General features: G+C 37.1%; 6 protein-coding genes and 2 long non-coding RNA genes across 11 annotated transcripts in view; 5 read left to right on the top strand and 3 right to left on the bottom strand.

Annotated features, from left to right (window-relative positions):
- LOC110684829 (vicilin-like antimicrobial peptides 2-2) overlaps window positions 1–389 on the bottom strand; it is a 5,300-nt gene extending 4,911 nt beyond the window's left edge. The window contains exon 1 of the mRNA XM_021861261.1: window positions 1–389. This exon is cut by the window's left edge and continues 203 nt beyond it. Within this exon, the coding sequence (XP_021716953.1) occupies window positions 1–252 (252 nt within the window). The 5' untranslated portion in view covers window positions 253–389.
- Window positions 390–6,669: 6,280 nt separating this feature from the next.
- LOC110684830 lies at window positions 6,670–11,372 on the top strand. 4 transcript variants are annotated; one of them, XR_002503852.1, is made up of 8 exons: window positions 6,670–8,449; window positions 8,630–8,832; window positions 9,504–9,560; window positions 9,654–9,793; window positions 10,210–10,382; window positions 10,485–10,621; window positions 10,692–10,794; window positions 10,870–11,372. It is a non-coding gene; the product is annotated as an uncharacterized LOC110684830 (long non-coding RNA). The 4 variants fall into 4 exon arrangements; XR_002503850.1 differs by having other exon boundaries at window positions 10,873–11,372; XR_002503853.1 differs by having other exon boundaries at window positions 10,264–10,382; window positions 10,873–11,372.
- Window positions 11,373–32,112: 20,740 nt separating this feature from the next.
- Window positions 32,113–33,366, top strand: LOC110684743 (vicilin-like antimicrobial peptides 2-1). Its single transcript, XM_021861179.1, has one exon. The coding sequence runs from the start codon at window positions 32,113–32,115 to the stop codon at window positions 33,364–33,366; it is 1,254 nt and encodes a 417-aa protein (XP_021716871.1).
- A 1,611-nt stretch (window positions 33,367–34,977) lies between these two features.
- LOC110684744 (glutathione S-transferase T3-like) lies at window positions 34,978–36,126 on the top strand. The gene has a single exon (XM_021861180.1). The coding sequence runs from the start codon at window positions 34,978–34,980 to the stop codon at window positions 36,124–36,126; it is 1,149 nt and encodes a 382-aa protein (XP_021716872.1).
- Window positions 36,127–36,665: 539 nt separating this feature from the next.
- LOC110684746 lies at window positions 36,666–38,009 on the top strand. The gene has a single exon (XM_021861181.1). The coding sequence runs from the start codon at window positions 36,666–36,668 to the stop codon at window positions 38,007–38,009; it is 1,344 nt and encodes a 447-aa protein (XP_021716873.1).
- Window positions 38,010–50,831: 12,822 nt separating this feature from the next.
- LOC110684832 lies at window positions 50,832–52,410 on the bottom strand. The gene is made up of 2 exons (XR_002503854.1): window positions 51,635–52,410; window positions 50,832–51,475 (listed from the first exon to the last, which is right to left on the bottom strand). It is a non-coding gene; the product is annotated as an uncharacterized LOC110684832 (long non-coding RNA).
- A 1,091-nt stretch (window positions 52,411–53,501) lies between these two features.
- LOC110684747 (antimicrobial peptide X precursor-like) lies at window positions 53,502–54,707 on the top strand. The gene has a single exon (XM_021861182.1). It carries the CDS (start codon window positions 53,502–53,504, stop codon window positions 54,705–54,707), a length of 1,206 nt encoding a protein of 401 aa, XP_021716874.1.
- A 7,662-nt stretch (window positions 54,708–62,369) lies between these two features.
- On the bottom strand, window positions 62,370–68,219 carry LOC110684833 (type IV inositol polyphosphate 5-phosphatase 7-like). The gene is made up of 13 exons (XM_021861262.1): window positions 66,886–68,219; window positions 66,670–66,760; window positions 66,123–66,191; window positions 65,904–65,988; window positions 65,717–65,821; window positions 64,822–65,614; window positions 64,511–64,704; window positions 64,293–64,401; window positions 64,059–64,207; window positions 63,683–63,935; window positions 63,521–63,572; window positions 63,042–63,113; window positions 62,370–62,940 (listed from the first exon to the last, which is right to left on the bottom strand). The coding sequence occupies exons 1-10, from the start codon at window positions 66,913–66,915 to the stop codon at window positions 63,713–63,715; spliced, it is 1,848 nt and encodes a 615-aa protein (XP_021716954.1). The 5' UTR covers window positions 66,916–68,219; the 3' UTR covers window positions 62,370–62,940; window positions 63,042–63,113; window positions 63,521–63,572; window positions 63,683–63,712.
- Window positions 68,220–72,089: the final 3,870 nt, after the last annotated feature.

Here is a 72,089-nt window from a genome sequence, read left to right on the forward strand (position 1 = left end):
CTCCCTTTCTACGTCTCTTTCATTTGCCGTAATTCCAGTGTTTCTTTCTATCTCCACTCTATCTTGCTGGCATCTTTGCCTGCACAGATGCTCCTCGAAATACGGCTGTTGTCGTTGGCACTGCTGCTCGCACCGCCTCACGTCTCGCTTTGGGTCTCGGCCTAGCTCATCGGAGGCCCTTGAGACGGAAGCGAATGCAAGGACTGAAAAAGCTAGTAAAATTGCTAACGAAATGTTAGTTTGTAGCTTCATCTTAGTAGCTTTATAGTAGTTTAGCTATTAGTTTTTGATGGGTTTTTTCCTTAGAGAAAAATACTTTTTATAGAAGGAAATTGGAGAAATGAGATAAGATCTAATACAAGATAGTTTTAAGATTTGTGGATATGTTTCCTGTTATTATAAATTTGAAGTATATATTATAAATTTGAAGTATACCAATTGTACTAGCATTTTCATAGGAAACATGCATGATGACGGGTGTGTCAAAGAATAGAAGAGTTTATGCCACGTTATGAACATGCTATATATGTTTGAGTGCTAGTCGTGTTTTTTCCTTTATCTTAAAATATTTCATTAATTAAAAGTTATACGACATATACAATAGAGATTTGACGTTAACAAATACATAAGATATTGAATCAAATAAAGTTTTCCTCCATAAAAACCACGATCGCCGAGTAAATTTTGCAGTGTGGAACATATTCCGCTTATATCGCTGGAAAATACAACTTTGTTGGAGAGACAATCTAACGATCTTTTGTAGCCGTGCGGATGTTTTTCTTCTAATCCATCTATCTGTATTCGAAAACTTGATAACTTTTTCACTAACAAAATAACTTCACGACAATCCATTAGATCTAATATCATGGATTCAAAACTAAGAAATTTCTCCCCCGAAAAGAGAAGATAAACCCTGTCTTTTGAAGGAGGTCAAAAACCCCTTGTCTTTCGAAGGAGATTGGAAACCCTTTCTTTCAAGGGAGAAAAGTTCCTCCCGATGGGAGGAAGCATTATTATAAACCTAAAAAACTTTGAAGAAATAAGGATTGGGGCTTTCCACCGGTTAAAAACTGATAGAAGCCCCTTCAAAAATCAACAATGGAGGCTAGGGTTTTGGAGAGGAGAATTTTCTTTATCTTAATTTGGGAGGCCAATTGACCAAATTAGTAAATAAAAGTTAACTCAAGTGATAATTTGGTTAAAAAAAAAAATCAAGCGGTAATTGATCCAAAAAATTAAACAAAATCCCGACAAACTACTCATGAATAATATTTAATTAATTTAATTTGTCTTCAAGGTTTTATTTATTTATTTATTTCTCCTATTTACCATTTATTTTCCAATTACTTTTTGAGAAATAAAAAGTTGAAGGAAAAAGTTTAAATATTAATTTTACTTAATTTTCCAATCCCTTATTAACGAAATTAAAAAAAAAAAGGTTAAAAATAAAATTGGTAATTAGGATTTAGTAAAATAAAAAGCCATAAATATTAATAGGATAATTTAATGGAATTTTTTTTAAAAATAAAAACACAAAAACTAATTAAAATAGGCATTTTGAAGACTTCATCATAAGAAAATAGAATTTTTGGTCTAAATGTCGCTTGAGTTTAATTTTTGTACCAAATTGTCGTGGAGTAATTTTTTACCAAATTGTAGCAAAAGGGTCTTTTTAATTTACCAATCTGGTCAATTGACAAGATGTGGGAAGTCCTAAGATATCAACGTGCAAGTGTCAAATTTCATACGAATAAATTAAAAAAAAACTAGATTAGTCCCGTATGTTTCACAATCTATATATTTTTATTATTATTATTTTAAAAAAAGTTTGGCCTATTTTAGTGGAAAGTTTGATTTAGAAAATTTCATAAAGGGTCAGAGGTTTTACTTCCAGTTGAGCCCTAGAAGGTTTCCTCGTAAGTTTCGCTGTGTAATTTAAAGTTCCTTTAGGCTTCTATTTTATTTTTTGAAAATTTTCCTTATAGCTAGGAACTCAGTACAATTCACCCCTCCCCCCCCCCCCCTAGTATGTAGTTCGTCTCAACTAACAAAGGGCAAGAGAACTAGCTAGCTAGTTGTTGGTTTTTAGTGACATGTTGTTGACCTTTAAAGAGTTTTGATGATGGTGAAAAAAGCAAACTTCATCGAATGAGGTTTCTCTAGTGTTGGATTAGTTTTCATGTGAAGTAGACTCAGGGAGTGGAAGAGTAATCTGTACTATGAAGAATACTAGAGAAGCAAAGGAAAGTAAGAAAGAATAGAAGAAGAGTTCCTCAAAGAACTAGACAAGTGATCCGTAACAGGAACGCGTACAGAGAGAAACTTCCTAACAAGAGTAGGACATCAAGCTAAACTAACCAGCTTGGTCTACGTTGAACACAACAAGTTCCAGTGGAATTTGGGCTGCGACTTTCAGCAAGATGCTGAAGAATTGATGACAGCATGATTCCCGTCCTAGTCTGCAAAGAACTCAAGTTCCTATAAGCAACACAAAGTTCGATGGATGCAATTGATGATAAGTTTGAAGACTTTTATTAAGGTTATATATTATTGTTGTAAATATGTGATAGATTATTATTATGCATGAAACCTATTAAATTAAAAACGTGATAAGGTTTGACAAGCTAATAAAATCGGAAGCTTTATAAAACATAGTTTTATGTTTATGAAAAAGATTTATTAATGATTTTATCTTAAAAAATCAGTTTTACAAATACTTATTTTTTTCTAAACTTAATCTTTATTCGGTTTTGCAAATGATTTTATTAAATGATGCATTTCTACTCCGGTCATTAAAAGGATTTTCATTCGATTAATTTAGTGATTATCTTTTTAATAAAAACTCTACTTGGTATATGAATGTCTCCTATAAATTAAATTAGAGATCGACTTCATATTCTGAGTAAATTATGAGGGTTATGCGTGAAAACCTCAAGAGCAAGTTTGTTAAAGTTAACAGCTTTATTATATTAGTTTCGAGTGTCATGTGTAGCTTTCCAATCACAGATTATAGTTTAACTATTTGTGTTGTTTTGGGATTTGGGTGTGAGTTTATGTTGAATACACAGTGAGTGAGCTTCATGTGTGAAGCTGTGAGATTTGTACTTCGAGAGTACCGAGTAGAACTTAAGTCAGGGACTTAGGTTGGGTGGGATAGGGTCCCATAGGGTAGCAAGTTTAGGTTGGAACTTGTCTGAAAGATCCGATTATAATAGGCTGTATCTTGGAGTGTTTGGCCTATTATAGTAAATTAGTTGTGTGTTTAAAATCCTTTGTGGTCGAGGTTTTACTTATTCCTGTTAGGCCCTTGGAAGGTTTCCTCGTAAATATCGCTGCATGTTTTCAATTTCTAGTCATTTTTGTTTTAATTTCCGCGAAAAGTAGGCATTTCGAAACCTACTAAAATTCACCCCCTTCTTATAGTAGTTCATCTCAACTAACACATGTGATTCTCAACTTATTGCTTTGTATGTCTTAGCTAGTAGCAAAGATTGAATTTTGTACATAAAGCGTATGAACATAACTCAGTGAAGCCTTATAGATTTTGTTTGAATTTAAACGGAAATGCATTATATATTAATAGGTTGCAAACTTTTGGTAGCCTCTAGTTGCAAGGTTGGAAGCTATTCGTCTTCTCATAGCTTTTGCTGCTTTGGGTTTTCTGTTGTATCAAATGGACGTCATGTGTGGTTTCTTTAATTGGTTTTTTAATGAAGGCGTCTATGTTGAATAACCACCTGGATTCGAAAATCCAGAATACCCTAACCATGTTTATAAGCTTGGCAAAGCTCTATATGGGCTAAAGCAAGCTCCTAGACCATGGTATGAGAGATTGTCTAAATTCCTTTTGAAGAATGATTTTAAACGTGGAAAAATTGATAAAACTTTGTTTTTTTTTAAATTAAGAGCAACTTCCATTCAAGTTGTACAAATTACTGTTGATGATATTTTAATTATTTGGTGCAACTCACGAATCACTAGTTCCTTGCTAATCTTATGAGTGTATAGTTTGAATTGAGTATGCTGGGAGAGTTGAATTTCTTTCTTGGTTTGCAAATCAAACAAACTGGGAAAGGGATAATGATACATTAGCAAAAATACATTAAGAAACTCATAAGGAAATACAAGATGGAAAGTTCCAAAACAAATCACTCTCTAATGGGAACTGCAACAAGATTAGCTTAGGTGAAGATCTAAGTGGAAATAACATAGATCAAACTATTTACAAGGGTATGATTGATTCCCTACTATATCTAACTGCTAGTAGACCTTACATATCTTTTAGTGTAGGTTTGTGTGCCAAGTACTTGAAAGGAACCGATGATTTAGGACTCTTCTATCCTAGAAGTGATTCATTTGAACTTGTTGGATACACTGGTGGTGATTATGCAGGTTATTTGGTAAACCCAAATGGTACTTCAGGTGTGGCACAGTTCCTAGGACCATGTTTGGTGTCTTGGGGTTCCAAGAAGCAAATACCTGTAGCCTTTTCCACAACTGACGCAGAAAACACTACAAAAAAATGTCCATATAGAAACGGAATTCTAGCGACGGAACTCAATCCGTTTCTAAATTAGAGACGGAATTAAAATAATCCGTCTCTAAATTAACTTAGTGACGGAATTAATAAATCCGTCTCTAAATTAGAGACGGAATTAAAAAATTCGTCTCTAAATTAGAAACGGAATTGAAAATCCATCTCTAAATTAGAAACAATTTTTTTTTTTCCGTTGCTAAATTTAGAGACGGATTTTTCTTTCCGTTGCTAAATTAGAGACGGATTTTTTTTTCCCGTTGTTGATATGAGCGACGGATTTTTAATTCCGACTCTAAATTATTTTTGAAACACTAGTGGAAATAACGTCATTTGCAGTGCACTATTTGCAGCAAACCTATGTATAGAATGCTGCAATAGTAGTTAGTCAACGCGGGTCAACACTTTAATGAATTAATAGAAACGTTTAGCATAAAGAGTTTCAAAAAATTGAGAATTTTTTTAAAGAGAATTATTTGCAGCACTCCCAAGTAAAGCACGTTGCATATAACATGGTTTATTGCAGCGTTTCCTAGTTTTAAACGCTACAAAACAATTATTGCAACGTTCCCATATGGAGCGCTACAACAGATAAACTTTTATTCATTCGTTCATTTCATTTTTAGAACAAATTACTTCGTGTTTGCCGCCTCCATTCAGAAAACCTAACCCTTAAGAGAGGAAGGAGAGAGAAGATGAAGCACAACCCACACGTCTTTGACTTCTTCTCACTTCACGGCGCCATCGAGTGCTCCACTCTTCGTCTCAGTCCGATCAATGCTCGTGCGCAAAGACGATGAAGTCTAGGTTTTCGTGGTACCTCATGGTCAGAAATGCTTCATGGGAGCTCGATATTCAAGTATTTCTCGCTTTCTCTTTCTAGATCTATCATTTTTTCTTTCAATTATGCAATTTCATATTGTTTTTGTGAGAAATTTGATGTCAAACCCTAAAATTCTTTATTATTTATTTGGATAATTTGCACTACTAGAAAACAGGTCATTTCGGACAGAAAAATTCCGTCGGAAACACCCTGAATTACGTCGAAAAACATTGTTCCGACGGAATTTCCTTTTGTCGGAAGACCCTTTGTAGGAAAAACGTCCATTTCCGTCGGAACAGTGTTTTCCGACGGAATTTTTTCGTCGGACGAGGTTTTTCGGTACTGGAAAGTCCGTCGAAAATTTCCGACATGATTCAAATCCGCCGGAAAATTCCGACGGAAATTCCGTCGGAAACTCCTACAAAAAAAAAAAAAAACCAAAAAAAAAACAGGCACCACCCTCATCCACCCACCGCCACACCTACCCCTTACCCTTACTCATCCACCACTACCCTCCTCCTTAACCCTTAGCCACCACCCACCACCACCGAAGCCTAACCCAGATTCACCAACCACGCACCACCACCGAAGCCACCCACGCACCACCACCAAAACCACCCACACCGGCCCCTAACCTTGATTCACCAACAACCACCATCGAAACCACCAACACCAGCCCCTATCCCACCTTCACACACCACCACCGACACCACCTCACCAAAATTTAACCACAAAAAGTCAAAAATTAACCCCAAAAAAACACAAATGAGCCCAAAAATACGAAAATTAACACAATAAAACCGAAAAAATACCACACAAAAATCGAAACCACCACCAGAATTTAACAAAAAAGAAAAAAATTCCTAAAAAAAACAACGAAAATTACATAAAAAAACAACGAAAATTACCCAAATTAATTAAAAGAAATATATAATTATACAATTATTTAACAAAATTTATACATTAACATTACAATGACATCAATTATTAACTAAAATCAGAATTTAAAAGGAAAAAAAAGGCTAGATCTACAATCTAAGAAAATAATACCGTGTTGTTGCGACGGAGGCTTTTTTGCGTCGTTGTTGTGCGGTGTTGGTGGTTGTTGTTGATCTCGGTGTTGCCGTTGTCTCGGTGTTGACGATGATCTTGGGTATTCGTTGATGGTTTTCGTTGATGGTGGCTAGGAGATCGAAGAGGAGAGTGAAAGGGGAGAAGAGATCGAAGAGGAGAGTGAAATGTTGGAGAAGAGAAGAGGAAAGGAGAGGAATTTAGACTGAGAAGAGGAGAGAGAAAGGGAGGAGAAGAGAAGAGGAACAGGGAGGAGTAGAGTGAGAAGTCTGAGAGGAAAGAAGAAGAGAGGAGAGAGAAAGGGAAGAGAAGAAAAGAGGGGCGGAAATGTGTTAAGAATAACCGTTTTTTTAGGGTTTTTTAGGTTTTTTTTTTTATATTTAATTACAACGGATTTTATATTCCGTCGGAAAGCCCACAAATTCCAACGGATTTGTATTCCGTAGGAAATCCGTCGGAATTTACGAAGAAAAAATGTCCGTCGGAAATGGTCCGTCGGAAATCGGCCTATCTTTAGTAGTGTTGTAAATTACCACCCAAAAATGTACCTGTTTTTGAACTAACCACCTGTTTAATTTTTTATTTTATTTTATCATCCCTTAATTAAATAATCACTCAGATTACCACCCATTTCAAAATTCCGATAGATTTTCTGTCTGTGGGCCCCACCTAACCACTATTTTAACCCTTTTCACTGATCCCCCCGGATTTTTTCTCCCCCCATCTTTTCTCTTTTCTGCAACCATTTTTCATACCTTTTTCAACCTTCAATCCTTCCATTTCAAGCTCACTTCCAAATCTTCCTCTTCTTCTTCATCTGCAATTCCCCACCGGCAGCACCACCCACCAATTTCCTCGACAGCCACCATAATCAACCTCACCGCCCTTAACATACACCACTAGCCACTGCAATCTACCCCACCACCCCCAACACACCTCACCGACCACCGCCTTCAACTTCACTGCCCTCCACACACATCTCACCGCCCTGAACAAACCCTCATCGACCACCGCCTTCAACCGCATACCATCGAACATTTCGACCGCCAGTCGCAAGGCACATAATGAAATCCTAAAAAAAACTTGCCCCCACCCCTCACCTCCCTGAAATCTAACGTATACAGCCCGAATTCAACTAACAATAATCGATCTTTACATCCTTTACTTTGGGCTTGCAGAATTCAACTAACAATAATCGATTTTTGCAATTTTTGTAATTGATTTTCAAATTGCAGAAATCAAAGTAGCCGACCCCACTGTTCTTCTTGTTGTTGTATTTAGGGTTGAATTTAGGGTAAATTACTAAAGAATTGTCCTACAAATCAATCAGAAAATAAAATTTTGCAATTAAATTGGGGAAATTAGGTTGATAATCAATTGAATTGGGGCTTTGTATGCTGAAATTGACGGGCTGCTGCTATCTTTAATTGAAGTGGGCTGGTTGTGATTTGCGATTGGTGCTGCCGTGAAGAGCTTCTGTTGGTGGCGAATGGTGGCGAGTGCGGCTGTGATTTTTGCTGGGCTGCCGCCAATTGTTGTCTCTGTTGTGGTGTTTGTGATTGTGGAGCGGCTGATATGTTGGTCAAATCGGAGCAGCGCAACTGATTGCGATGGACTGGTGCTGATAGGTCTGGGCTTCGTTCTGCTGCTGCTAGAGGATCTGATGTTGCTACCTGTTGGTTCCTCCATCAGCTGGGGCTCTTAAGATAAACATGGATGCTGGCTTTGTGGGTGAGATGGGCTGTGGTCTGGGAGCTATTATTAGGGGCGGGGATGGTGCTGTTGTGGCGGATGGTATTCAGCTGGAAAGGAGAAAAATGGAGGAGAGAGAAAGTGGGGGAAGGGGGAGAAAGAAGAATTTGTCGGAAGGTCAGAGAAAAATGGAGGATTAAAGGTTGAAGATGGTAGGAAGTTGGAGAGAGAAAAAATCGAGGGAAAAAATTAAAATATGGGGAAAATTTTTAAATTACCATCCGTTAGGTAGGGCCCACAGATGGAAAATCATTGGAATTTTAAAATAGGTGATAATTTGAGTGGTTATTTAATTTAAGGGGTGGTAAAATAAAATAAAAAATTAAACGGGGGGTTAATTCAAAAACAGTTAAATTTCTGGGTGGTAATTTACAAATTATGCTTATTATTTTGATTATAATTGTTGATTCTTTGAACTTATGGTTTTTGTAAATTTTCTGAAATTGCAGATTTGATATCGTGCGTTGTTGATTGTTGATGAGTTATTTATGCGTTCAAAGCCATTTAGAGCCCTAATTACTGAGCCAACTCATGGGGCAGTGAGCCGAATCAATTGGTTGAGTCAGGTTTCCGGTGTCTTGGGTTGTCAATGGGGTGATGAGGGTAAAGGGAAGTTTGTTGATATTTTGGCGCAGCATTTTGATGTCGTCAGGTTACAATTTTTTTTTCTTTTGTTAATATTTTTATAAATTTATTATTTCTGATTGAATGGGTGATGATATCTGAAAGTGATTTTTTTTTTTTTTCATTATTATCGACATTTTTATGATGTTTAAATTTGATTAATAAATGATTTTTTTTCTTCTTATATTTGGGTAATTCTGATTCACATTGTTATAGACAATTATAAATCATTAACTTAATTGGTTAGTGCATTTCAATTTTGGTTTCAGTTTTGATCGTAGTGTTGTGTTTAAAGGTGGTGGGATTCAAAATGCTACAAGTATGCATGAAATTGGGAGGTGGGGGTTTTCTTTTAAGGTTACTGGGGGTGGAATTTTGATTGAATTAGTGTGGCTCATTGTATTGTCTGCATTTCTTATTAGTTGTGAATTTCTCCATAGCACATTGTCGACGCATTTCGAATAAATTGTCTTATGTAAATGAAACTTGGGCAGGTAGATAAGGCAATGGATAAAATTTATAAGTTATTTTAGTCACTTTAGCCTCTAATTTATTTTAAACTATACACTTACCAGGTACTAAATTAAATACAAACTTGTCACTACGTTTAACTTTAACTGCATTGTTTCTTCTGTTTTTACTATGAATTGGATACTTCTTTCAGTAATTCTTACTGGCTTTATTTGTAATTAATTTTAGGTAAATCCTCATATGCACCGGCTGAAGCTTTGTGACTTTGGAAGCACAAAAGTTCTGGTATGTGGGTAAATTTGTTTAGTCATCACATCACTTCAGATGTATGTTACCTTTGAGTCATGCCACATCTAATTACCTTCTCCTCACCTGCAGATAAAAGGTGAGCCTAATGTATCTTATATCTACTCTAGATACTATAGAGCACCAGAGTTAATATTCGGAGCAACAGAATAAACTACAACTATTGACGTCTGGCCTGCTGGCTGTGTGCTTGCAGAACTGCTCTTGGACAGGTAGCTTGATACTCTTGCATGTTTTGGCTCTTGGGTTGCTATTCTTGCTAATGTTGTCTTGATCATGATCTCATGTATCTTGTCTTGATCATGCTTGTATTTGTGCCTGAAATATGTTGATTGAGCAAAATTCAGATTAACATGATCTCATGTATCTCTATTCGCTTATGGAATAATATTTGTTGTCATTGATCAATTACAGTTTAATTGAGTTGAGGCAGGTTGTCTAGTTTTTAGTTTGTGTGAAATATGAATGGTATTGATTTAGGATCGACTTGAACACTGGATGTTACTTGTTGAATTTCATAATATGTTTTTTCTTGTTGAATTTCATCAAATTTTTTGTATTATATATATTATAAGTAGATACAAGTTACCTGGCTCTATAACTTGAGTAAGTTGCTTTTGGCTATCAGAATTGCAAGATATTCTTCCTGGAATCATCAATCAATTGGGTAAATGTTTAACAGTCCTCTCCTTTCCCGAAGAAATGGAACTTGTTTCGAAATTCATGCTAAAGAAATGGAACTTGTTTTGAAATTAGGCCCGCTGTGTTCCCATCCTAAGCTAGAGGGAAGGCCTATATAATGTAAGAATTTGGATCTGAAGTAAAGAGTTTTCTGGTTTTCTTTTTCTTTGCTAACTTGCTTTTATTTGTTATGAAAATATACTAAAAGAGTTTTGGTTGCAGGAAGGAGCTATATAAAGAGTGTGCTCAGTCTCTACAAGTTGAGTTGTTGTTGAGTGGTAAAGATTTTGATACAATTAAGAGTGCGAATGCTCGATAATTGAGGCTTTTGAGGATGTGGACTTGAGATTATCGAAATGGTAAGCAAGCACATCTCACCTGACATGCTCTTTGCTAGTTCCTAATATATTGACTTCCTAAGTGAATCAGGTAATCTCACGGTCCGGGAAAGCTGAAGTGTTGACTGATCCTCATAGACCCTATGGAAGCAACAAGGCATCACTTCAGGAAATTAGAAGAATTAATGAAGCAGGTGGATGGGTGTGTCTTCCTGTTCTTAAAATATAATTCTATTATATTTCTTATATTCACAGTCTTGATTTTAAAGCAGGTGGATGGGTAGTGTATCGGGTCGAAGAGCTGAGATTGGGCGAGGCTGGTATACACAAAGGCAACTGCAGACAGGCCAAGAAAACAGAAGTAAAGTATGGCAGATAACACCTAGGAATGCTGATAACGAGACATGTTCTGATTTCACGACCCCACAAAAAAGACTTCTAAATTCGATTGAAGAGGTTAAGGAAGTTTGGCTGGAGGATTTTAAGAAACTAGAGAAGACTCCTGCTGCCAAGAGGGCAGAAAGAAACTAGAGAAGACTCTTGCGTACATTGATGTCAATGAGATGACCCATGGAGTATGCCTAGATGGGAAGGGAGTTTTGTGCACTTACAAGTTCTGATGATCCCATATCCTAAGTCGATCATCTTCTGATGATCCCATATCCTAATACTACTACTACTATCCTTCAGCTATGCTTGTGCTGTCGCTCACAGCAACTAGTTTAGCTATACTTGTAATGGACCTTGATTATTGGCTTTAATTAATAAAATCATCCAAATTGTTTTTATTTGTTTTGTGTTTCTTTTGTTTCTGTTTATCCTATTTTTAAACTGAGGAACCACAACCAAATGAAAAAAAAAAAAAGAGTATTTGCAGTGCGCCTAGGTAGACTGGCTGCAAATAGTTGGACTATTTGCAGCGCACCCAACTTGTGCAAACTGCAAATAATCTAACTTTTTTGCAGTGCACAGGGTTTGGCATGCTGCAAATAACTGTTTTTTGCAGCGTTTTATGCACGCTGCAAATAATGTCAGTAATTGTATCGCCCATATATGTAGCGGACAAAAACGCTGCAAAAGGTGGGGTTTAGGCGCGCCAAATAGCATTTTTTCCACTAGTAAAATGAATTATGTTAAATATTACTTTAGAGTGAATTATGTAAACTAGAGATGGATCTTCAAATATGTCTCTAAACTAGAAACGGATTTTCAAATCTGTCTCTAAACTAGGGACGAAATTGAAAATCTGTTTTTAAACTAGAGAAGGATTTTAAATCCCGTCTCTAATATTTCTTTCACTTATTATCAATTATGTGCGTAGAAATAAATAAATAATATTTGGTATAGTTGGTAAGAGTTTCACTATGTGACTTTGAGGTCACGGGTTCGACTCCTACCAATTGCAATTCTTGATATTGGGGATTCAAGGAGCCTTACATGCAAAGCTGAGTCGGGTTGATCCGAGTGAGGTCGAACCGAATAGTAGATACTTTTAGAGCCAAAATATTTTTTGCCGTTGCTAAATTTAGTGACGGATTATTTTTTCTGTTGCTAAATTTAGAGACGGATTTTTTTTTTCATTGCTGATATGAGCGACGGATTTTTTTTTCCGTTGCTAAATTTAGCGACAGATTTTTTTTCCGTTGTTGATATGAGCGACAAATTTTTTTTTTCCCGTTGCTAAATTTAGAGACGGATTATTTTTCCGTTGCTAAGTTTAGCGACGGATTTTTATTCCGTTGTTGATATGAACGACGGATTTTTTTTTTCCGTTGCTAAATTTAGAGACGGAATTTTTTTCCCTTGCTAAATCTAGCGACAGATATTTTTTTTTTCGTCTCTAAATCCATTTAGCGACAAGGTTTTTACCAACGGAGTGATTCCGTCGATAAATCCGTAGCCAGCTATGTCCAGCGACAGATTTTAAGAAATAAGCAACGGATTTCACCTGTCGTTAAAAGGAAAAATTTTTGTAGTGAAATGTAGCAGCAACTGCCGCTTGTTGTTCACAAATGCTATGGATAAAGCAACAGATTCGAGACTTTGGTATTATATTTGATGAATGTGTTCCAATATGTCGGGATAATACTAGTGCTATTTGTATTTCTTCAACACTCTTACACTACTAGAAAACAGCCCATTTTCGACGGAAAAAATCCGTCGGAAACACCCTGTTTTCCGTCGAAAAACTCGTTTCTGACGGAATTTCCATCGGAATTGGTTGTCGGAAACATTTTTGTAGGAAAAACGACTTTTTTCGACGGAAATTCCGTCGGAAACACTTTTCCGACGAAAGAGATATTTCGGCACCGGAAAAAGTCCGTCGGAAATTACCAACGGACACAATTCCGCCGGAAAGTTCTAACGGAAATTCCGTCGAAAAATGCTGATAAAAAAAAAAAAAAACACCCTGCACCACTACCAGCCCCAACCACCCTAACCCACCCATTACCACACCTACCCCTTACCCCTATACCCACCCACCACCGTACTTAACCCTCCTTCTTAACCCTAACCCACCCACCACCGTACTTAACCCTCCCTCTTAACCCTAACCCACCCACCACCGTACTTAACCCTCCCTCTTAACCCTAACCCACCCACCACCACTCATACCCCCTATTCCCACCCACCACCATACTTCACCCTCCCCCTTAACCCTAGCCCACCCACCACCACACATACCCCCTATACCCACCCACCACCGTACTTCACCCTCCCCCTTAACCCTAACTCACCCACCACCACACCCACCTAGACCACCCCCACCCAGAATAAAAAAATACCGAAAAAAATCAGAAAAAAATGAGAGGATGAGTGGACAATTGAATATACAAATTGAACAAATCTAACCCACAAAATACAGAAAAATTGAATATACAAATTAAAAAAACGGATATAACCCACAAATTGAACAAAAACAGATCTACTATGCAAATTGAATAATACAAAAGCAGAAAAATCAAAATCCGAAAAAAAAAACGAAAAAACAGAAACTAGATCTACAAATCTAAAATCAAAATCAGAAAAAAAAAAGCGAAAAAATTCAAATAAATGTTCTTCAAATTTGTTGATGTCAGTGGTGGTTGTTGCGGTTGCACGGTTCTTGATCTTGATTTCTCAAATATTCCGGTGAAGCTCTGCCGTTGATGTGTTGTTGATGTCGGTGGTGGTTGTTGCGGTTGTGGTGGTGTTTTTACGATGTTGGTGGTTGTAAGTAGTGTGAGAAAGAAAGAGGGAAAAGAAAAGGAGAGAATAAAGAGGTGAAAAAGATCTAGAAAGAGAAGAGAAAGGGGAAAGAGAAGAGGCGAAGGGGAAAGAGAAGATGAGAGAGAAAGAGAAAGGGGAAAGGGGAAAGAGAATAGGAGAGAGAAAGAGAATGGGGAAATGAGAAGAGGCAGAGAGAGAAAGAGAAGAGGAGAGATATAAGGGATTAAGGGTCCGACATTGGGTTTGATATTTTATAAGAATTTTTTAAATTAATATTCTGACGGAAATTCCGTCGGAAATTTTCGTCGGAAATTTATTCCGCCGGAAAGTACATAAATACCGACGAATTTTTATTCCGACGAAATATTTAAATTCGTCGGAAGTTTCCAACGGAATATAATTTCGTCGGAAATTTCGGTTTTTCCGACGAAAATACGTGTCCGTCATAAGGTTTTCGTCGGAAATCGACTGTTTTATAATAGTGTTAGGTCAAGCATATCCACATTAGACATCACTTCTTGAAAGACAATGTGGAACAGTGTAATATAATGATGAATGTTGTCAAACTGAATATCAAATTGCAAATCTAAAGTTAGAACTTCTTGATTTGATTAAGTATCAAGGGTGGCAATACGTGCTGTCTAAGGCTTCAAACAATTATCTGTATCCTTTAGCTATGGATGGATTTTGTGATATATTTAAGGTGATAGAAGTTGTAGTATCCAGTAAAGTAAACGATGTTGAAATTGAATTTGATGTGGAGAGGTTAGGAACTCTATTCAAAGTTCCTACTTAAGGTCACGAAGCCTATGTTGAGGGGCAATTTGGGGTAAAAGTGCTCAAATTACCTAACTAGTGACGTAGTAGTATACTTAGGAGGAAAGAGAAGGGTTAATGTGATGAACCACAATGATATTACTTCTCTAAACAAACTGCTATTTAACCTGGTTAGAAAAGCGATTTTTCTTAGAACTCATAAAAATAATGAAGTTAGCTTGCTTAATATGTCAATAATTTTCTGTATTGCTAGAAAGATAAAAGTTTACTTTCCCTCACTCATGATCCAACACCTAGCTCATTGTGTTCTTAAAGGGAACAAAAAAAAAATGGGTTATGGAGCTCTGGTATCCACAACTTTTGAAAGCCTAGGTCTGAAACTTGAAAGGTATTATGATTGTCTGAAAGAAAAAGCTGAGAATATAGTCAATAAAGAAACCTTGAATGGGCTGAGTCTAACCGTGGTGAATGGGAAGTGTGAGATGATTGAAGAGAAGAAAGGAGATACTAGTGAGAAGAATACGAAGGCTCAAAATCTAAGGAGCCAGTCAGAAAGAGCATGAAATTGTCTGGTGGAACACTCATAAAATTAAAGCCAGCTTTGAGGAGCCTCTAAAGCTTGACAAAGAGGAAGAAGAGAATTCAAGGAAGATAGCTGATCTTACTTACAAAGTTGTGCAGGTAGAGAAACAACTTCAGAAAATGGCAGGGAAGGTTAAAAAGCTGGAAAGGAGCTTCTAGGGACTTTGAAAAGGGCATAAACACTAGTAGAAAAACTTAAATGGGTACCGCCAAATGCGCACCGATTTTTAAAAACCGGTGCGAAAAAAAATAGGCGGGATTGAGGGAAAGAGCTTTCGCACCGGTTCTAACAAAACCGGTGCGAAAAGTGAGTAAATCGCACCGGTTCAGTTCGAACCGGTGCGAAAGCTATTGTAAAAAAAAAAAACCTGTTATATTCTTCTTTCTTTCTCTTTCAATTCCTCAATCTTTCCTCCTCTCTCTCTTCTCTCTCTCCTCCATTGAAGCGCACTCGACATTCTCCATTGAAGGGGCTTCTGAGCTTTCTCTCAGCACTTTCCTCAACCTCCTTCTCTCTCCTTCGATCTCCTTCTCCATAACCGCCACTTTCCCTTTCCTTGCTTCTCTCTTTCGATCTCCTTCTCCTTCTCCATAACCAAGCACAACCACCATCGCCGCCGCCGTCAATGTGAACCAAATACAACAACAACAACAACAACAAACTTGAATCAATTATCGATTCAAAAATCACAAATTCGAGGTATGTGCTCTTCGATTTGAAATCTAGGTTTTAGGTTTTGTAATTAGGGTTTCTAATTTGACTCTGAATCTCCGAAATTGTTTTGGGGATGAAATTGTTTTGAGGCTGGGACCTGGGTGGTGTTTTATCTTTGCCCCTTCACCCCTTGCATTGCTTTCTTTAAGTGCTATGCATTCTGTGTGTACGCTACAATGGAAAGATTTCCTCATCCTGAGCAAATCAATTCGATAATGAAAAACTGCTTCACAGTTCCTGTTTTCTTATTGTCCAAATTGGCTGTGATTTTGAGGGCTCTCCTCCTTCATTCTTCTTCATCTTCTATGAGGGCTGCGAGTTTGAGCCGATTTTGAGGGCTCGAATCCCACCATTTTTACTATCTCTTCCTCTTTGATTTGCTGCTTTGTATTCTCTGTTCATTCAAGATTTGTTGATTTGTTGTTTTTCACGAATTGATTTTACGTTGGGTTGCGCGGAGTTGAAGCTTGATTCGGAATTGATTCTGATTTTAGGGGTTTTAATGTTTGTGAATGAAGTTGATTTGTTGTGTTGATATTCGAAATTCAATGAGATTTGTGGTTCCTCTCTATTGTTGTTGTTGTTCGTCGTCTAGGGTTTGCGATTTCTGTTGTCTCTCTTCCTCCCCCTCTCCGATAATTTGTTCATGTTTGTGTTTTTGATTGATTTATGTTTTGTGATTTCATGAATTGGGTTGATTTGTTTTTGATTGATCGATGTCGAATACTGGAATTCGGGTTTCTGTTGTTGATGGGTTGATGTCGAATGCTGGAGGTTGCTTTAGGTTTTTGGTTAAAATTTGATATTTTGCTGAGGAAAGCCTAGATATATGATGTTTACAGATTGATGTAGTTTGAGCTAGAATTGGTTTGTATGTTAGAAATCGAAATTGATGAAGGAATATTTGATCATGCTTAATTGTGTTCATTTCATGTTTTGTGATCACCATATGCTCAGTTGTTTGTGGCAATGTTTTGCAGGCAAGGCCTATAATGCATGGAATGCCGAGCATGGGGATACTAGGCTCTCGGATATGGCCTGGTGGGGTTCCTCCTTCGGCTCTTCACCAGCAAAGACCAATGTAGGCAGCTTTTGGTTTTTTTCTCTAATTTTGCTGTTGAGGCTATTCTGTTTTGGTTATGAAATGCAGGAGTGTGATGAAGTTAGCCTATTTTAGTTATAAAATGCTCGATTATTGTTGCTGTTCTGATTTATTGTTGATTGAGATGGAGGATTGTGTGTTGCTTGTTGATAAATGGTTGCTGGCAACTGTGATCTATTGCTTGACAAGGGATGTATGATTGTGATATGTTGTTGTTGCTATTGATGTTGGTGTGTGGCATAAGTTTCTTGGATTATGTCCCTTTTTAATGGCCCTTGATTAATGTTATTTGGAATACGTCCCTTAATAATGTCCATTGTTTAATGTTGCTTGGAATATGTTCCTTGATTATGTCCCTTGATTAATGTTGCTTGGAATATACTCCTTGACTATGTCCCTTTTTAACTGACCCCAATATAACAAACCAATGCTTGTCCCTGTTTCATCCCAATGTCTGTCCATATGTCTGTCCCTGTTTTACCCCATTGACTATCGTTATGTCTGTCCCTATTTTACCCCATTAACTATCGATATGTCAGTCCCTGTTGTCAATGATGAAACCTTTGCTTGGGAGAGCCCAACTTCTGGTGAAGTGATGAATAATATTTGCTATTGACCTCCCATGAACCATTTGTGTTCTTGGATTGTAGTCTTTAATTAGGCAGAATTGGTAATCATGGAAGAAGGTGGGTTGTCAGTGATAAATATGGGGGAACTGAGACTTTTAAATGGCCTCCCTTTTTTTTTTCTCTCCTGTCCACATGTCTATGATGAAAGTCCAATATATGAGATAGTACACCCAAATGATAATCATCACCTATTTGCCATTAAATTCCAATCAATACATTTTATGTTTGATTTGTTGAGACTTTGGGGCAGATTTGTGAATATTAATTATCATGTGCTGCTCATGTGCATTCATTCATCAATTCATGTTTTTGATTTCTTTCTTCTGGTTAATGACCCCTCCCTCTCTGGCAAACTTATGTGTTTGAGATTAAAATCTCTAATGAATTGATAAGTACTTTCTTGATATGATTGGCGTACAAGACTGAGCATACCACAAACGGACTAAAAAAAATGAATTTTGAAAGGGGGAAAATCCAACAATTTTTATGCTATATGCTCGATTATTTAGTTATGTACGAGTATTTATCTTATATCCTAGCTCAAATTGCTAAGATTGTGAGAAAAGTCTAGCAATTTTGTGGATTAGTTGGTTGAGTTGGACCGGAACCCCAATGTTAAGTTGACTTGTCGTAGGAGGTATATACGTAGTACGTAGGATGGTTGTCCATAGTTGAACCCTTTTCTTGAAAAGAAAGTTTATGGCATCCGAGAGGCGAGCGATCAAATTTTGAAAGAGAATTTGTATAGAGTAGGTATTTTTCTACGAAGTATATGGTCATAGGATTTTATGGTAGAATTAGTGATGTGAACATCTAGCAATGAAGTTAGTCTTCCTCCTGTATTGATATGGAGGTTTAAAAAGTTACTTTGTCAATGCTCCAACAATTAGCTATTAATGTGTGTTTGTTCGATTGCCTGTAGATATGGATGCATGCCGATCAGAATTGTGCAGGTTTCCTTGGTCGTCAAGAGTTTTATAATGCTCTCAAACTGGTAACAGTAGCATAGACTAAGCGAGAACTGACTCCTGAGATTGTGAGGTCAACATTGCATGGACCAACTTCAGCCAGGATCCCTCCTCCACAAATAAATCTACCTCCTGCCGCTACACCTCAAGCATCTCTTGTGCCTAGTTCACCTGCAATGTCGATGGGTTTTGGGATGCTTACAGCGTCACAAAATCTTGGTTATAGAGGGCCTTTACCACCTAACCAGAACATGCAGCAGCAATATTTCCCATCTCCAGGGAACCAATTGACGATACCTGCTTAAGGTCTGCCTTCTAGCTCTGCTTCACATCCTATTCAAAGTGGTCATGGTCTTCAAAAATACATTTCTCCAGACCTTGATTCTGTAGTTTTTTTTTTTTTTTCAGTTTTTTAAAGTGTAATATTACAAGTTATTGAAGAAACTATATGTGTTTTATGTATATTATGATTATATATAAGTATTTGGTACAATTTAAGTGAAAAAAATGCAATTTTTTTTTAAAAAATTTTTAGGGCATTTTTGGCACCGGTTTTGAAACAGAACCAGTGCTAAAAGTTTTTGTTTTTATTTTTTTGGGCCATTTTTTCGCACCGGTTCACAGCAAGAACTGGTGCGAAATCTAAGTTTTCGCACCGGTTTTAAACCGGTGCGAAATCTTTTGGTTTTTGGCATCCCTCAAATAAGGACCGGTGCTAATTGGGGGTTTTGATCCGGTGCCCATTTGTATATTTTGCCTAGTGAAAGGGACAACAGGTGGAGGTTTAGAAAGCTATCAAAGCCCTAACAGAACAGCTGGAAAAGAATATACAAGCAAACAAGGAAGACTATAAGAAGATTCTCAAAATCCTTGAGAAATGATCCAGCCTACCTCTTATAGCCTATATAGCCTACCTAGCCTAGCTTTTAAATAATTCTCTTTGAATCTCTTTGTTTATGTCATGGAACAATTTATGTTTTTGAAGTATTTGTTAAATTTGAACTTTGGTCTGTAATTTCTCAAACAGGTGGCTACTTTTGGTTTTAATGCTATTTTGAAACTTTGTTTATATACATTCTTGTATTGTGTAATGTGAAAGTACAAGAAGGATTGTGTGTAAGATTTGATTAAAGGGAACTAGCCAACGTTGCTTTTAGTTTCCCACACTCGATGAATTGCTTGTGGGCTATGTTTAGATGTCTAACAACTTTGAAAGCAGGACTTTTTCATATGCCAAAAGGAGGAAAAGAAGAAACAAGCTTGAAGGTAAAAGTTCTGGGTTCTAGTGGAAATGAGTATCAAAGATTTCTTTGATAAAATGTGTATATAGTAGTAGTTTTTATGTTTTAGGAATTTTTTGCTTTATGTTTTTCTTTAAGTTTTTCTTGCTTTCTTTGCTAAAAAATGAAAAATATAAAAATACAAACTTTTTATTATGTTTACTTTCTTGCTCGAAGCTTTCTTAGTTTGTTATCATCGAAAGAGGGGGAATTGTTGACCTTTGAAGAGTTTTGATGATGATGAGAAAAGCAAATTAAATTTCATCTAATTACTGAGGTTTTTCTAGTGTTGGATTTGTTTATATATTAAGTAGACTCAGGGAGTGGAAGAGTAATTTGAGATAAGAAGAATACAAGAGAAGCAAAAGAAAGTAAGAAAGTAAAAAGAGTTCCATAAGGAACTAGAACATTGATCCTTAACATGAACACAGAGAGAAGCTTCCTAACAGGGGTAGGATAACAAGCTAAACTAACTAGCATTGGCCTGCGTTGAAGACAGCTAGTTCCAGAGGAACTTAATTGAGTTGCGAGTTCCAGCAAGATGCTGAAGAAGTGATGATAGCGAGATTCAATTCCAAGTCTGTAAAGAACTCAAGTTCCTATAAGCAACACAGAGTTCGATGGAGGCAATATGATGACAAGCTTGAAGGCGTTTATTAAGGTTTATGATAAGTTTAGTTTCCATAGGATTGTTGATGAAAGGAATGGTGTCCTTCCAACAAGTGTATTCTTCCAATAGAGTGTTCAGAATTATTACGGAGCTAATTCTTCAGTAAGGTCAAGTGATCGGAATGCCTAGGTGGAGGCCGCTTCCGATCAGTAATATCAAGGTACAATTGATATTACAGCTTAATCTTAACTGAACCCTTCGGGTCGAACCCAATCGAATCTCCGATCCGAGACAACGAATTAATCCGAAAGGATTTAATGAGTCGACAAAGTTTTACGAATACAGACGTCGGAAATCGAGCCTAGGGCATCGAGACCGAGCGTCGCAAAATCACAAGCAACAAGTATGAGCGTAGCCGTAGCTAGGCTAGGGTAGCTCATCGCAAGCCTAGGCGCACCATGTATGTGCTAGGTGCACCATGGTGTGCTAGGCACTATCCCAGCCTAGGCGCGCCCTGGCAGCCCATCGCAAGCTAGCAGCATGCTAGCATGGGTGCCTGGGTGCGCATGGCAGCTATCGCAAGCCCCACAAGCACCAGGCAGCCCATCGCAGCTAGCATCGTGCTAGCCTGGGTGCCTGGGTACTCATGGGCACTATCGCAGCCTTATCGCACCAAGCACAGCACCCATGTGCATGTGCGTAAGTGTGAGCATCATCGCAGCCCCCTAGCACCACGCACAGCACCATCGTTGTGCTAGGCACATGTGCATGTGTGCGTGTGCGTATGCACCATAGCACAGCAAGCTAGCAAGGCAGTGCTGGCCTTGCGTGTGTGCTAGGCACCATCGCAGGCCATGCACCAAGCACAGCAAGCTGGCAGGCAGCGCTGGCCTTGCGTGTGTGCTAGGCACCATCGCAGGCCACGCACCAAGCACAACGCTAGTGCGTGCTGGCCTGGATGCACGTAGCTGTGCGAGCACGGGGCGAGTGGTGCTGGCTGGCTAGGGCCATGCGTATGCTGGCCTGGCTTTGCTGGCTATGCGAGAGCCACGAATGCATGTGCGTGTGCCTGCAATAGCAAGGCAGCAGCACCACACATGCGTGTGCGTGCGCCTGCGATAGCAAGACAGCAGCACCACACATATGTGTGTGCGTGTGCCTACGATAGCAAGGCAACAACGCCCAGCGCCCAGCACAAGGCGTGGCTCGCTAGCAGCACGCAAGTGCTGGCTGGGTGATGCATGGTGCGCCAGCCAAGCATGCTAGGTGGCTGTGCGTGCTGGCAGCGCCAGGTGGCAGCCAGCCTAGCTGCCTTGCAAATGGCGGTTTGAGGAGAAGTGGGGACCAAAGCCACCAAGCTTCCCTTGGGGAGCAAGGTAGTGGTCCCCCCCCCCATGGGATATGGTCCTCACCTAACCTTATATATTTTTATTATATATGATTGCTAGATGCATGTCTAGGATTTCTATGATGTTGTGATGATTAGTTAAGTTCACTTAAATCAACCAACATAGAAACCCTAGGTCCCTTAATAATATTGAGCTAAAATTTTGTCGTTCCAAGAACAACACTTACCGAACTAATGCGCGTAAGTGATGGATTACGCCAAAGCGAGGCATCACTACTTCCCTAGGAACGTAAGGTATACTAGGTATACAAGTTGTCTTGGTTAAGCTCAACGATATCAGTAAGGAGTCCTTAGATGTCGTGGCAAAAGAGATAAAATGTCAAGTATGCATTAGATGCGACATTTTATCAAACCGAGAGTAGCTTGGAGCTATTAGCAATTGGATTGCTTACCTTAAGATATTTAATGGTTAAGACAAGCCAAAGCATGCTTAACCATTTCTTGATCTTTGGGATCTCGGAATCATTTTATTCTCGCCCATAAGGGACATTCTTAAAAATGCGTGGGTAAAATGCTCAATAAGTTTGAATATGTGCATGAACACTTTAAATTTCAACTTATTGATATATGAATGGTTTTTCACTTCAAATTCTTTCAATTGTAGAAATCATGTCTGCAAGTAACTCAAACAACAACCAATTCTCTTTACGCTCAATTCTCGACAAGGAGAAGTTCAGCGGGCCAAACTTTCTTGATTGGCAAAGAAATCTCCGCATTGTACTAATGCAGGAGCAAAAGGAATACGTCCTTGATGAGGAAATGCCCGACGCTCCCAAAGAGGAGGTCACTCAGGCTGCCCTTAATCGATGGCAAAGTGCAAATCGGGATGTCAAATGCATCATGTTGGCCACAATGTCTCCGGATCTTCAAAAGACTTTCTTTGAAAAGGAGACAACTTTTGAGATCATTTCTGAACTTCAGAATATGTTCCAAGAGTAGGCCCGAACTGAAAGGTTCGAAACCCACAGACAGATCCTTGAGAGCAAGCTCAGGAAAGGAGAGCCAGTCAGCCCGCATGTTCTCAAAATGATTGGATTATTTAAAAACATGGAAAGGCTTGATGCTGGGTATTCAACCGAAATGGCAATTGACATAATTCTCCACTCCTTTCACAAAGGCTATGATCAGTTCAAGATGAACTATAACATGCATAGTATGGAGAAAACCCTCACCGAGCTTCATGGTATGTTGAAGCAAGCCGAGCAAACCCTCAAGGATGAGGGCAAGCATGACATGCTCATGGTGAGAAAGGGCAAGTCGTTCAAACGTGCGGGCAAAAAGAAGAGCTTTAAAGGGAAAAAGAAGAAATTCCCGCCTAAGTCAAAATCTGCCAAGGGCAGCAAGGACAAGAAGGCAGCTTCTTCTAAGTCTGATTCTGAATGTTTCTACTGCAAGAAGAAGGGACATTGGAAACGAGACTGCCTCAAATTCAAGGAAGATAAGACGAACGGCAACGTTGCTTCTTCATTAGGTATTTTCGTTATAGACTTAAACTTCGCTAGCAAAACATCATGGGTATTAGATACCGGATGTGGCTCACACCTTTGTTCCAATGCTCAGGGACTAAGGATAAGTAGGAGGCTAGAGAAGGGAGAGGTCGAGCTTCAGATCGGCAATGGAGCAAGGATGTCTGCCGTCTCCGTTGGAACTCTCAGTTTGTCTTTGCCCACTGGGCTTGTTCTAGAACTTGAAAATTGTTATCATGTTCCTAGAGTGACCAAAAACATTATTTCAATATCGGCATTGGACGCCAAAGGATTCGAATTTCGAATCAAAAACAATAGTTGTTTTATATATTTTGATAATGTTTTATATATTTTGATAATGTTTTATATGGAAAGGCACATTCAGAAAATGGTCTTTATGTGCTGTCACTAGACAAACAGGTCTATAACATCGAGAATACTGCCAAAAGGGCTAAGACCATCGAGTCGAATCAAATCTACTTGTGGCATTGTCGTCTTGGCCATATTAACATCAAACGCATCAAGAAACTTCTTCAAGAAGGTGTTCTTGACTCATTCGACTTAGAGTCGTTTGAAAATTGCGAAGGATGCTTATTAGGCAAGATGATAAAACAGTCATTCTCCAAGTTAGGAGAAAGGGCAAGTGACTTATTAGGTCTAATACACACGGATGTATGTGGACCTATGAGCACACCCGTAAGGCAAGGTTACCGATATTTCATCACTTTCACCGACGATTATAGTAGATATGGCTATGTCTACTTAATGTCGAATAAATCTGAATCCTTTGAGAAATTCAAAGAATTTAAGAAAGAAGTTGTAAATCAACTTGGCAAGAAAATTAAAGCACTTTGATCGGATCGAGGTGGCGAATATTTAAGCCATGAATTCGACGATCACTTGAAAGAAAATGGCATTCTTTCAGAGTTGACACCTCCCGGAACTCCTCAATGGAACGGAGTGTCCGGACGGAGGAATCGGACCTTGTTAGACATGGTTCGATCAATGATGGGTCTTAGTGAACTCCCTATCTCGTTCTGGGGACATACGCTACAAACAGCAGCACTAACACTGAATAGAGCTCCGTCAAAAGCTGTTGAAAAGACTCCATATGAATTATGGACTAAGAAACCTCCTAGGTTGTCTTTTCTTAATATTTGGGGATGCGAAGCATATGTCAAGCGATTAATTTCGGACAAACTTCACCCCAAATCGGATAAGTGTTTCTTTGTGGGATATCCAAAAGAAACCAAAGGGTATTACTTCTACAATAAATCTGAGAACAAAGTGTTTGTTGCTCGTGATGGTGTCTTTTTGGAGAAGGATCACCTTTCCAAAATGACAAGTGGGAGGAAAATCGAACTCGACGAAGTTCGAGAGGACGAGCAACAATGTCAACCTGACAAAACTGACAATCTAGATACTTTGGAAGCATCTAAGAAGATTGGTCAGAGTCAAACAGACAATGTAAATGCTTAACCGATTACCCTACGTAGGTCGCAACGGTAAAGATCTCAACCAGACAGATACCTCAGTATCGTCTCAACCGATGATCAGGACATCCTAGTTATGGATGGTGATGAGCCGGCGACATACAAGCAAGCTATGACGAGCCCCGACTCTGCAAAATGGCAAGAGGCCATGAAATCCGAGATGGATTCCGTGTCTGAAAATCAAGTCTAGGACTTGGTGAATTTGCCCGAGGGTTACACACCCATTGGTTGCAAATGGATCTTCAAAGTGAAGACAGACAAGGATGGAAATGTATCAATATACAAAGCTAGACTGGTGGCAAAAGGTTATAGACAAGTCCACGGGATTGACTATGACGAAATTTTTTCACCAGTTGCAATGCTAAAATCCGTCCGGATCATCCTAGAGATTGCTGCATATTACGATTACGAAATATGGCAAATGGATGTCAAAACCGCCTTCCTTAATGGAATTTTGGAAGAAATTGTGTATATGACACAGCCAGAAGGTTTTGTCAATCCAGGCAACGCTGGAAAGGTTTGCAAGCTGAAGAAGTCCATTTATGGACTAAAGCAAGCCAGCAGGAGTTGGAATCTGCGATTTGATGAAGCCATCAGCAAGTTTGGTTTTATCAATAATCCAGATGAGTCTTGTGTATACAAGAAGGTCAGTGGGAGTGATATTGCATTCCTAGTCCTATATGTAGATGACATACTGCTCATTGGAAACAGCACAAAATTGTTGGAGTCCGTAAAGGGCTGGTTGGGAAAGTGCTTTTCAATGAAGGACTTAGGAAAGGCACAGTACATATTGGGCATCAAGATCTATAGGGATAGATCTAAGAGGATGATTGGATTAAGCCAGAGTACTTACATTGATAAGGTACTGGCTCGATTCAACATGGAAAATGCCAAAAGAGGGCATTTACACATGTCCCATGGCATAACTCTCAGCAAGAAACAGTGTCCGCAGACACCTGTTGAGCGAGAAAGAATGAATCAGATCCCATATGCTTCGCTAATCGGATCGATCATGTATGCCATGATATGTACAAGGCCAGATGTATCGTATGCCCTGAGTGCAACGAGTCGATACCAGTCGAACCCAGGAGAGGCGCATTGGACTGCGGCCAAGAACATCCTTAAGTACCTGAAAAGGAACAATGATAAATTCCTGGTGTATGGAGGCCACAAAGAACTGGTTGTTGAAGGTTACACCGACGCTAGCTTCCAGACTGACAGAGATGACTTCAAGTCACAGTCTGGATTTGTATTCTGTCTGAATGGAGGAGCGTTCAGCTGGAAGAGTGCCAAGCAGAGCACCACTGCAGACTCTACAACTAAAGCCGAGTACTTGACCGCTTCGGAAGCTGTTTGGATTCGCAAGTTCATCAATGAACTTGATGTTGTACCCTCAATCAAGGGGCCGATAGATCTCTATTGTGATAATAATGGAGCTACGCTCAGACCAGGGAGCCGAGAGAACACCAGAAGGTCAAACACGTGCAAAGGCGATTTCACATGATAAGGGAATGGAAATCCGAAGGTGAAATCAGAATTTGTAAGATCGGCACGGATGATAATGTAGCCGATCCTTTGACTAAACCTTTGCCTCAAGTGAAGCACAACAAACACGTTGAGGCAATGGGAATCAAGCATGTTGGAGACTGGCTTTGAAATTCCATGTACATGTGTTTTAATTAAATAGGATATTTCATGTAAGACACTGTACTAAAACCATTCATTAATGGAGTAATTAATTTTGTGCAAAATTATCATTCACTCAATTGCTATTTAATTGAGGTTTAGAATTAAATAATGAGTCCATTCGATTTACGGAAATATTCAAAACAGGGTATCAAGACCATGTCTTGGATAAAGAAACACCAGTTAACTGAACATTGAATATTAAATCGAAAAGTGTCCCTAATCGAGGTCATCTAACAAATGGACGATTGATGACCGCCATAAATTAGTGTGTAGTACGATTTACAGCACCGTTTCTTGTGCTGCGAGGACGTGACGGTCATAAATCATTTGCACAGGTACAGTTTAGAACTATACTGGATAAGACCTATGAGAGTACTTTAAGAAAATTTAAATTTTGTCATAAGTACATTTCTCATTATGACTATCGGAACTTATTTCCTCCGACCATGAGTACTGTGAAGTTTTCTTGTTTGAGTACTAGACTCTTTGATGTTTCCAAACGTCTGCCGTAACTGGGGATCATAACGGGAACACTCGGGAGACTATGTCCTCTTAGTAAGAAGAACTTACAATACAAGACTGGGATTGTCCCCCTACTAACAATAGGGAAAATGTTTTGTTGTTTACAAGGCCGCTCGAAAAGTGAGACTGTGAAAATGCATGGCCGTACTAAGATGGATTTTAGAAATCATCTGCTTATTGTCAGTCGAACTTGGAGATCGAGAAACACTTCTGAACGTAATAAGGATGACAAAGAATCTTACCTTATAGTTCACGAAGAAACATTAAGTGACATAGGAAATGAGCTATACACTGTATTCACACTTGTCCGGAAGGACAAGTGGGAGATTGAAAGGAATGGTATCCTTCCAACAAGTGTATTCTTCCAATAGAGTGTTTAGAATTATTACAGAGCTAATTCTTCAGTAAGGTCAAGTGATCGGAATGCCTAGGTGGAGGCCGCTTTCGATCAGTAATATCAAGGTACAATTGATATTACAGCTTAATCTTAACTGAACCCTTCGGGTCGAACCTAATCGAATCTCCGATCCGAGACGACGAATTAATCCGAAAGGATTTAATGAGTCGACAGAGTTTTACGAATACAGACGTCGGAAATCGAGCCTAGGGCGTCGAGACCGAGCGTCGCAAAATCACAAGCAACAAGTATGAGCGTAGCCGTAGCTAGGCTAGGCTAGCTCATCGCAAGCCTAGGCGCACCATGTATATGCTAGGTGCACCATGGTGTGCTAGGCACTATCGCAGCCTAGGCGCGCCCTGGCAGCCCATCGCAAGCTAGTAGCATGCTAGCATGGGTGCCTGGGTGCGCATGGCAGCTATCGCAAGCCCCACAAGCACCAGGCAACCCATCGCAGCTAGCAGCGTGCTAGCCTGGGTGCCTGGGTGCTCATGGGCACTATCGCAGCCTTATTGCACCAAGCACATCACCCATGTGCATGTGCGTAAGTGTGAGCATCATCACAGCCCCCTAGCACCACGCACAACACTATCGCTGTGCTAGGCACATGTGCATGTGTGCGTGTGCGTGTGCACCATAGCACAGCAAGCTGGCAAGGCAGTGCTGGCCTTGCGTGTGTGCTAGGCACCATCGCAAGCCATGCACCAAGAACAGCTAGCTGGCAGGCAGCGCTGGCCTTGCGTGTGTGCTAGGCACCATCGCAGGCCACGCACCAAGCACAGTGCTAGTGCGTGCTGGCCTGGATGCACGTAGCTGTGCGAGCACGGGGCGAGTGGTGCTGGCTGGCTAGGGCAATGCGTATGCTGGCCTGGCTTTGCTGGCTATGCGAGAGCCACGCATGCATGTGCGTGTGCCTGCAATAGCAAGGCAGCAGCACCACACATGCGTGTGTGTGCGCCTGCGATAGCAAGACAGCAGCACCACACATATGTGTGTGCGTGTGCCTGCGATAGCAAGGCAACAACGCCCAGCGCCCAGCACAAGGCGTGGCTCGCTAGCAGCACGCAAGTGCTGGGCTGGGTGATGCATGGTGCGCCAGCCAAGCATGCTAGGTGGTTGTGCGTGCTGGCAGCGCCAGGTGGCAGCCAGCCTAGCTGCCTTGCAAATGGCGGTTTGAGGAGAAGTGGGGACCAAAGCCACCAAGCTTCCCTTGGGGAGCAAGGCAATGGTCCCCCCATGGGATATGGTCCTCACCTAACCCATTCTCTCCTTTTGCCACTTGTTGGCTTGTGATTGTTTTGCATAATTATTTATTTTAGAATTAAATAAATTATTGCAATTGCACATGATCCCACATTGATCATGAAAAGGGGTTTCAAGTCCCCATTCTCTATAAATACCCACTTGGTTGGGATTTTGAGAATATAACCTTAAGTGGAATTAAAAAGGCAACTCTAAGAAAAGAGTAAACCTTTGATTCGTAAAACTCATAGTTCTTTTGTCCGGGTCTTGACTAACCTTCAAGACTTAGGACGCTCGGGTCGGGTCGAGGGTACGATCCGGCGGAGATCTCGTCTTTTCGGGATTTTGAAGTAAGAGCTCTTTGGGAGCGAAGCACGCGTCAAAGGTATAATTCTTGTTCTTAATCTTGTTTGATTAAGTTTATTATGCTTGTTTAATTGCTTTAATTAAGGGGCGGATCTTGGTGGGTTTCCTTCCGCGTAGTGCCGGGTCACTACGAAACCCTACAGTTGAATATGTGATACATTATTATGCATGAAACCTATTAGAGACGTGATAAGATTTGGCAAGCTAATAAATTCAGAAGCTTTATAAAAGATAGGTTTTATGTTTATGAAAAAGATTTATTAATGATTTTATCTTATAAAATCAGTTTTACAAATTACTTATCTTTTTTCTAAACTTAATCCTTATTCGGTTTTGCAAAAGATTTTATTAAATGATGCATTTCTACTCGGTATTTAAAAGGATTTTCTTTTGATTTATTTAGTGTTTATGTTTTTAATAAAAACCATACTTGGTATATGAATGTCTTCTATAAATAAGAGATTCATATTCCGAGTAAAGTGTGAGTTTTATGCGTGATAATCTCAAGAGCAATTAAGAGTAAGTTTGCCAATGTTAAGAGCTTTATCATATTAGTTTCAGGTTTCATGTGCAGCTTTCCAATCACATATTAGAGTTAGGGCTTGTTTCGCATCGTTTTTTGTTTTTAGTTTTTTGGAAAACCAAAAACCAAAAACAGGAAATAAGAAAATTTTGTTTCCACTTTTTTGTTGCCAATTTTCAAAATTTTTATAATTTTGATAAGTTTGACTAATTTTGAATTCATCATCTACATATATCATATGACCTTAAAAAATTAAAAAAAAAAAACCAAAAAACAGAAAACTACAGCGATGCCAAACGAACCTTTAACTATTGTATTGTTTTAGGATTTGGGTGTTAGTCTATATTGAATACACAATGAGTGGGCTTCGTGTGTGAAGATGTGAGATTTGTACTCATGAGTATTGAGTGGAACTTAAGTCAGAACTTAGGTTGGGCTGGATAAGGTCCTATCGGGTAGCAAGTTCAGGTTGGAACTTGTGAGAAGCGTCTGATTATAGTAGGTTGTGACTTGGAGTGTTTGGCCTATTATTGTGAATTGATTGTGTGTTTAAAATCCCTTGTGATTGAGGTTTTACTTCCAGTTAGGCCCCTAAGCTAGAAGATTTTCTCGTAAATATCGCTGTGTGTTTTCAAGTTCCTGTCAGTTTGTTTTAATTTCCGCGAAAAGTAGGCACTTAGTAACCTACTACAAATCACCTCCCCTCTTGTTGTAGTTCATCTCAACTAACCATGTGATTCTCAACTTATTGCTTTGTATGTCTTAGCTAGTAACAACGATTGAATTTTTTACGTGGAGCGTATGAACATAACTCAATGAAGCCTAGTAGATTTTTTTGAGTTCAAACGAAAATGCATGATGAATTAATAGGTTGCAAACTTGGTAGCCTCAAATATACTGCCATTCTTAATCTTAAGTATAAAAGTGCAAAAATATATTGAAGACAGACTTGGGTCCAACGAGAAGAAGGCTTAGGCTAAACACATATTAAGAAAGGGTTTGTAACATTGGAGGAGGTGTTAGAACAACATGCGAGCAAATATATGCAACTGGTGATGATGTTGCACAGCAGATCGATTTGTATTTGGTACCTGAGATAGATGGTGCAATTAAGTGGTTCTGACTTTGATCTGAACGAGTTTTCATTGTCAAAGACCTGACGTTGAATGATTTGGATTATCACACCCAATTTAATTACATTCGATCTTTATCAATTGGTTTTGTGATCATTGCTACGCTCTGACCAACCATTAAAGTTTACTCTTCATTTACACTAAGCTAGTTGTATTAATTTTCAATTGGTGCTCACCACTTTTACACTTATATATATAATCCATCCTTTGTACATTTATAATTTTTTAGGGGCATCTCATATGATCATTAGAACAATGTATCCGATAAATTTAATTATGACAATCCTGGTAAAGGATTAATAATATAAAAACAAATCTTTAAAAAGATATAAGGGATTAGTGGTGATGTTACAGGAAATAAAAAAAAATTGACAAATGAACAGTAGAATAATACATAAGGAAAAGAGAGAGATGAAAAACTATAAGCCTCATAATAACGAGGAGAATAGTTACCCATCCACTCTCAGCATATATTATACTTCGCATATTTCTCCCAAATAAGGGTAGTGATTTCACTACGTCTAATCAACGGTCACACCATCACTACGTAATTCCCTTTACAATACACTATTAAGCATGCAAGCCCTTAGGTGAAATTTGACATATACCATAATGAACTAACCCCCCTACAACCATATATATTCATTATCTTGTACTTCGCAGTAGTTTAATTTGTTAAGCTCAACATATACACCCCTATTTCACAAAGGTAGTTACCCTTTACTTTTCATTATCTATATAACTATATTGATAACTTTGAGGATTAGTATAAATAATCGTTTATTATAATAAAAACTAATAATGTTTTTTCCTCGTATGTAAATCACAAATAATGATAAAGCGTATCTCATAATAAAATTTTAATTAGAATTAAAAACGCCCGTATGTTTGTAAATCAAATGATCAAGTATTACACTAATAAACTTATAACAATCAAGTTATATGCAATTCCAAAAGGAGATGTAACACGCATATCAGATGACGGGTGCCAACCTTTTTGGTAGCATATAATCCTTTCTTCGATTCACTACTGCCAAAATAAAGAAATCAATGCAACACTTCCACTAAAAAAACTCACTACTTTTGTCACTATCCCAAATTCCCAAATCCCAATTCTTAGTATCCTATGCCCCACTCAAGCAATACGCGGCGTGCGAGCTCGTGATCAGCTCTAGCTACATACATATTGCTGTCCTCCATTTCTTCCTAAATTCGACACCTCAATTTTACCCCCTAAAACACTCGTCAATTTGCATGCTAACTCTTGCACCAAGTGTTATTACTATTTTTGTAAGTTTGTAACTTCATGTTCACTATAAATTGTTAGTGATTTTGCACTTCAATTTCATCCATCACAATATCAAACAATCAGTAATATAAGCCTACCTGAGTTCATCATCATGAATTTCAAGTCCAAAACACCTTTGTTTTTCCTTTTCCTTTCGGTTCTCCTAACTTCAACGTTGGCTATCCGGTTGCCTAACCCCCACCATGAGCGCGACCCACGGCATGAGCTGAGGGAGTGCATGCAGCACTGCCAGAGGCAGCCATACGGCCGTGAGCAGCACGAGTGTATCCAAGAATGTCACGAGGATTACAAGGAGAGGCAGCAGGGGGAGAGAGGTCAATGGGGTAGTAGTTACGATGAGGAGTTGCTAGACGCAATGATTAATCCTCGTCGTGGCGACCCTCAGGAGTACTTGCAGGAGTGCCAGAGAGAATGCAGGGGCGAAGCTAGGCGCGGTGATGTTGCAAGGGAGTGGGAGTGTGAGAAGAGGTGTGTTGATGAGAGGATTAGGCGTAGGGAGAGGCAGCAAAGAGGTAGGCAGTCTGATGATGAGGGTGATAACGAGTTCGACTCCGAAGACAGCGAGGATGATAGGAGTTACCGTGAGTGCCAACAAAGGTGTGATAGGCAAAGGGGTAGTCAGAAATTTGAGTGTCTAAGGAAGTGTCAGCAGCAAAGAAGGGGAAGCCGCGATAGCGAAGAGGAATCTGACAACCCCCACCGTGGACAGGCACAAGAGCGACTCAGGGAATGCCAAAGGAGATGCGAGAGGCAACAGGAAGGGTTTGAATGCCAGGAGAGGTGCCAAAAGGAGTTCCAAAGGCAGCAAGAGAGACGCCAAGGAAGGCATTACGAAGACGAAGATGATGTAGAGGAGACCGAGAACAGGCGTGAACGTGAACACCCACAACAACGCCTCAGGGAATGCCAGCAGAGGTGCCAGAGACAAGGACAAGGATATCAATGCCAGCAGAGGTGCCAAAAGGAGTTCGAGAGGCAGCAAGGCCAAGGAAGACGCTACCAAGAAGAAGACGATGAGGAATCCGACAACCCTCACCGTGATCAGCCACAACAACGCCTTAGGGAATGCCAGCAGAGGTGCCAGAGACAACAACAAGGACACGAGTGCCAGCAGAGGTGCCAAAGAGAGTTCCGAAGACAACAAGAGAGAGGCCAAGGAAGAAGCTATGAAGACGAAGACGAGAACCCTCGCCATCATGACCCACAGCAACAACGCCGGTTCCGTGAATGCCAGCAAAGATGCCAGAGGCAAGGACAAGGTTTCGAATGCGAAAAGAGGTGCGAAAGAGAGTTCCGAAGGCACCCTATGTTGGCTTCCTTCATGGAGTTCACTGGATTGTTTTAAGCAGAAAAAAAAAACAATCAAAAAGTGATCAGAGTACGTAGTAGTATGCATGGTAGCTAAAAATGTTGGATGAATAAAATGTAACAGTAGTAAGAAGAGTGATGTTGTCTTTCACTCTTTAGCTTTTCGTTTAATCTGTAGTTTCTATGTAGTACATGATGTTTAAGGGTGTGATTAGATCCCACTCTTTTAGCATTTGTACGTTTTTATAATATAAATAAACACTTGTTTCTGTGACATAATCTTGCCTTACTTAGTATTAAATTAGTGGAAATTATATAGTCATTAAAATCTATCTTATCTAAATCAATAAATATATATATATAGGGAGTACTAGTGTTCCAAAGTTTTTAACGCGAATTGTAGATTTAAATTCTAGCAATTAAGCCCCAAATAATAACATAATAGGGTTTGTGAGTTATGATTTATTCATATATAAAAAGTTGAAATCCACATTAGTATATACTTCTTAGAGCACTCTCAATGGTGAGAGTTTTTTTAGCTCATGAACATTTTTTGTGAGGAAAAAAAATGCTCACAACTCACAATGGTGAGTAAAATGAAAAATAGGTAAAAATGCTCATGAGCATTTATTAAAAAGCTCAAAAGTTGAGCATTTTTTGCCATGAACAGTGTTGCAAGTGGGCCCCACACGCGTCAGAAAAATAAAAAAAAAAGCTGACTCTAACATCAAAACGACGCGTTTTGATGAAGCTGCCTCAAAGGCGCGCCTCAAAACGCGTCGTTTTGAGTATCAGAAAAAAAAAAAAAAAAAAAGGGAAGCTGACGCGTGCAGTTCGCTGGCGAATGAGGACGCGACACGTGGCAGCTGGCAGCAAGACAACCAATCAGAAAATACTAGCCGTTTTACAACGGTTATTTATGTTTTTCCCATTTTCAGAAAAATATATTTTGTTAAAAAAAAAAAAAATTACCAACGGTCATAAAATTAAATTCTCTATAAATAGACATGCATTTTGATATATTTTGATACAATTTCAAAAACACCTTAAAATCCTCCAAATTTTAATTTTCTTAAAAGTATTTTAATTTTGTAGAAGAATATTGCTATTGCAATTCATCTATATTGAGGTAAAAAAAAAATTATTTAATTTTTAAAATCAGTTAAATATAAGTAGTATATTATATGTGATTTTTTTTAAAAAAAAAAAATATTTTAGGCCATGTAATTATATTTGCAATATGTAATTATTAAGAAAGTTGTTTATATTTTGTCCATAAATTTCTGAATTTGTTGTTGCAATTAATTAATGGTAAATTTTTGTTGCTATATATAAATGTATTAACTTAATAAAATTAGTATATATGTGATTTTATTGAAAAAAAAATTATAGGCCACGAAATTATATTGCATTATGTACATGTTCTTAAAGTGTTGCAAGTATTGGTTAATTATTTTCTTTAACATGTACCTGTAGTTATGTGTTAAAATTAGTATATATGTTATTTTGTATGGCATGTAATGTTATTGCATTATGCAATTGAAGAAAGTTGTTGATATTTTTTTGGATTTGTTATCATTTTAATTTGTTTTTTGAGTAAATGTTTGTAACGATATTGATCTTTTGTTTTTTGGTGCAGAATATTTTAATGGATCCAAACAACCCAAATTTCCGTCAACAACTTTCGGGTTTTAGTGATGATTTCCTAACTAATCCCGAGTTTCAGTTGTTCTTGCAAAGAATGGGCAATATGTCGACGCAACCACCTCCACTGCATCAGACACCCACTGAGGTTCCCCAACAAAACCCTGCTAATGAAGATCGTACACCTGAAACTGATCTTGGTAGTAACACACTATTCGATGAGAGCGAAGAGGAAAGCGTACCAGAGACGCCGCAGTATCCTCCTCCACCAGTGCGCTTGTTGGAACCCAACCAGGTTCCTGCACGAGCTACCTGTATTTGGTCTGTGGCGGAAGATGAAGCTCTGATTGGGTTGTACTTGCAGATTAGCGAGGATGCTATTAAAAGTACAAGCCAAAAAGCAACTACCCTATGGCGCAATGTACACGCAGCATACCAAACTTTGCATACGCAGAAGCCGCATATAATTCCGCCAAGGCCTATTAAGAGTCTCACGTCGCACTGGAGAAGGTTGGCAGCGGACACACTGCAATGGATATATTGCTATGATGAGGCAGGTAGACTTCCGGAGGGAGGGAGTGGTTACAATGAAGCTGATCGTATGAAAAGTGCGGCGAAGCTTTTTCATGTCGCCCAAGGTCGCAATTTCACTTTTCCTCACGCAATTGAAATGCTTAACAAGGATCCAAAGTGGAGACCGAAGGTGAGATGGTCAATGTCCTTGAAGGAAAGAAAAGCCGCTTGTGATGCCGAGGAAGAAGGTAGTGCTGGAAGTGGGAAGAGGTCCAGAGATGATGTAGAGGATGAAACCCCTACGGATGGTTTTTCATCTGGCGGTTTACAACGACCTGAGGGTGTCAAGAAGGCAAAGGCGAAGCGTAAGGGGAAAGCAGTAGCAACAGAAAGTAGTTCGTCTGAGCTTAGCGAACGAATGAAGGAATTCGCTACAATTCGCGAGAGGGAGGCCATTCTGAAGGAAGAGAGGATCAAAATTGAAAAAGACAAGGAACAGAGGAAAAGGGAGGAACTTGACATTCATAAGATGAAAACCTGGTTTGATATGGTGCAAGCTCTGAAGAATTCGCCTACGCCACTCACTCCCGAAGAAGAGTCGTACAAGAATTTTTTACTGGGTAAATTACAAGGCCTTTAAGCATGTTTGGTTTTAGTCTTTTATTTATTAAGCGCAATTTAGTCTTTTATTTTTAAGTTGTATTAGTTGTGTGGTTAATCTCAATGTAAAATGTACACTTGTATTCTGATTTTCCAATATTGAATGACAAGTTGTTTAACAAGTTGATTTAAGTTTCCATACCGACATAATTACAATAAATCTTCGTCATTGTGTAGTCACATTTTTCTGATTTCACTTTATCAGAATGCTTTACCTTTGTGTCATTGATACCGACATAATTACAATAAATCTTTGTCATTGTGTAGTCACATTTTTCTGATTTCACTTTATCAGAATGCTTTACCTTTGTGTCATTGATACCGACATTATTGCACTCAAGACTTGTCACTGTCAACTAGCATAGTATACCTATTCCGTGGTTGAAAATTTAATTCCTGTACTTGGTGTGGTCAATCAGATTTGTAACCACATATTCATTTGATATTTTTGCTATATATAGTAGACATGGCACATATCCACAACCACACCCCTTCATCAAATAACAATAGTAATACGAGATGTATTCTAGACCATCATCAAGCTCAAGTTCAAGCTCATCTTCTTCAAATACTGAAGAATATGACCAACTTGTTGATGAACTCTTCACATACCAACCCCCATCTGTCCTCATGCCCCAAACACAATCCCAACACTCTTCAAAAAAACCTAGAGGGGGTACGAATAGAAGAGATAGGGAAATTGGACATGCCAGGTTGTTTAATGATTACTTTTCCGATAATCCCGTGTACAACACCACCCAATTTAGAAGAAGATTTCGTATGCAACGACCTTTGTTTGTACGTATAATGAACAAGGTCGTTGAAGGTGATGTGTACTTCCAGCAGCGTAGGGATGCAGCTGGAAGGTTAGGTTTATCACCTCTGCAAAAATGTACAGCAGCGATAAGAATGTTAGGCTACGGCATGGCTGCGGACGCCGTGGATGAATACGTTCGGATCAGTGAGTCAACTGCTCGAGTTTCTCTTCAACGTTTTTGTACCGGGGTCATTAATCAGTTCGGAACCGAGTACATGCGAAACCCTACAACTGCTGAATTGGCCAGAATTATGCATCAAAATGAACTGCGTGGATTTCCAGGCATGATAGGCAGCATTGATTGCATGCATTGGGAATGGAAGAACTGTCCAACGGCATGGAAAGCGCAGTACGCCGGTAGGAACAAGAAAGCAACGCTAATACTGGAAGCCGTTGCAGATCAGGATTTATGGATATGGCATTCCTTCTTTGGGATTCCTGGATCTTATAATGACCTAAATGTCTTATACCGTTCCCCAGTGTTCGATGAGGTTCTGCATGGTCGAGCTCCTCCGGTAAATTTTACCGTTAACGGCCATGAATACAACATGGCATATTACTTAGCCGACGGTATTTATCCGAAGTGGGCAACTTTTGTTCAGGGTATCACAACCCCTCAACTTCAAAAAGATAAATTGTTCGCTGACCACCAGGCTGCTGCTCGAAAAGACGTTGAAAGAGCATTCGGTGTTTTGCAAGCTCGATTTGCAATAATACGAAAACCGTCACTGGCGTACGATGAGGACATACTGCGAGACATAATGAAAGCATGTATCATTATGCACAACATGATTGTTGAAGATGAGCGCCACAACTACACTCGAGCCGAAGTTCTAAGAGCCTTCTACGAAGAAGATCAACAAGAATCAACACCAGCATCAACATCTACAACGCCACCGTTTGAATTCAACGTAGGCCAACCTACCAACTTTGACTTCAACGCATTTCTACAGCGAAAAGCTTCCCTCCGTGACAGAGAAATTCATCTATCTCTGAAACGTGATTTAGTCGAACATACTTGGCAACGATACGGGCCCCGTAATTAGGGAGAAATTAGACGATGTAGTTGTGTTTTTTTTATTTCCTAAGTTTAATTGCGCATGACGTTGCAAATTAATTGTTCTCTAATATTGTACCGCTTTTAAAATAAATAAAAAATTATGAGCTTTTTTTTACAATTATTTATAATAACATAAATAATTTTACGATAAATTTTAACGATAAAAAAGAAAAAAATAAAAAAAATAAGTTACACATAATTAAACTAGTTTTTATTTATTTGGAGTAATGTTAAAATATAAATGAAATAAATAAATAAAGAAGTGTTGTGTAGGAGAGAGAAAGTTATGGTGGGGTATTGAAAAAGTAAGAGAGAGATAGTGGTGGGTGAGCATTTTTTTTGCTCACCATTGGGAGAAGAAATATGAAAAAAATTTGCCCATGAGCAAAATTGATTTGTTGAGAGAGAAAGTGGGTAGAGAGAGAGTGGGTGAGCATTTTTTTTGCTCACCATTGAGAGTGGTCTTAACGACTTTATTAAATTAGTGTATGTGTCTTTATAAAACATCTCACACGACCTTATAATAAGGTGCAAAACTAGTCAAACTTAATAAGAATAAGCTTAGTTGACATATAATTTTTAATTTCTGTAATTAAAAGTATTAATTTTCTACCTGTAATAATATTGGAGATCCTCGAAGAGGCACTTTGGGATTTTTCTTTAATTCATCTAAACTTAGCATTGTTTCTCCAACAATTAATGGCATTGGGTTTCTCCCGGCGTCAATCTGTTCAATCACAGATGCCAAAATAGCTTGCCCCACATGCATACTACCATTAGTAAGTAGAAATTGGCTAAACATACAATAAAGGAAAGCTCTTCTTTTATATATGTGGAATGAGTCGGACTTAGGTCTATTAAAGTAAAAAGATGCAAATTTTCTTAAATCAACTTCACTACCATCAACTATGGTTTTTAAATCATTTTCCCTCAGATTATAATAGCGCTCAAAATAATTTTTGTAGTAATATTCACACACCGTGGGAATTACTGCAAGGTCTACGGAGGGAAAACCAAGAATAGCGCCAAATTTTAGGTGGCTAATTTCATCATTACCTAGCCTAAAGCAATGGGTGTGTTGGGGTCCCAATATTCTATGGCGGTATGAATAAATTCACTATCAAGATCTACCACTTTAATGCCAAATAAACCCCCATATGAAGAAAGTCAAACTCTTTTCACTCCTAAGCGGTCAAAGACCGACACCACTCACGGATTGTATCACAAAAATTCCTATACATGATTACTAATTTGATGCAAAGGGATGATTTAGAAGCTGATGACTCGAATAATGTTGATTATGGCGTATATGGGGGCTTTTTATAAGCAAATCGAAGTAGAAATCGAGTCCCGTTCGAACTCGGTTTTCCCAGATCCATCACGCCGCGATAGAAATATTGCGCCGCGTTATGTATATCGCACCACGATATTTCTATCGCGCCGCGATAATTTCCAGCGCTGGCGATAAAAAACGCGTCTTATTCGATTTTGACTCGGATTTGTACTTTGATTTTTTCCAGATAATTTTAACCCTTTTTTTCCACAAATATTCAACCCTTTTTTCTCTAATATCCTAATTAATTTAGGAATTTCTTTTTAAGGAATTTCAAAAATTAATTAAACTTATTTTCCTATTTTATTTTTTTCTTTTTTGTAAGAGAAAGTTGGATACCCTCCAATGATAATAAATAACGGAATTTTTTTGCACAAATTTTCAAATTTTCGCAAAATCACACACATGCACATAAATAAATGCAAAGAAAACGAAAAGACTAAAATGTACATAATAAACGGAGTTTAGGTGTATATATACATGAGCTAATAAAAGAGATAGTAAAATATACAACGTCCGAGCAAAGTCCTAGAAACTCCAAGAAATACATGCAGGAGTAGTTATGGCGCTAAAGGACACAAATCCCGAGGGACGCCGAAAGTATCATAGAACTGTGAAGTCCGCAGGGTCAACCCCTGGCCAGCATCAGAATTAGTCGTCGGGATCGTGATCGTAGGACCAGTCCACTGAGTACCTCTGTGTGCCCCATACTAAAAACTCCCACCATCAAAAGGAGCAGGCTCTGGCCGCTGCGACGACGAGTTAACCTCGTACGTCCCACCACCGGACCGAGATGATGGACCAGCTCTAAAAGCACTCAAGGACTCGTGAGGAAAGAGCACTGGAGTACCATAACCAGGTTCCATTCGGCTTCTTTACAAGGACAACATAGGCAACCCAATCAGGAAAGTAGCATTGCCGAATGAACCCAGCATCTAACAACTTTTTCACCTCGGCGGCTGTCGCCTGGCTTCTTTCTTCACCATGGTTCCTCTTCTTTTGCCTTATCGGCTTCTTTTTGGGATCCACAACAAGTTTGTGGACGACTAGATCCGGGCTGATGCCTGGCATCTCGTCCACCTCAAAGGCAAAGATGTCTTTGAATTCTTTTAACAAGTGGTTCAAGTCTGCACCAAGTTCAACAAAAGCAGTCGTCCCAACCTTAACAGTTTGGTTAAGACGAGAGTCATCCAGGATTATGTCCATGTGTTCACCAGCCGGCTGGAGACGGAGTTCATCCGGCCATTGACCGGTTAGTGATTGCTATTGCCTGGCTTTTTTCTCGACCACCATTTGGTTGGCCTTTCTCTTCTTGCCGGTGTTGTTGCAGCAGGCGCGGCTTCCTTGACTTGGTCAAGGTCAGTAGTATCTCTACTGGGGTCGGCTGCGACCACAATGGGCTTGACATCAGAGAGGTAACACTCCCTGGCCATCTTCTGGTCTCCCCGTAGGGATCAGACTGTTCCATCATCCCTCTCAAACTATTGAGAGGCATGAGAGACGGAATGATAAAGCCTTGGATTCATTCAGGGTGGGACGCCCCAAAATCATGTTGTAGGCCGTCAGTTCCACAACAACTAAGAACCGGACCACCATGTGGCATCCTTCGCCTTTCTCGCCCAGACGAAAAGGTAAGTCTATTCAACCTACCGGATGTATCACACCACCCCCAAATCCCATTAAGGGATGAGAGACCTGGTGCATACTCTCGGGCTTGTACCTGAGCTTGGTCAGGCACTTGTGACTGATGAGACCAGACAAACTCCTAGTGTCAATGAGGATCCGGCCAACTCTTTGGTTGGCCACTTTGCATTCGATGACAATAGGGTCATCATGCAGCCTTTTGATTTTGCCCCCATCACCCTCAGTAACTAAAACTTCGAGGAAGGAATCTTTGGACGCCTGCCCCCCGTCGACCGAGTTGATGTCGAGCTGTCTGATGTAGTCCTTGTTACCCCGGATTGTTGGGCCGCCTCCGGCGAAGCCGCCTGCTATTGTATTGATCGGAGTTTCATCAGTATCCGAACTATTAGCAAAGTGGGGCTTCTTTTTGGGCGGCTACCCAATGTTAGTTTGTAGGGTAACTTTGGACCTTTGTCAGCCAGGCGGTCCAATAAACGCTTGAGGCTATAGCATTTGTTGGTGTCATGGCCAATATCCTCATGGTAGTGGCAGTATTTGTTTTTGTTCCGATTTTAGGCGGAACCTCTCATAGGGGCCGACTTCTCGATAGAGACCCGGTCCTTAATCTCCATGAGGATGGAGTAACTGTCTTTATTGAAATCATACTTCATGGAGTACGTCTTTGCTTCTTTCTTTTTCTTCTGGGATGGTTGTTCAGTAGTATTAGCCACCTAGACTTCTTTTCTTTTCTTTTCTTCTTTCTTAGCCGGCTGTGATGGCCGACTCTCTTTTTTGTCAGACCTCCTTGAGTCTAACTGTTTACTGATATTGCAGAGTTCGGTCGCCTGTATATAGGTGTCTGCCTCCATCAGTGCCTCTTGGAGGGTAGCCACCCTCTTTCTGACAAGGTCAAACTTGAAGGCCGACCCGTCCTTCAGACCTTTGAAAAAGTCTGTGTAGGCTACCTTATCAGACAGCCCTTGAATCTGATTTTCATCATATTAAACCGCCTGATATATGAGTGTAGCCCTTCCTTCTCTCCCTGCTGTATGGCTCCCAAGTCAAGACTTGTTTTCTTTACAGGGATATTCATCGAGAAGTTTGACGCGAACAATTAGGCAAGCGTCTTGAAATTATTGATGCATCCGGCTGGCAGGTTGCCGAACCATTGCTGTGGCCGGGAAGCATCTACACCATGTGGCATCGTCCAACCCTTGAAGATACATAAGGTTGGTGTATGCCATCAGGTGGTCTTCTGGGTTGAAGGTACCATCGTAAGTGCCTACCAACATATTTTTCACCTTGGCCGGCTGTGCGGCCTCAGTTATTTCCTTGGAGAAAGATGAAGGTTGTTCCCCGAGTCTTAGCAGTCGGAGCTGCCAGTCCAAGGGCTGGACATTATGTGTCGCTTGCCCCCCGAAGAGGGTAGGCTGCATATATGGTTGTCCATACGGCATGTATGACTGCTGAAGCGCATACGGGGCCGCCTGGAACATCTGAGGACTAGAGTGAGCAGACATGCTGCCTGTCTGGTCCTCTCGGTTTGATTTAAAATACCTCATTGAGGTATTCTGAAAGTTGTCATTGAAGTTCGACGTTGAGGCCGACTCTGACAGTTGCATATTCTTCTTTTACTGGATTATCATCCGAGCATCGGAATATGTTTTCTTGGAACCATCCGGCTGTACATGCCGGATGGCCTTCCTCTTCCTTGGCTCAGGGAACCGAAGTCTAGCCAAGGTTATCAAGGGCTTCTGTTCCTCCCTTGGTTTAGGGTAAGGAGTGGCCTCTCGGTCTTTGACCAGCTTTTTCCTCCCAGAATGAGAGGGCTTCTTGGCCGACTGTTCCTTGGTAGGGACAACCGTCCGTTTTTCAATAAGCTCCTTTATGTCCCCTTTGAAACTTGTCATGAGAGTCATGGGCTCGTTTCTAGTGATGGGGGTGGATCCTTCAGCCACCTGGAGCTGACCAGTCGGCTGGCCGATTGTTTCACTGGGCCCTGCTTGGTCGGTGTTCCGTTCCCTCCTTTCGGTGGGACGAATGCGCCGTGTTCTCAAGGACCCGTCAGGGGCCATGTGGGTGGCGACTTCATAGTCGTCATCTGTATCCTGGTCTGGCCATAGGCCGCTTCTCATTAAGAGGCGGTACAGGTTCTTGTGAAGTCATCTCAGAAGTACTCTCCCCACAAACGGCGCCAAATGTTTTGGGGTTTTTTGATGTCCTGCGGGAGAGTTACAATTCCAAGACTGACCTCTGGACGCCTGTACCTGCAAAACAACGGAGACTCCTGTGGGCGGGAGTTCCGCCTTCGACGATCAAGTTAGAACGTGTTTGAGGAGTAAAGTGCGGAAAGTAAAGGGTCTCTCTTGGGTTCCAAGAGAGTATTTGCAATGTGTAATTGCTCAGTTCGAGGTGTCAGATGTCTGACGTTCTCTGGTTGTGAGTTAATGTGAATTAAATGTTTTTGAATGTTGTTCCTCAGAGGGAACATATCCCTTTTATAGGGTGTTGGAAAATGTGCCTAGTACTAGGTTTAAGAAACCTAGGACAGACTGGGCTTTGCCTAGGAAATTGAGCCATAGGAGGCCATTTTCCTAATGGGCTATCTATCTGCCACGTGTTGTGGCCTGATTGGTCCACCTTGGGCCTCTCACAAGGTGGCACGTGGCGAACTCTGGTTGGTCCACGTGGATGACACGAGGCAGGGCTTGAGTGATCCACGTGGCAGGGAAAAATCCCCTAATCATTTGCCCCTCTCGCGTACTAGGTTTCAGAATCCTAGGCTTACTAGGTTTTCACTACAAGAAAAAGGGTAGATTCCGATGGACATCTTCCGACGGACACAAAATTCCGTCGGAAATCCTATATATTCCGGCGGATTTGTATTCCGTCGAAATATTCCGACGGAATTTCTACGGAATAAAAATCCGTCGGAATATATGGGCATTCCGACGGAATATTCTGTCGGAAAATTTATATTCCGACGGAAAAAAATCCGTCGGAAGTTTCCGACGGAATATTCCGTCGAAACGTTAAATTTCCGACGGAATATTCCGTCGCAAACTTTCCGTCGGAAATTAATTAAATAGTAATAAAAAAAACCTCTTTAAAACATAAAAAAAAAACCCTAAAAATCCACACTCCTTTCTCTCTCCTCGCCTCCCTTCTCTTTCTCTCTCCTCTCTTCTTTCTTCTTCCCCTCTTTCACCTTCCTTTCATCCTTTATCCTTCCTTGGCGCACACATCCTTCCTCTTCCCTTCTTTCTCCTTCCTCTCCTCTTCCCTGTTTCTCTTTCCTCTTCCCCTCTTTCTTTTTTTTTTTGTTTCGTTTTCTTTGCCAACTCAAGGTTATTTCAAGATATTTAATGGCAACTCATGAAAATCAAGGTTTTCATGTCAAATTCGACCATGAAAACTCTAGATCTAGAGTTTTCATGGTCGAATTTGACCTTATAAACCCAATTTTGACGTTTTTTTTGGTCAAATTAATTTGTTGAATTTTCTGGATTTTTTGAAATATATGGTGTTGGTGAAGTATGGATTTTTTTTTTTTGTTTTTTTTTTTTTGTTTTCGGTGGTTGTTTTGGGTGGTGAGGTGGGTTTTGGTGGTGGTGAGGTGGGTTGCGATTTGGTTATGTACGGTAGTGGGTTTGGGTATGGGTTGGTGGTGGTGTGTGAAGGTGGGATAGGTTGTGGTGTACGGTGGTAGGCTAGTGGGTTTGGGTGTGGGTGGTTTCGGTGGTGTTGCGTGGTTGGGGCTGGTAGGGGTGGTGCGTGAGGGTGGTAGGGGTGGTGCGTGAGGGTGGTTAGCGGGCATGGGGCAGGGGCAGGGGGTAGGGGGCAGGGGCAGGTAAGGGTGGTGCGTGAGGGTCGTAGGGGTGGTTCCTGAGGGTGGTTAGGGGGCAGGGGGCAAGGGGCAGGGGGTGGGGTGGGGCTGCTCTGTTTTTTTTTTTTATTAACTTTTTCGACGGAATTTTCCGTCGGAATATATCATTTCCGACGGAAAATTCCGTTGGAAACCTACCCACCTCCGAACGGAAATTTCCGTCGGAAATTTGCGACGGAATTTCAAATAAAGTCAAAATCAGCGCCGACAGAATTAGATCCGTCGAAATAAGGCCTTCTGACGAAATTTTCGGCGGAAAAGGTCGAATTTCTGACAAAGGCTGTTACGACAGACTAACTCCGACGGAATTCCGTCGGAAAGCCTGATTCCGACGGAATTTCCTATGTTTTCGACGGAATTTTTCCGTCGGAATCCAACTGTTTTCTTATAGTGTTTGCCTAGGAAATAATTTTAATAAAATGTAATAATTTTAGAAAAAATAATTTCTAATTCACATAAACCAAACAGACCCTAAAGAAAAACAAAGTGTTATTAAGTGATTTTTTTTAATAATTATTTACAGTATGTAGTATTGTTTTTTTTTTGGTTTATAGTATCGTACTTCCTCTATTTTAAGTGCATCGCTTTCTTTTTTGATATCTTCTCACATTTTAATTTTTTATTATTTATCTCTCTCTTCACATGTTCCCCACTCTTACTTTTTTTATTTATTATTATTTCTCTTCTCTACCATTCCATACGTACATTTTCATAAACTATTACCCCACAATACCATTCTACAATTTTTAATTCCTCAACGAACCCTACTTACATATTATTTTACTCCATTTAACTCACCTTCCTAAAACATAGCGCATGGTCAAACCGATGCACTTAAAATAGAGGGGGTACGTAGTATTGTTCTATATTGATTTATTATATAAGGTGTAGTTCTATTGAATTTTGGAGGTGGGTTTGGGGCATGGATTAGGTGAGTGTATGTGGATATCCATGTGGGAGTGAGGTGGGAATGGTTTTAGATTTTTACCTTTAGTGGTGGGGATGATGGATATTTGACATGTCGCGGGGATGCATGGGGATGCAAATTAGAATGTTATGGGGAGATGGGAGGCCAACATCCGTTTTGCCCCGTCCCATAGGTGAAAACATATTTTTTTATGTAAGGAAACTAATAAATTCTCTTTGTAAAACATAAATGCCACATTTTCCTCTTTACTCCATGTTTCTCTATATTTTCTCATCTATTCTTTCCCCTTTCTTTTCATTCTATTTTTATTTTTCTCTACAATTCTTTTTATAACGAAACAAACAAAAGGAAAATTGTTTTCACAATCATGCTTTCCATTGAAAATTGTTTTCTTTATCAAATTAAATGATTTCCATGCCATGAATAATGTTTTTCAAAAATGGAAATGAAGCCTCAATGGAAAACATGATTGAAATGATATGTTCTTTGTTTTCTTGGCTATGGATATCTTATAGAGAAAAAAAATTGGAATTAAAAGGGAAGGGAACGATAGAGGAGAGAAAATAGAGAAGTGAGGAGTAAATAGGAAAATGGGGTATACCTTTTGGAAAAGTGAAAGTGCAATTGACACTCAAGAAAAGGGGTTGATTTAAGTAAGGTAACAATTAGTTTTCTTTTAAAAAAATTTCAACTTACAGGAAAACCAGTAAAACTTGGTTCCTCCATAATGGAAACAGTAAAACAATTAAAGCAATAAGATGTAAATCCAAAATTAACCAAAGTTCACCTCAACTCAGAGCCTATGTCCTTTCTACCGTGATTACTCTTATTAATCTTCTCCGCTAGACAAAAGCAATTACAATTAATTGTTTGTCTACTCGAGTCAAATGTCTACTTGAGTCAAACAATCAACCATACCTAACACTAGATGTGCAATATCGCACTTGACCTCACAAGTGTAAGCGTCATTCGAAGCGCACCTAATTAAGTATGTGGTGAATATGCTTGGCTATCATAGGAAGTGGGAATTGACAATATACGATTAGGGACAAGGAAAGTAGGGAGCTGTCAACAAGCTTTTAAGAAACTTGTAAAAATCGTTCATGGATCATTTAAGGCAACCACGAATAAGGGAAAACAATAGGCAACAACGATTGACGCGTGAAGGTTACACCCCATTCATAATCCATGAGATTAATAAATCCATATGGTTCGGAACCACGAAAGGAGGATCGGGGATGATGGTACGAAGTGAGTTATGGAGTCACATACGCCCGTATTGACCTCTACTCGATTTTTATAGCAAAAAGTATTTCCTGCGATCTCAAAGGCATGCAAACAAAGATTCAATTTGCTCCTAACTAAATTAGGCTTAAATGGGTCAATATTAATGCACACATAATTCTAATCATTACTGATTACTTGATTAAACAACAAGATTAAAAAGGAACTTAAACCGGTAGTCCAAATTATCTTATTAGTCGTGATTTTCAATTACATATTCCCTTTAAACATGCAATATGGTGATCAATAAATATATAAAATAACAATAATATTAGAAGCAATTTAATCATAATATCGTTAGTCAAATCATCAAAATAAAATAACAAACCCTAACATGATACTAGCAATAATATATATATATATATATATATATATATATATATATATATATATATATATATATATATATATATATATATATATAAGAATAAGTGTAATTAAGTAAATTACTCACGTTTGCGCGCTTCTTCAAATTGCTACATCATGAATAAAGCGTTAGTAACTTCAAGAATATATGCATTAAAGTAGAATTGATTTGGTCCAAACCCTCAATTGAATTCTACCTTTCACACCTTGGTTTAAGTATGGAACTTCGGGTATAGTATGGACTCCTTGGAGTGCTTAGGGAAGGAATGGTGTAATTGAGAGAGTAGGTTTAAGGCTTGGAATGTGAGAGAGAGAAATGAGAATGTGTGTTTGTTACCCGAAACTTGTAAATGAGCTTCGTATTTATAGATAAAATGTGAGGGATGTAGTCCAGAACCCTAGAAAATGAGCGCTGCTGAAGAAAATGCACCATCGCACGGTACTGAGTGACGTGGCACGATACAGGTACCGTGGCATGGTACCAAATTCTATCATTTTGGAAAAAGAAAGCACGTTAAGAAAAGAATCAGGAAAATATTGGTGTCGTGTCATAGCACAGGTACCATAGCACGGCATTTAGTACCGTGGGACGGTAATAAGTACCGTGGCGCGGTACTTCCCAGTTTCTATGCGTTTTTAAAACTTCCATAACTTTTGATCCGTAACTCGGAATAAGGCATACAATATATCATTTGAAAGATCTTTAAGTCTAATTTTCAACTTAATTTAAATCAGGTCAAAATATTTTTTATATTTTAATATATGGCTGTTTTAGTGAAAGGGTGTCAATTTTGGGCCGAGTTTTAGTGTTTTATTCATATCTTCTTCTTTTTAAATCGGAATTGGGCTAATGATATATCATTGGAAATATTTTTTCAAGGACTATCTAACCAAATAATATTTGGATCAAAATTATGGGGCCAAAAAATCAGTTTTTCTCGGTTTTGGATTGTGGTCACGAAAAGAGGAAAATTAGTTATGCTTTGGGAAAATGAGCTAGGAATTGGATTGGTTTGGGTGAAATAATGAAATGTTGGGCTAAGGATATGGTTTTAAGCACTCTTTAAATTCAATACACAACCTGACCAATAATGGCCGTGAAAGGTTGTTCCTCATCGGGTTTGGTTTTGGGGAGACATTTTTAGGTGTCTACAACAAGCACTTGCATTTGACCTCATAAATACCACACAATACTAACCCTTTAGTGATTCAATTACAAATGCACAAGCTCTCTCAATTATATTTTCTCACAAAGCTAAGGTAAAAAGACAATTATGAAACCCTAACAACGCATGCACTACAATTTGATATATATTAGACAAGCTGTTTTCCAAGAGTATTTGAGCTTCTCAAAGAAATCTCTTAAAAATGAACGTGAAAAACTTAACCTCAAACTGGAAATGTAATTGTGTTAATAGTTATTGAATAGTCATTGAGAGATGAATCATTTCGTGACCTAATAATAAAAAATATCATATATTAGGCAATACACAACATGCCACTTTTATAATGAAAAACATCCTTCATATTATTCTATTTTCATTGATAGAACCAAAATAATATCGATCCTAAGATATATATATACGAGATAATTCATCTCTCTAAGTAGTACAATTACAATTCCCTTAGTTTGAATTTGGGTGTTTTTTTAGGTGGGTGTTGTTGGTTGTACATGGTTGAATTTTTGGTGGGTGTTGCTGGTTGTGCATGGTGTTGACTGTAATGGGTTAGGTGTGGTGCGTGGTATTATGGGGGAGGGGGTGCGTGAAGGGGTGGTTGTTGGTGTATCGTGTGTGGTGGGGGTGGGTGTGGATATTTCATGGTGAAAGGGTGTTGTTGGTGTTTAGGGTGTTGTTGTTATGTACACCACTCCATGGAGGAGCATAAAGATTGTGGTGTAGGTTTAGAATTGTTGTGGTGTAAGATAAGGCAGGTAGTAGGGAGTGAGCAAGTCAAAAGATTGGGTTTAGGTTGGTTTCAAATTATTTTTTTTCAGGTTTGGCTGTCGGTAAATCTAACAGTTTTGGCTGGTTGTCCATGGCAAGCGAAAGACCGACGACATTATTCATCTTGAAAATAGTAAATAAATAAATAAATAAATAAAAATAAGAAGAGGGGGATATATAAGAAAATTTTGTAATTTACCACCCACATAACCTACTTTTTGATATTACCACCCATAAAAAATTACTTTAAAAATACAACTAAAAAAAGACAATATATATACATATATATATATATATATATATATATATATATATATATATATATATATATATATATATATATATATATATATATATATATATATATACCACCAAAACAGTTAAAGCAAACGTTTTAAAACACTATTTTTTATTTTCATGCCAAAAACAAGTTCTCTAGGCGGTCTGATTTGAGATCGAAAATGACAAAATAATTATCCAAAATGCCTCATTTTGCGTGTATCATGCAAACCGAGATATTTTTAGTATGCAAAATGAGGCATTTTCAATCATTTTTTTTTTGCAGGTTTTGACTTCAAATCAAATTCAAAGGTTAAATAATGACCCCAAAACCTCATAAGAACATGTTTTTGGCACAAAAGCCGATAAATTTTTTTTAAAACCTTATATTTAAAAGTTTTCGTAATGAAAAGTGTTAATTGGTGGTGAAATCTTTTTTTTTTTTTTGGATGGTAATTTAAAATAAATATTTTTATGAGTGATAGTTTCAAACAGTGGGTTATTTGTGGATGGTAAAATAAGAATTTTCCTAATTATAATTATAGCATTTAAAACAAAAAAAAAAGGTAAATGGTAGGAGAAGTTGAAGGAAATTGATTTTTAGAAGAGTATTAGGTTAAGTTCCGTGCCATGCACGGTCATAATTACAGTTTACAACAAATAAATTATAAATAATGATATTTCATCAATAATTTATCCAAAGATAATATTTGTAACTTAAATTTTAATTTATACTAATACCAAATACGTAAAGGTTATTAAATTGCATTGTAAAAAATAGTAATCACTACCACAAAAATAGGAATACAGAACGCCTAAAACAAGCAATATAGAACGTCTCAGAGACGTTCTTCTGGGGGTGTCTTATAAAGTCTACAAAACGCGTTCTATATCTAACACAATACAGATCGCCTATCTAAGATAGGCGCTTCATATTCTAGGTACAAAGTAAATAAAAAATAAGGAAAAGAGAGTTGTCATCTTAGGATAGGCGTTCTATAGCGATATAATTTAAAAAGAGAACGCCTATCATAGATAGGCGCTCTCTTTTCCTCATATATTTTTTATAAAAAAAATTATTATTATCAATATCAATAAAATAATTTTATTGATATAATAATAATAATAATAATAATAATAATAATAATAATAATAAATCGCCATAACAATAACTTTAAAATACATGTATTTCAATTACAATATTATGGAGTAACTGAATTCATTGAGAAAAAAATTACATTACAAGTTCTCTAATACAACTAATAATCAATTATGAATGTGCTAACAATTGTGGATTTAGAGAAGAAAATCAATGCAGATTGTGTCAAGCTTGCGGTTGTCCAACAAATTTCCACTTTAATATGTGAAAAAACATTTAAAACAACAAATGATAAGACTAGCAGATTGAAATCTAAAATAATAATTGAGAAAACCAAATTTCAAAATTAAAATCAGAAATCTGAATTAGAATAATATCAAAAACTTGGATTGAAATTAGAGATAAAAATCATCATATGAATACCACCAAAAACACGAATTGATGAATGACGACGGCTAGCTTGAGAGGAAAGAGAAGGAACGCCAGTACACCACCGTTTGCAACCACTAGCCAGCTCAACAACGCCAAACACAAGTCAACCCGCAACAAGTTGCTCAAAACAGAGAAAAACAGAGATTCGATGGTTTAATCGAACCAGGGCATCATTCAAACCACCTTAAAAATCACGATCGGAATTTCGCAAACGAAACCACCCAAAAATCATCCAATGGTTTACGAGAAGAAGATACACTAATAGAAAATTTAGACCTAAGTAATTTAAAAAGTTAGACGAAATTTTTTTTTTTTAAAAAAAAATAAAATTAGATCTAATATAATTGAAAAATGAAACCAAATCATAAGATGAAAACTAGAAATATAAGAACTAAAAAACTAATAATTAAAATGAAATTAGTCATTACAACTTACAACAGTAGTAGACGACTTTCGGTGTGAGGGAGATGCGGTGCAGCAATGGCGAGGGAGGGTCTGAGGGAAGTCGATTATGTGGTGTAGTGTTCGATCTGGGTGGTGGCTGATGTTGTGGGATGTAGCACGAAGTAGCAAGACGGGGTACAGCAGCTTGTTGGCCGTTGGTGGCCGCTGCGAAAAGTGGGGTTTTAGTGGGTGAGCGTTGGTGGGTACTGCGCACAACAGCTTGTTGGTGGCGATCTATGATGATGACGGTGGTGATTAATTTTGATGGTGGTTGAGGGAGTAAGAGTAGTTAGGGGAGTGAGGTAAGGAGTTTTAGATCTTAGAGAAGGGAATGAAGAGCGAGAAGGGAAATGAGAGGAGAGGGAAGTGAAGGGGACGGCCGGAGAGGAATGAGAAAGAGTTAGGGTTAGGTTTTTAATTTGTTTTTGTTTTTGTTTTTTATATTTATTTTTAATTATGTTAAACACATATAGAACGATTAATGGAGAGGGGCGTTCTATATTGCATAGTGTAAAATTTTGATATATCAAATAGAACAGTTAACTAAGGGAGGCGTTCTATAATTTTCACATAAAAAACGCTCATCTTACATAGGCGATATATAGAATTCTAGAGATCGCCTATGTAACTTGACCGTTGTGTATTATGTGTTGCTTATTCCACATTTTGTGGTAGTGAATAGAAATTAGAAGCTATAAGGTTTTATATAAATGAATGAAAATATTAGCTTAGGTTAGTACCCATATACAAACTCATATACATTTGCCCTTACATTTTGTTGACACACTTTGACCGACATTATATGAAAATTTAGTTAAATTTATTATACTTTAGGATAATTAGTATTCCGTAATCAACTTTTTTAAATATATTTTTATTGAGTATTAGGGGTTTTTAAATTTTTTTTTTTTTAATAATCACATAAATGTTTATAGTAATCAGATTGAATTTTACAATATATATGATTTTGTTCGGTTGTTCTTATAAAAGTTATATATAATTTTAAGATTTACACAAAGTATGCTACCAAAATAAATTTTCCTTTTTAATTAAAATAAATTTTATTGTCAAATGATAAAAGTTGGATAAAAAAATTTGATAATATTATAATAATCTTGGATAATAATACATAACAATACCTTATTTTTAATCTATGTTAGTATTTTTGTAACTGAAAGCTTCCTAGTATATATAGTAGAAAATAAGTAAAAAAAAATAAATTAATTGAGTATAATTGGATTAAATACGTTGTCAAAATGGAAATAAGTATTATTGTAATAATAAAATGGATGTCATTAAAATTTGGCAAAAAAAAAAAAAGAAAAAAAAAAAATAAAAGGCGGAAAGTTTTTTAACCAAAAAATGACAAGTGTCATTTTTGGTTTCGCCTTTAGTATAAATTAAGTTATTGATTTGTAACCACACTATTCAAATGGTGGATAAGAGGTAGGTAGTAAGATCATGTTTACCTACCTTTAATTTGTATGCCTGATCCATGGAGTGCAATTTTCTTTTCTCCTTAATTTATCATTTACTAGGTAATAGCTTAACATATCCCCAACATTTCATTTATTTCACCCACATCAGAAAAGCTTGGAACTCGCAAGCATACGGGAACGCGGCGTGCGGCAAGTCTTGCGATCAGTTCTCCATTAATTTTTCCGGAGATTCCATACCTCAATTTCACCACAGTAAAACACTCGTCATTACGCATGCTAACTCTTCCATACTCGCGGTTGTCTTGCGCCATGTGTTAACATCTACTTACCATTGCCCTCTCTATATATTTCCGTACAATATCCGTCTTTAATTCACCTATCAAATAAACAAACAAACGAAATATCCAACGTTTACTATCATGAGTTTCGAGTCAAAGCTCCCTTTGTTTTTCTTGTTTCTTTCGGTTCTCCTTGCTTCAACTTTAGCCATCGAATTTCCAAACCACCATCAAGACGCACGACATGAGCTGATGAAATGCATGGAGCGTTGCCAAACACGGCAAGACGGCCGTGAGCAGCGCGAGTGTATCCAAGAGTGTCACCAGGGTTATAAGGAGAGGCAACAGGAGGAGGAGAGAGAGCGATGGGGTGGTTATGGTGAGGAGTTGCTTGGAGCAATGATCAACCCTAGTGATCACGATTGTAAGGAGGACTTAGAGAAGTGCCAGCTTGATTGCTTGAGTGAAGCGAAGCGTGGCATAGTTAAGGAGTTGGAGTGTGTGAAGAAGTGTGCTGAGGAGCATAAGGAGGAAAGAGGTAGACACTCAGTTGATAAGGTTGACGAGTTATTGGAGGACAAGTCCGAGCTTGAGAAGTGCCAGCGTTATTGTGTGAGTGGTGCCAAGCATACCTATATCGAGATCTATGAGTGTGAGAAGAAGTGTTTTGAGGATTATTCGGAGCGAGAGAGGCGTAGGGAGAGGTACTCTGTCGATAAGGATGATCACTCAGACGAGAAGCACAAGCTTGAGAAGTGCCAGCTCGATTGCATGACGGTTGCCAAGCATGGCGTAATCGAGGTATATGAGTGTGAGAAAAAGTGTGTTGAGGAGTATCAGAAGAGGCATAGAGGTAAACAATCTGTTGATAAGAATGACGACAATGATAATGACCACTCAGACGACAAGCACGAGCTTAAGAAATGCTTAATTGATTGCGCCTTGGGTGCCAAGCATACCGTAGAGGAGGTGTGGGAGTGTGACATGAAATGTATGAAGGACCACCCGGACAAGCGAGATGTAGTCGTGGTAAACCAGCAGGATCATAAGAAGAAGCCTAAGTGCCAACGACAATGTTGGAGGAAAAGCCCAGGTGGTAGTAGTAGTGTGGAGTATGAGTGCACGACAGTGTGCCGCCAAGATGACGGAATTAAACACGGTGTCAATGTGGTGCAGGAATCCAAGAACACCGACCGTGAACAACCACAACGCCGCCTCAGCGAATGCCTGAAGAAGTGCCAAAGGCAAGGAGAAGGACATGAATGCCAACAAAGATGCCAAAAGGAATTCCAAAGGAGGCACCCTATATTGGGTTCGATAATGGAACTAACTGCTGGATTGTTTTAAGTTGAAAGTGAGTACGAGGGTGGTATGCATGGTATGATGATGAGTAATGTAGCTTAATGAAGAATGTAACTGTAGTAAGATGATGAATTATGTAGTCATTCACTTTTATCTTTTTGTTTTGAAGGTACTTCAATCTGTTACTTCTATGTTCATGTTATTTAAGACTTTAAGGGTGTAGTTACCACTCTTTAATCGTCAAGGTTTTATGATATAAATAAAGAAACTAGTACCCCCACCTCCTTTATTAATTTTCTTTCAATTTTCTTCCAAGTATCTTTGATTTGAAGAGAAACTTTTAATTGTGAAATTATTTGATAAGTGATTTAGTTAATTATTTAAAATAGTTTAATCGTTGAAGTTAAAAAGAAGGGAAACTTCCCTTAGAGCAACTCCAATGATAAGCTAATTGTCAAATCTTGCTCTGCAATATAAGCTTTTAAATTAATTATTTTTCTAGCTATTAGCTTACGATTTAAATTATTAATATATTGTTTTCATCTTAATTACTAATTTACTTTTAACATTTTCTTTTTATTACATGGAAAGTTTTTTTTCAAGCTAATTGCACATTGTAACTCCAATGATTAAGTTATAGTAGCTAGGGATTATTTAAAATTGCAAGCAAGTCTCTAGCTACAACCATTGTTACTCTTAATACTAGTCTAGATAGTTTTGACTTCTATCAAATACACTCTTTATTAAATTTTGATTACCGCTAGTTACAAACTTTTAAATGGATCTGATTCACACTAATTTATTGTGAATCACTAATATTAGAAACAGTATGATTGTTTTATTAAAAACAAAAAAAAAACAAAAAACAAAAAAAAAGGGGGTTACTATATTAAAATAAAGGTTATTATGAGGTTACTATATTAAAATTAAGGTCATTATATTTAACATAATGTCGTAATTCAGGTTCAAAATACTATCAAAGGTCACACTAGTTTTAGTAATGGTTACTATGTTAAAAATAAGGTTATTACTCCCTCTGTCCCAGATTACTTGCAACATTTTGACCGGACACACTTGTCGATGTACATGTTTGCCCGTCGATATCTTTTATTATATATTTATAAAAGTTATAAAAAGTTTATATTAAGAAACTATACCTTAAAATAGACCCAACATCTTACATGATTACATTGGCTTTCATATAATAGCTAAAAAAGATGGTCGAAGTGAGATGTGTGAATAGTGCAAAAAATAAAAACGTTGCGAGTAATTAAGTACAGAGGGGTATGTTATAATTAAGGTCACTATATTCCATATAACGTCAGTTGCGTGCGTATCAACCTCGGGTTCACAATAATTTTATTGTGGACCAAGTCCATGCAAGATTTTTTACCCGTACTTATGTCTAATTTTACTTAAGTCTAATTAACTATTGTAATCCTATCTTTAGTTTAATTATATAACCTATGACAGCAAGTTTAAATCAATCGCGTGTACAGAAAAACTAGTGTTGATTTATATAAGAGAAGTTTTGGCGTGAAACCGGACTCTCCATGAGTCCAATATATTTGACAATAATATTCTAATATCTAACAATAATATTTTAATATCTGATATAATATTTGACATTAATAATCTAATATTTGACATTAATAATCTAATAATCTAATGTCAGATATTATATTATTAATGTCAAATATTAGATTATTAATTAATGTCACATATTAGAATATCCCTTCAAAAAAATGTCATATATTAGAATATTAATGTCATATATTAGAATATTATTGTCAGATATTAGATTATTATTATCAGATATATTGGACTCACCGAGAGTCCGACTCACCCAATTTTTTTTCGTTTATATAAAGCAAGAAATTTGTGATTAATTAATTAATCAAGAATTTATGATTTTAAAAACTTTACAATTGGTAATGGTTTTTTTTTTTTTGAAAGAAATTGGTAATGGAATTTTGAACAATCAAAATATTTAATTAAAAAAAAAAGTGAGAAAAATAATCTAAAGAGTTTACATTATTACAGAATAAAGTCGGGAGCAGCGAATAAAAAGTACAGTTATAGAGAACTATATATGGAAAAATATGTGTGTATATATATTAGGAGTGATTGATTATTTGATTTTAATTACTTCGTATTAGGATATGATATTATTGGTGTGTGCAATGTGCATAACCTTTGGCATTTTTTTTAGGAAAATCTTTTGGCATATTTTAAGGATGTGTATATTTTCCTAGTCAGCCTAGTTTCTCTACCTCTTGGTCTTGAATTTAGTATAAAACTAGGTTAGATCCCGTGCCATGCACGATTTTTCACTCTTTATTACGGAGTATTAATTTAAAACTATATTTAAATATAAAAAATAATTTGATCCAGAATCTATTTTTTATTTTATCCCAAATCAAGGAGCTTAAAATATTTTTTTGTATCTTTTATGACTATATATTATTATTTTTTATTCAAACTTTCTTCTATTTGAACTCTAATGGCATATTTGTTTTATTTCACAATTGATAATTTTTCATTCACCAATTATGTGGGTTGAAAAATTTATAAACATGATTTTTTATAATAAATAATTTTATTAATGCATTAAAAAGTAATTATTTATATAGAAATTTATATAAAGATTATGGTTAGATATCTAAGTTGATTATTTTACGATTTTTTCAAAAATTTTGGAAGAAAATATTATGTGTATATTTTCTATATCAATTATTTTATTATTATTTTTTTTTACAAAAATATACTAAGGACACACCAGAAGATGACACGTGTCATTGCTGATGTGTCTTTTAGTATATAGTTATTTATCGATTGATTTTTACTCTTGTGTTAGGATGCAATCTGAATTTTTACAAAAAAAATAATGTAAGATTATTGCAGGATATTACAGAGTTTAGGTAAGTCAAAGGATAAGTAATGGTTATAAAGTTATTACAAAAAATATTGGTGAATCAGCAAAATCAATTACAATCAATAATTACGTGTTATGTTCCCATCAATACAAAAAATAAATTAAAAAAACGCTACTTTTTGCCTAAAATAATAGAGAATCATGTTAATCATCAAAAGAATATTTAAATAATCTAGAATCAGACATTCTTATAACAACTCATATTTCCTTAGTTGTCAAAAAAAAAAAACTCATATTTACTTACAAATAACTGACACGCCGGAAAAATTACTACTTAGTGCAAAATCGGTTTAGTTAAATTAAATATGGTAAAAAAAAAAAAAAATGTGTTTTGGCAAGAGTTAAAAAAAATAATAAAATAAAATAAAAATCATACAAAATCAGAATAATCCAATTACAGAGAAAATAATGAGACTAACAGCTAGATAATTTTATTTAAGGAAACTCAAAATTATAGAAAGGAAAAAAAGACTAACAGCTACTTAATGAAACAAACCATTACCATCTTATTATTACAACTATAAATATCAATAACTATATACTAAAAGACACACCGGCAATGACACGTGTCAATTTCTGGTGTGTTCTTAGTATATTTTTAAATAATTAATTACTAAATTTTATTTAAGGAAGTTATTTTTTTTAAAAAAAAAGTTTATTTTTGTCACCTATATAAATAAGCAATAATATTAACCATTTTTATGTTGATACTCAATTAATCACGGAATAATAAGGAAATATATAATATTTTTCAAGAAGATGTATTTTTGGTAGAATATTTTTTATGAATATGATCTTGATCAAATATTCCATGTTACTTCAATTTTGTTCAAGATATTAAACAAGTTTGTTCAAAAGTAATTAAAATAACGTACCGTGCCTAATTAGATGTAATAATAACCCCTCTAAACATAACATTATAATAATAACACTCTCTAAGTCAAGTACTAATTGTTTTCTTTCGCACTCATATTTGTATTCCAAATTCCTTAATCACTACCATGTCGAAGTTAGACACAAACTTCTCTCCAGAATTAACTTGTGCGAATAACGATCCCGACGTCGATGCAAGACCACCAGAGAATGCAGCAAGGTCATCGGCATTGATCACTACTACTAGCGACGTAACAATTGAAGTAACGGATGATACTCAAAAGTGTCCAAGGGAGGTTGAAAATCGCTCTACTTTTACCAGCAAGTGCCTAGAAAATTACAAGAATGTTGATTTTGATTCATTTGGTGGATTTTTGAAGACTTGTTTGATGTGTGAGAGGATGATGGGTGACAATGTTAATGTTTACATGTTTAGGTAAATATATTTTTTTTTATAAATCATATTCATATTCTGAAATAATTCTATTGTATTTTCTCTAAAACCTTTTGTAAATTAACATACGTACTCACTTCGTCTTTAAAAGTTCAGCACTTTAGCTGACCAAATCGAAGGATAATATTTTGCCCTTGTTGCTGAAATTTATGTAAATTAATTGCATACGTACGCTAGGATCTGTTCGCTAAAATCGATGATTTTCCATGATCTCTATTTTCTGTTTCCCGTTTTATTCCCTCAATTAGTTTATTTACAGATTATTCAGTATAAATTATGTTATTTGCAACGTCGGAACTTAAGAGGCATTCTGCAGCAATGATTGTCGGAATAAATACATTGAAGCAGAGGAGAAAGAACAGAGATATGCTTTGAATTCTACAGTTAGTGAAGCATTCATGAGTAGTTTTACAAAGTGATTAGAAAGTAATTGAAGTTGAACAACAAGCTTAATTAGCTTTTAAGTACATCTATTTTGCAGCTATTTACTAGATTTATGGTTATAGTTACTCTCACGATTTTATTAGGCAGGGAAGGTTATTTAGATCATCACAATTCACAAATCATTATTCCTTAGCACATAAAAATTAGGATGTAGATTTCTCTGTCGTTTGTACGTGATGCTTAATTTTTGTTTCAGAGAGCTTTAAGCATAACTTTTATTAATCTTTGTTCGATTGCTTAGATTTTCTTTCAGTCAATTGCTACGATTTTTAATATGTCTAATGCAGTATAACAAGTTAGTAGAATTTACACAAAACTGTAAAATCCTCCAAGACCAAGTCAGGAAAGACAATTGTACTAGCAAGTTACTCGAGCATGGATGGATAGCGAGAATAAGATATATATTGGTGATACATCTTGGTGCATATTTTGTGACATTAGTGGCAATTTATACATTGATGTTTGTTTCAAGTATTTGGTGAAAAGCTTAAAAAGCTTATGTTTCCTGCTGCTTTTATTTTTAAAATATACAATTTGATTGCATCAATTATGTTTTGAGTATTAGGACACTGAAGCACCGAAATCTTTAGCTTTCATTTTCTTTTTCTTTATGTATGGTACGTTGCAGACAATTTCAATTATAGGTCTGGTCTAACAGTGCTAAAACACTATATTTATATATACTTTAGATATGGGACATACATCCAAAGTCTAGTCTTAATATGATGTCCAATTCGGTTTATGATCCTGATCTCCCGTTATTTCTATCTCTCAACTTCGATTTTTCCCCTCATCATCATGCATACCGACTTTTAGATCCAATAAAAAAATGCAGAGGATCTGATAGAAAAAATGGGGGAGTAATTTGCTTGTATGCTTTATCAGGATACAGCTCCGAAAGAAAACCAAGCCCCTAGGCAATTTTCGAATACTATAAGGAGGATATGTAGTCAGTTTTCAATCACTCTATCTTAGATTATAGCCAGGATCTTGTAAAACTGTATTGTAATTTGTCACCTCGGTCACTATTTATTTTGTCAAATCTTACAAAGTTACATTATGGCCCTATTTGGTTTGATGTAAAATGTTTTCATGTAAAATGATTTTCCCATTTTTCTTTGTTTGGTTTGTGAAGGTGTGGAAATCAGTTTTGCTATGGTGGAAAATTGCATTCTTAATGATGGAAAACATTTTCCTTTACAAAATAAGGGAAGCCACATTTTAATCCATCCTCCTTACCTCCTTTTTACTTCCCTCACACTCCCACTCATATTTTTGATATTTCTTCAACTTTTCTTGTATGCAACCAAACAAAAGAAAACTAATTTGCAATTGTGCTTTTCTTTGAAAATGTTTTACACCAAACCAAACGGGGCCTAGATGTCTCACTGAATTGTTTTACGGACAAAAACTTGACAGTATAAGCTAGACTATGGGTTTTGGTGCAGTTAACAACAGGATTTATATGTACTGTTGTTATCTCAGATCAAAAACTAACATCACTGCATTGTTGTACCAACTTTGTATATTTCGTTGATTCTTTTAATCCAAAATCTTATGATGTTAAAATGCATAATTTTCCTTGGGGCTTCATTTATTTTCCATAAATTTTAATCTTAAGTAATATTTTGATCTTTTGAATCTCTGATCTCTCTTAAATCATATACCTAAATTGAAACCTTTCCTACAAAGTGAGGCTGCAATTTCACAATTTGAGACTGATGAGTTACGAGAGAGATTACTGAAGAGACTATTGCTGGATTTAATGCTAAGGAATTGTAAAAAGCTTATTTTATTTACTCATTCTTCTATTTTGAGGGAAGAAAGTGTTTTGTCTTACGTTGGTGGGATATGAAATTCTTCATATTTGCTTTGAGGTGCTTCTCCTTGTGGTTTGGGCTAGAAGGGGCATAGTTGTACTGCCGTTTCGCCGATTCATGTTCGTGACACCTTGTAACTTCTGATACAGCGTTTGCCTTGTCTAAACTAGACATGAAAATCATATGTGGTACTTTATTAACTTTTTTGGTTTAAAACTATAAAAATTAGTAGATATGGATAACCAAGTGGGTGGTTGCAAAGATGAATTTAACCTTGTATTTGTTGGGACAGAGATGGATGTAAGTATTGTATTTGCCATGAGTGGTGGGGCGGGAATGGGTATGAGATTTTTTAGGTGGGGATGGGTGTGAAGGTATCATCCTCCTTCCGCCTCATCGACATCCCTAGATGCGATCATTTGTTGCCACCTTACTAAACAAAAAGATAAATGGAATTAAAATTTATGGTCAAATTTTGGATTAATCCGTCAAAATGTTGAAGATTCATCCAAATTCATGATCCATCTCAGATTTTACTATCTTTATTGCTTAGTGTCTGGTAAGAAACAGAAAGAGACTTGATTACAGTGGTTTAGTCTCCGTCTTCAAAAGCAAAGGTCCCCGCTTTAACATTTGCAACTTCCAAACCCAACATTTCAGCGGAATCTATAACTGGTATACTCCAATGTTTTTTTTATTCTGCGCCTTAATCCCTTAGATTTTAAATCTATAATCCTCTGATTTTGTACCCTAAATCCTTATTTTGTACCTTAATTATACATGCACTTTACAATACAAACAGCCTCTCTTTTAAGTATCCAGCACACAAAATATGCATCATCATGATCATTAAAATGAGAACAAGATACCTGTAATATCTATCGTATGTAATATATGCACTGCTGTATATTCGTAATGAATAAAATGGCAAAGCTCTTATGTTTGGTGACTTGTAAGGTTTAGTTTAGCGGTTTAACCCCCTTTCAGACGGTGTTTCCAATTGACCTTAAATAAACGGATGATAACACGAAGAATAAGAAGGATGAGCCTCATAAGATATACTGAGAGTCTAATACATAAGCCAAAAGTTAAGAATAATAGTAAATCTTCGACTCCATTTGAATGCACAAATCAAAAAATAAAATTCCAGGATGTAAAAAGAATGTTTGATGTTAAATACTGTAAAAATAGAGAAATAATGAGTTTCCAGATTTTGGTGCCAAAACCTGTAACGCTGTCTAGTGCTTTTCAAGGGTGTTGGGGACCCTCGCGGGAAAAGCAAAAGGCAAAGCAAACACACACAGAAGCAGTGGACTTTGGGGGATAATCAAGAGAATACCCAACCTTTTTCAGGGAAATGATTAGTTACCATATTATATACTTATATAATTTAATTAAAATAAAAATCTTAATATCTCACTATCATTAAACTTGTACTAGATAAATAATATTTTTCTATCGATTTTCCATCACTTTCACAACGAATGCCTAATCAAATCACTAAGCTCCTATCTCTTTTTTTCTAAATCATAAAAAGAAAAAAAAAATAAAAGGAGACCCCACTAAATCATAGTCGGAAAAAATCAAACTTCACCCAAAAAAAAATTACAAAAAAATAAAGGAATACCCTAAATTGATTAGCTTGGTCAGCAAAAAGTTGTTCGTGTTGAATCTTGTTAGCTTGAATACTAACCCCGTACTTATGTACAATTTCGAGTGTTGTTCTTGTTTACAAAATTGCAAAATTTACACCTGTAATAAGACGGTCGGAAAAGAGATTAATTAACAAACACTAATACTACAAGATTAGATGAAAAGAGTAGATAAGCCAAAAAGAGAAGCACAAGAGGCACCTTTTTCGAACAATGAGCAAGGAAATGTCTGCATCATGTCAAGGAATTGAGTTTGTTCAAAGCTATTCCCGCCTGCAAATATGGGGACCATCATCTTAGTTGTTAATGGAAATGTGCAACAACTTCTGCCTGTTTGTCTCTCTATAAAGAATAACATGCCCTTCAACAGTTTTCCTTTTATCCTCTCTATTTAAGTTCAACGATTTCAGGCTTTAGATCTTGGGTGTGGTCGCGTTGTGATCTTAGTCACGGAACCATTTTAGCCATCAACATAACAGACGGCTTGTGGTTGCCACAACCTAATAGTACTACATTTGTTTTAAGGACCATCGTGATATGGTGATTTGGGGTAGCCAGAGAATGAGGTTCGGTTTCCAGTAAAATTTTGCTATAAGGCAGTAACTTAGCATGCTTTGATTAATTACACAACTAAATAAAATAAAGGAAAGGGACTTCAAATATGGTACAAGGAATCTTACCAGTAAAATATTCTGAATGGCAGTGATGGAGTAGCATCTGAGCTTGATCATTCTGTCAGTGAGAATAACACAAAATATAAGATAAGAATATTAACAGGCATCTCTTGTCTCATAAGTAAGGTAGATGCAGAAGATTCAGAAAAGGGAAGAAAGAGTGAATACTTGATGATGTCTTTTGCTCAACTCAATTCCTCAGAAAAAGCAAAGTTCGGTATAGCCATGTGAGTAAGGCAAGAGATCAGCAACTTCTACTCTGGAACTAGCACAACTCATGCTTCTCCTTAATCTGGCCGGGATCGATTCCACCTCGGCCCAAAATATACTGTAAACTGGTCTGTGATCTGAAAACCTTGACTCAGCGCGGACATAAGACAACTGGTGCAGGCCATTTCCGTACCACAATATTCGATCACACCTTCAAACATATAAAATCACCAATCAGATTGTAAACTCATAGCTTTTTGTTTACTTTTTTTTTCCTGATTTGGAATGAGTGTGCTCGGATATCCCTGAACTTTTTTTGAGGGATTAGACTTACCAAGCAGGTGTTCTTCTTTTCTCCTTAGGATGCAGGTCATCCCCTGCATATCTATCTGAGTTGTGAGAATACTTGTAAGTTGGTGGGAAATATATACTTCCCTCTTTCCACTCGTTAAATACACGGCCTCTTCTTTGTTCTGTACGCAACTGCAAACGAAACCAGTTTTAGTTGTGAGAGGATGTTAACAGCTTCTTTCATTAACATTAAGAAATATTCAGTAAAACACTAAACCTGGTCTCTTTCTAGCAATGCCCTCCAATTTTGCATCTCAACAAGTGCCCTAACTGACCGATATGGGAGTGTTAACCGATAATTTAGATCCCCAAGCCAAATAACTCGACTGCAATTAATTGGATGTCACACAAAAATTGGAGGAATTCTGGTTAATCATTTGACAGATAAAAATAACGAATAATGAACATAATGTATGTTTGTCGAAAAGATCTTACTCATGCTCAACAATCGTTTCAGGGGACTTCTCATCACCCACATTACTGACGCGTGGAAACCTTGTCTTCCTCAGGATCTCCATGACATCAGCATTTCTGCGCAGCTCATCGCCTTCTTTCTGTCCTGAGGTTAAATGGCTGCAGACAAAACAGAAGCTGGTCTGATGCAACAACATGCTGACTGAAATGGAACCCTACAGAAGAAGATCAGGATATCACATTTCTATAATTTTTCTCCTTTACCAATTATACAGATTTTCAACCACAATTAACAAGTGTGTGAACTAGCACTTTGTATAAAGTTTAGGTACCTTATTTCCAAGGTAACCCATTAATCCTCTACCAACACAAGAGACTTTCACATTTCTCACATGCTCTCTCAAATCTTTCCTGACCCATACTGTGAGAAATACCCCTACCATTTGCTTGCTCACCACCAAGCAGTACCGTGATTGCTTAGGCTGTCGGTAGCAGATGTCACTATGGGTAGATCCACCACATGACATTGGTGAAAATAATACTGTGCTTGGTGAATCACCTGGACCATAATCGTCATCAGATGAACCCCATTTAGAAAAATCACTTGGCCTGAAATCACTAGGCCTATAATCACTTGCCCTGTAATCACTGGGCCTGTAGTCACTAGGTCTATAATCACTTGCTCTATAATCACTTGCCCTGTAGTCACTTGGCCTATAATCACTTTGTCTGTAATCACTTGGTCTATAATCACTCGGTCTGCAATTGCTTGGCCTATAATCACTCGGTCTGTTGCCAAATATAGCTCGGTCACAAACACTATAACGCCTTTCAAGTCGAGGCTGTGATGTGGAAGGGTCATTGTCCATCTTCCTACTTCCTGTGGCTTGAAATGATCGGCGAGGGAGGAAAGATGCAGCTCTATGGCGGCCAGACCCTTCAAAATCCGCATTTATTTCTACAACTGGATTAGGAACAGGGGACGGAGTATGATTACCACTGCTTCCACATATTCCAGGACGGTTATTTAATGTCTTTCTTATTAGGTTGACCCATTTTTTTGCGGGACCATTATCTTCAGCTCCTAATATGTTGCTTGGATTTAAGGGCACAATTTCCTGAAATCTGAAAGATAAACTACTTAAACTTCTAACATCAATTGTACATCAGCAACAAGAACATCAAATTCACCAAATTTCGCAGCTGAAATGCAACATGATCACATACCCAAGAACATAGATATCAGCAGCAGGTGAGGCATGAAGCCAATCATCAAGGTTCATATTACTCGGTGGTGATTTTCCACCCACATTCCATGTTGCTACAAAAACACTGAACCCAATTCAACTGTATAAGTATATATTCTTTCAAAGGCCAATGGATTCGGGTTTATAACACAAATAGCTTAAACTACCTATGATTCTGGACATCTATGATCCTAGGATGCTCAAGATATTCTTTGCCAAGTCGTATCCGATCTGAGTTGATGTTGAATTTCTCTGCACCACCAAGAATGGGAAACAAGAATGACAATTTGTCACTAAAAATAAAAAGCATCCATGAAATTACACCACTACTTTAGTGATAAAAATTTATCACATACTAGTAAATTATACTTTATCTATAATTTTACCTGTTTTGCTTTTCTTGATATTACATGGCTCCCTCTCTGAGAAGCTACTTCTCCACTCCACTTCACCTCCTGAATTAACATAATTCAAACTTTATATTATAACCACATCTTCAACAAATCACATTTAACAGTAATATGCTCAAATGCTTTCTAATCAATAAACATAAACCGTCCAAATTAAATAAAAACACAATAGTTATAACTTATAAGTCTTATAACAGGACAAAATAGACAATTTAGAGAATTTTATTTTCAGCCAATCATTAATTTTTAAGCATACTTGGTACTATTACCAAATAAGACTACCAACCCTTCTCCCATAAAAGAACAAAAAAACAAAATTTAGCCTCTAACTAACTGGTTAAGGTAGGTAATACAAAAATACTCCCTCAATCCGAAATTAATTGTCACATTTATAACTCGATTTGAACCCGTATTGTAACAACTAAATCTGAACCGATTTAAATTCGAGTCTAAATTCAAAATTCTGCAAAATGCAAAACAATAAAATTGAAAATTATGGAAAGTAAGAAGCTAACTATCATACCTCCATAAGCAAGATCATCAACAACAGGAAATTCCTCGCATTTAGTCTTGATATTGAACCATTTTTTAATCAAAGACTTCGACCACCAAAGCTTCAACCCCACAAAACAAAAATTAATTAATTTTAATAACCAACATTATATCAACTCAAAAATACAATTAAACAAAAAAATTAAGCTAAATTTAGAAAGAAAAGAATGGTGAAAAAAAAAAAAACCTTGCTTTTCTTGGGTTTTTCATCTCTCATTGTATCACCAATTCTTCATACAGCTCTTTGTTCAACCTACTCCCCCTCCCACCTCACTCTTTCTTCAAAAATACTCTCTAATTATGGTAATTATTACCTTAATTATTTTGTCTCTCTCATATAATATAATATAATGTAGAAAAATGATACCCAAGTTTACAAAAATAAAAACCCACTAAAATTCCCACAAGTGTTTACCAAATAAATGGAAAATAATTATTTTTTGTGTGAAAAATTCTTTTTAGAGAGAGAAAGTAGAGAGAGACAACAAAGAATGAACACACTTTAATGCGTGAGGAACTAATAAGATTGATGGGGTTTTAACTTAAAAACAAAACAATGCCGCAATAAAAAATTTCAGTACTACTTCTACTTGTAGAAATTCTAGTGAGAGAAACTTTAGAGGGAGAAAATAACAAACCAAAGAAAAAAGGAAAGCTCGTTTTTATTGGTAAAATCAAAGCATTTTGAACAGAATAAAGTGTAATTGGATGAAGAAGAATGAGATTTTCCCATGCTTTCTTTTTTTTTTTTTTTTTTTTTTTGGTGGGCCATAATAGAATTGAATCCTAAACACAACGAGAAGAGGGGGGGCAAGGGCCCAAGGAATGATAAAGAAAGGAGTAATGTCGTTTTGCTTTACCTCTTTAAAGCAAAACGACCAGGTCAGCGAAAACAGAGCTGCCCGGCTGACCGAATGGTCAAGCAAAGCTGCCCGGAAGTAAGATTCTATTAAGAATGAATGTTGTTGTTTTTGGCAAACAATTAGTCTTACTACCAACAAAGTTAAAGTTAAGTGGTGGGATATGTAAGAAATATTGCTCTCTTAAAGCAAAAGTGAGTTTTTTTTTTTTTTTTATTTATTATTATATATGTATTTGGTTTTATATATTAGTCTTATTTAGTGATTTTAATTTTTATATTTTCTAAAAATATATGAAGATTAGTTTGTTTACTTTTTCTCTCTTTAGTTGCAATCTTCCTTTCTTGGGGTGTGTTTACAAGGAATGTTTTACTGAATTGGAATGTGTAAGGAGAAAGGGATTCTCTCTTGGTTAATTGTTTGATTATACTATTAATTTTTGTAATTATGTAATTTAGGGTTTTGTTTTTTAATTCAATATCACATTATTCTTAGAGGAATCAAATTGTACATTTAGTATTAGGTAAGCATGAAAAGGTGTGGAAATTGGATTTAGCTAAACTAATGATTGATTGCTATTTTTCCTTGTGAATGTGAAAGCCTTTTTTACATAGCTTAACGTTAATTTATATATTTTAACTCATAGTAGAGTTATGTGCAAAGGTAACATTGTAACTTGTATAAGCAATTGGATTTTAGGTATTAGAAATATATAACCTTCATTAATGTTTATTAAATTTCTAAATAATAATTGACTCTTTGATTGATATCTTGGTCATAAGACTTATGTGACGGAATTCAAAATCTTAAAAATTCTTCCTTAATGAAGTTATGATAGTTGTAGATGAGATACGACACTTTTATATGTTTTTTTTCATTTCAATATTTTGTATATAGCCTTCAATGTGTGGGACATATGTTGATTGGTGTATGTAGACATGGCAATCGAATCGCTCAAATCAGGTCAATTTGGGTATGCAAACCTAGTAATCAGCCATTTGGATCTGGTACGGGTTGGGTCAAGTTTGTGTTAACAGATAATTAAATTGGGTTCAGGGTAGGTCGGGTCATCTCGTGTTTTGAGTCAAGTTTGGTCAACAGATAATTGGGTTGAGTATTAGATTTCGGGTCGATTCGTGTCAGGATGGGTCATTTCAGGTCGAGTCAATTGTGGATCAAGTTTAGGTTGGGTAAAGTCAAATTCAGATTATCCCATTTAGAGTCGAGACTTTGGTCAAAATTGGATCGGTAAATTTAGGCAAAATTGTCTAAAATAGCACAAACTATTACATAGGTGCACTCAATAGCACGAACTTTAAGTGGAGCAATGAACGACACGAATTTTGGGGGTTGGGTGTCGTAAATTACATAAATGTTTTTTGGTGCGTAGATTCCACCAGATTCCATCTTCTTTTATTTATTTATTTATATATTTATTAGTTAAACTTCCCTAACTACTATATTTATTGTGATTGAAGTTTGTCCAAGGTTGATATAATTTTTTCATCAGATTAAACAATAAATTGCCATCCAATCTCATCATCAAACAAAGCTTCAAAACATCAAGTCAAACTAAGCTCCAGAAGGCTACATAGGACCCCCAAACCTCTAGTTTAAGTCCTTTGTTCCTAATTAAAGTCACAATCTCAATAAAATGATCAATTCTAAGCACTGAAACATCTTCAAACCATTAATTTTTTTTTTTTATCATATAAATAGTCTCATGAAGAGGAAGGGGAGTTAATAATAATAATAATAATAATAATAATAATAATAATAATAATAATAATAATAATAATAATAATAATACTTCTTTCGTTTTTTTTAGTTGTATCACTTTGCAAATTGCGGAGTTCTAGACATTAAAGAGAAATTGAGAGAGATAGAGAGAATAAAAAAGATGGACCCATGTGATAGGAGAGAGATAGATAGAGTTTATTAACTAAAAAGGAAAGTGATCAATGTTATTAAAATCGCGATTCGGATCGTAGAATCGTACGGTTCTACGATCCCAATCCACCTAAACGATGTAAATCGTCAGTAGAATCTCTATGTTGTAGAATCGCTCATAAAATCGGTAGAATCGATTTCTACGATTCTATATCTATTCTAACGATTCCACTCCTGCAAAAAGTCTGATTTTTCGAAACTCATAACTTTTGATTGCGAAGTCAGAATTGGGCTTATAATATATCGTTGGAAAGCTCTTAAGGTCTACTTTCTAATAAAACTAGTTTTGTACTCATATCATTTATATATTTTATATTACAGCCTAAAGTGTGTAAGGGTGTCATAGTTGAGTCTAACTTTAGTCAATGACTTAAATATTATTTAACATAAATCATAATAAAGTTTATGAAACATCAATTTAAATAAATTTTAAAATTCTATCCAACATTTTAATTTTGTGGGCATAAGAATGTATTCATGAGTCTTATGCACTCAACTTTGGGCATATAAAAACACTTTTATAACATGAGTTTGTTGTAGTTGTCATTCTTTAGTTATCTCGTTAAAATGAAATAACTTGACACTTAGTTTAATTTTCTATTATCACTAGATATTTCATTAGGAAAAACAATTTTACGAGTCAATAAAGTTATTTTTTTCATAATTTAACAACAATTGTCTCGTACTCTCGTGGTTAAGAATGTGTACCAATAATCAGACTTTATAGTTTATAATGTATTGTTTATGTTATGCTGGTGCAAAATACCTCTAAAACTATTTTATATTTGTTTTGTCGATATTATGTTATCTACAATATATATTATTATTATTATTCTCATTGCTTGAAGATTATGTATGTAGTCATTAGTTACATTTTGAAGCCAATTTTACAATTTTGTAGAATCGTACGATTCTACGTTCGATTTTACCGATTTACCCCACTCACCGATTCAAGATAGAATATGAAAGTAATGCAACTAATTTAAAACATCTGTTTTAGGAAAATGATTCAAGTTATAAGAAAAGGAGGAAGTAATAATTATACTAATAATAATAATAACAAATATCAATGCAGATCATGAGGTTACAATTGCGGTTGATGGGTCTTAGCAGAAAAACACGAGAAATGCTAGTCTGGGACGGGCTTTTTCTGAAGATGGTGTGAATTGCCATGATGGTGGAGGCTCCTACAGTAAAATAGCCACGGCACTACAGGCAGAATTATTCGAAACATGTCTACAGGCTATGAGTTGGGGCAAAGAGGATGCATTTTGACCAAATAAATCAAGATATATACGGACTCGGAAGTCATGGTGGTTACTCGACTAAGAATGAAAGAAGAGAAGGAGGTGGAGCTGTTATGGACTGCTAAGGAAATTCGAAGGATTTAGAAAACATTCAAAAGCTGTGTTCTTTGGAAAGTAGGAAGGGAACAAGTTTCTAAGGCGCATAAACTTGCTAATGAATGTCGGAACAATTTTACATGTTTTCTAGTATGTAATTTTAATTTGCTGTTGTAAAAAAAAAAAAGAATTAAAAAAATTCTTTATTAAGTGGAACTCTTGATGAATAATATATATATATACATATATATATATATATATATATAAAAAGGGATCTTGCAGTAGTTTGTTGGTTCTCAATCATCTCACCAAGTAGTTAATATTAACAGTTACACAATACACATTATGCACTAACACATTACAAAATAAATTACAAAAGTCACACTAATTTGATTCAGGCTATTTTCGACTAAGATCTGTTCGGGTCAAGGCTTAAATCAATTCAGTAAATTTGGGTATCATGTTTTTTTTATTATTTGGGTCATTTGGGTATAAGGTAATTTTAGTTCGGGTTACTTCGGGTATCGGTTTTTTCGGATAAAATAATTTGGGTTAAAATCAGGTCGGGTCACTTCAGGTAGTATTGAGTCAATTTGAGTCGGGTCACTTGGATCAGGCCAACTTTGAGTCCGATCACTTCAGTTATTATGTCAACTTCGGGTCGAGTAAGGTAGATTTTAGGTTTTTGGTCAAGCTTAGATCATGAGTCGAGTCATCGATGGCAGGTCTAGTTATATGTAGTTATGTGAATTTTTTTTGCTCTACTTCAATTAATTGTAGATTACATATTGAATTGAAATATAAGGGTCGGGAATGAAGTGCATAAGTTCATCACTAGGTCAAGACAAAGGCCAAAATGCTTCTATTAGATGCATACAAAGAAAGAGAAACCCCTATCATAAGAGAAAGTGTAGACATCTACTTTTGATCTCCTCTCCCGACTGAAAGTGCTATGATGATAAATAATTCCATCTTTGTGCTAGATAGGAGTGCTTATGGACTAATGATTAAGGCCTAAACACATAATGTTGGGTTTCGTAGAGTCCGACTCTACGCGGAAGAGAAACCCACCCAAGACCCGCCCACTAATTAAGGCAACTAAGCATGTAATCACAAATTAAACAACAATTAAGAGAGAGAAGGAAAAGATATTCATACCCTTGGCGCGTGCTTCGCTCGAACCCGAGCTCTTACTTCAAAACTTGAACCCCGCAAATGCGAAGGTCTCCAACGGCTCG

The sequence above is a fragment of the Chenopodium quinoa genome, unplaced genomic scaffold (assembly GCF_001683475.1).
Source record: "Chenopodium quinoa cultivar QQ74 unplaced genomic scaffold, ASM168347v1, whole genome shotgun sequence".
In the NCBI taxonomy this organism is placed as follows: Eukaryota; Viridiplantae; Streptophyta; class Magnoliopsida; order Caryophyllales; family Amaranthaceae; genus Chenopodium; species Chenopodium quinoa.

Coding starts and splice junctions, on each gene's coding strand:
- LOC110684744 (XM_021861180.1), top strand. CDS start 34,978: ATGGATCCAAACAACCCAAATTTCCGTCAACAACTTTCGGGTTTTAGT.
- LOC110684743 (XM_021861179.1), top strand. CDS start 32,113: ATGAATTTCAAGTCCAAAACACCTTTGTTTTTCCTTTTCCTTTCGGTT.
- LOC110684746 (XM_021861181.1), top strand. CDS start 36,666: ATGTATTCTAGACCATCATCAAGCTCAAGTTCAAGCTCATCTTCTTCA.
- LOC110684833 (XM_021861262.1), bottom strand. CDS start 66,915: ATGAGAGATGAAAAACCCAAGAAAAGCAAG. Junction 66,761..66,885: donor AAAAACCCAAGAAAAGCAAG/GTTTTTTTTTTT, acceptor GTGGGGTTGAAG/CTTTGGTGGTCGAAGTCTTT. Junction 65,989..66,122: donor TATCAAGAAAAGCAAAACAG/GTAAAATTATAG, acceptor TTGGTGGTGCAG/AGAAATTCAACATCAACTCA.
- LOC110684747 (XM_021861182.1), top strand. CDS start 53,502: ATGAGTTTCGAGTCAAAGCTCCCTTTGTTTTTCTTGTTTCTTTCGGTT.